General features: G+C 44.0%; 3 protein-coding genes and 1 long non-coding RNA gene across 4 annotated transcripts; all 4 read left to right on the forward strand.

Moving 5' to 3' along the window:
- Positions 1–12,814: 12,814 nt before the first annotated feature.
- On the forward strand, positions 12,815–13,642 carry LOC121538716. The gene is made up of 3 exons (XR_005995235.1): positions 12,815–12,890; positions 13,031–13,152; positions 13,247–13,642. It is a non-coding gene; the product is annotated as an uncharacterized LOC121538716 (long non-coding RNA).
- A 1,631-nt stretch (positions 13,643–15,273) lies between these two features.
- Positions 15,274–16,843, forward strand: LOC121538717 (antimicrobial peptide NK-lysin-like). Its single transcript, XM_041846877.2, has 5 exons — positions 15,274–15,356; positions 15,541–15,620; positions 16,048–16,131; positions 16,253–16,410; positions 16,591–16,843. The coding sequence occupies exons 1-5, from the start codon at positions 15,308–15,310 to the stop codon at positions 16,619–16,621; spliced, it is 402 nt and encodes a 133-aa protein (XP_041702811.1). The 5' UTR covers positions 15,274–15,307; the 3' UTR covers positions 16,622–16,843.
- A 32,653-nt stretch (positions 16,844–49,496) lies between these two features.
- LOC121538962 (tonsoku-like protein) lies at positions 49,497–52,810 on the forward strand. The gene is made up of 3 exons (XM_041847115.2): positions 49,497–50,565; positions 52,230–52,351; positions 52,443–52,810. The coding sequence occupies exons 1-3, from the start codon at positions 50,453–50,455 to the stop codon at positions 52,451–52,453; spliced, it is 246 nt and encodes an 81-aa protein (XP_041703049.1). The 5' UTR covers positions 49,497–50,452; the 3' UTR covers positions 52,454–52,810.
- A 4,998-nt stretch (positions 52,811–57,808) lies between these two features.
- On the forward strand, positions 57,809–59,158 carry LOC121538961 (antimicrobial peptide NK-lysin-like). The gene is made up of 5 exons (XM_041847114.1): positions 57,809–57,873; positions 58,058–58,137; positions 58,589–58,672; positions 58,794–58,951; positions 59,128–59,158. The coding sequence occupies exons 1-5, from the start codon at positions 57,825–57,827 to the stop codon at positions 59,156–59,158; spliced, it is 402 nt and encodes a 133-aa protein (XP_041703048.1). The 5' UTR covers positions 57,809–57,824.
- The last annotated feature ends 12,931 nt before the right edge of the window (positions 59,159–72,089 follow it).

Here is a 72,089-nt window from a genome sequence, read left to right on the forward strand (position 1 = left end):
GGAGACAAGGTTCAAACAAAACAAGGATTTTATTATAGGTCTTGGGAAATTAACGAAAATAACAAAATTCTGTTCTCTTGTGGCTCTTTAAGGGTTAACAGTTCAGGGATGTCTCTTCCACATCCAAAATCATAATTCTCCCTCGCTCAGATAACTTTTCCCCAGCCTTACTGTAGTCCACGTTGCAGCTAGTGGCCAACCCAGCAAAAAGTCCTTCCAAATGTCTCTCACGTATTTCCACAGGTGCATATATCCAAAGGTGAGTATTTCCCAAAGGTAAGTATCTCCAAATCCTTATATTCCTCATGGAAGTGGACGTGCAGCACTCTTGTCCTCCAGAGAGCCCAGGTTGGAGACTGTGTCTCTTCACCCCCCACACACTCCCTCCGTGTGTCCCTTCACTTCCCAAACCTTCAGCTCATCAGCTCCTCATTTGTTTCAGCTGCGTGGGAAGATTGGCCATAGAGGGGTGGAGTTCCCGACCATACCAGCAGATGGAGCCATAGCTGTCTGGGTTTGCAGCCACCTCAGGGGGATGTAACGTCCCTCCAGGACACAGCCTCTCGTGACATCACAAGTTGAAGACGGAAGTTTACATACACTTAGGTTGGAGTCATTAAAACTCGTTTTTTCAACCACTCCACAAATTTCTTGTTAACAAACTATAGTTTTGGCAAGTCGGTTAGGACATCTACTTTGTGCATGACACAAGTAATTTTTCCAACAATTGTTTACAGACAGATTATTTCACTTATAATTCACTGTATCACAATTCCAGTGGGTCAGAAGTTTACATACACTAAGTTGACTGTGCCTTTAAACAGCTTGGAAAATTGCAGAAAATGATGTCATGGCTTTAGAAGCTTCTGATAGGCTAATTGACATCACTTGAGTCAATGGGAAGACCAGTCTGTGATGGAGGTGAATTTTTGCAGATACAACACTTCATTCTCTCTATGCAGCAAACACTGGACAAGTGAGATGCTCTTTTAAGGCAGTCTGACAAACCTCCAAAGTTGATTTCCAAACTTTATCAAGGGTTGATAGAGGCTTTACCCGATGACACAAAACAAAAATGTGAGGAAGACCTGGTAGAAGCTATTGATGACGATGAATGGATACAGATATGTTTGAATGCTCAGTCATGTTGATATCATCTCAGACATAAATTACTGCAGTTTAAGACCATCCATAGAACGTACTATATGCCAGTGAAACTGAAATACATGCACAGAAATGTAATTCCTCTGCTGGAGGTGTAAAACACAAAAGGGGACATATTTGCATATGTTATGGTCCTGTGAAGGCTTTCTGAATTCTGGCAAAGAGTATGTTCTTTTATCTCAGCATGTCTACAGATTCTCCCCTTTTTTACTTGGAAATGTTGATACTGGAGACTGTTATCTGAAGAAACTGTGTAACCAAGCATTTATAGTGGCTAACAAACGCATGACCATTAATTGGAAGGTTGGTTATCCTCTCACAGTGTCAAGTTATGTATCACTAGATTTGATTTATTACAAGATTAAAGGTATACTGGGTAACTTTCATAAGGTCTGGATGACTTATATGGAATACAGTACGACAAAAGGAGGGATTTAGGCAATCCCTAGCTGCTGGGCTGCTCAGTCCTGGCCCTGGTGTCTGCCGTCCTGTGGGTTGTCACTCTGGCCTTGGCCTAACACACCCAAAACCAATAATGAATGTTTCACTAAGATCCTAAAAGATGAGTGGGGTGTGTTGGGTTGGGGTGCTGCAGGGTGGTGGACCCCAGGGACAGGACGGGTCGACCAAGATATATTGTGTGCAAGTAAAAAGAGCTCTACATTACTATTTGTCCTTTGAGATGAATTAGATGGAGGATTTGCTGTTTCTATGTGTTAATGTATATTTGAGGTGTATCTGTTTTTGTTTAGTTTTTTTGTTTAATTTGTTTCTTAGGGGGTAGATCAACTTTGATATTGCAGATACAGTGCCTTGCAAAAGTATTCATCCCCCTTGGCGTTTTTCCTATTAATTGCATTACAACGTGTAATTTAAATGGATTTTTATTTGGATTTCATGTAATGGACATACACAAAAGAGTCAAAATTGGTGAAGTGAAATGAAAAAAACAACTTGTTTCAAGAAATTCTAAAAAATAAATAACGGAAAAGTGGTGTGTGCATATGTATTCACCCCCTTTGCTATGATTAATTAGATTGCACACAGGTGTACTTTATTTAAGTGTCACATGATCTCAGTATATATACACCTGTTGTGAAAGGCCCCAGAGTCTGCAACACCACTAATTAAGGGGCACCACCAAGCAAGCGGCACCATGAAGACCAAGGAGCTCTCCAAACAGGTCAGGGACAAAGTTGTGGAGAAGTACAGATCAGGGTTTGGTTATAAAAAAATATCAGAAACTTTTAACATCCCACAGAGCACCATTTAAGCCATTATAATAATAATAATAATAATAATATGCCATTTAGCAGACGCTTTTATCCAAAACGACTTACAGTCATGTGCACATACATGTTTACGTATGGGAGGTCCCAGGGATGGAACCCACTACCCTGGCGTTACAAGCGCCATGCTCTACCAATTGAGCTACAGAGGACCATGTATAAATACAGTGGGGAAAAAAAGTATTTAGTCAGCCACCAATTGTGCAAGTTCTCCCACTTAAAAAGATGAGAGAGGCCTGTAATTTCCATCATAGGTACACGTCAACTATGATGGAAGACATATATGTAATTTCCATCATCGGTACACATCAACCATGATGGAAGACATACAAGACCACTGATAATCTCCCTCGATCTGGGGCTCCACGCAAGATCTCACCCCGTGGGGTCAAAATGATCACAAGAACGGTGAGCAAAAATCCCCCACACTGCGGGGGACCTAGTGAATGACCTGCAGAGAGCTGGGACCAAAGTAACAAAGCCTACTATCAGTAACACACTACGCCGCCAGGGACTCAAATCCTGCAGTGCAAGACTTGTCCCCCTGCTTAAGCCAGTACATGTCCAGGCCCGTCTGAAGTTTGCTAGTGTGCATTTGGATGATCCAGAAGAGGATTGGGAGAATGTCATATGGTCAGATGAAACCAAAATAGAACCTTTTGGTAAAAACTCAACTCGTCGTGTTTGGAGGACAAAGAATGCTGAGTTGCATCCAAAGAACACAATTTCTACTGTGAAGCATGGGGGGTGGAAACATCATGCTTTGGGGCTGTTTTTCTGCAAAGGGACCAGGACGACTGATCCGTGTAAAGGAAAGAATGAATGGGGCCATGTATCGTGAGATTTTGAGTGAAAACCTCCTTCCATCAGCAAGGGCATTGAAGATGAAACGTGGCTGGGTCTTTCAGCATGACAATGATCCCAAACACAACGCCCGGGCAACGAAGGAGTGGCTTCGTAAGAAGCATTTCAAGGTCCTGGAGTGGCCTAGCCAGTCTCCAGATCTCAACCCCATAGAAAATCTTTGGAGGGAGTTGAAAGTCCGTGTTGCCCAGCGACAGCCCCAAAACATCACTGCTCTAGAGGAGATCTGCATGGAGGAATGGGCCAAAATACAAGCAACAGTGTGTGAAAACCTTGTGAAGACTTACAGAAAAAGTTTGACCTGTGTCATTGCCAACAAAGGGTATATAACAAAGTATTGAGAAACTTTTGTTATTGACCAAATACTTATTTTCCACCATAATTTGCAAATAAGTTCATTAAAAATCCTACAATGTGATTTTCTGGAGAAAAAAAATCTCATTTTGTCTGTCATAGTTGACGTGTACCTGTGATGAAAATTACAGGCCTCTCTCATATTTTTAAGTGGGAGAACTTGCACAATTGGTGGCTGACTAAATACTTTTTCCCCCCACTGTAGATCAATTGTGCCTTTTTGATGGAAATATTGAGGTGGGATTTTGGAGATCAGGTCATAATTTACGCGCGCTCTCTGCAAATAAGGCGGGCCAGCTGGATGTCCTAGGGCACGATGGTCACCCTCTTTGCGTGGATGGCACACAGTTTAGTGTCCTCGAACAGACCGACCAGGTAAGCCTCGCTAACCTCCTGCAGGGCCATCACGGCGGAGCTCTGGAAGCGCAGGTCGGTCTTGAAGAACTGGCCGATTTTTCTCCCCAGGCGCTGGAAGGGCACATTGCGGATGAGCAGCTCAGTGGAGCTTTGGTAATGACGGATCTCTCTGAGACACATTATAAAATGGAAAGAATATGGCACCACAATAAACCTGCCAAGAGAGGGCCACCCACCAAAACTTCACGGACCAGACAAGGAGGGCATTAATCAGAGAGGCAACAAAGAGACCAAAGATAACCCTGAAGGAGCTGCAAATCTCCACAACGGAGATTGGAGTATGTGTCCATAGGACAACTTTAAGCCGTACACTCCACAGAGCTGGGCTGTCACGCCTGGCTCTGGGGACACTGTTATGTTGAGCCAGGGTGTGTAGATCTATGGGTGTTTATTTCTATGTTGGCCAGAGTGACTCCCAATCAGAGGCAACGAGTGTCAGCTGTCGTGGGTTGTCTCTGATTGGGAGCCATATTTAAACTTTCTGTTTTTCATTCGGGTTTGTGGGATTTTGTTCGTGTTTGGTTTGTTATTTGACCATTGACTGTCACGTCATCGTTTTGTTGTTTTGGTCGTGTGATCATTTTTTAAATAAATATGTTCACATTCAACGCTGCGCCTTGGTCCGCTTCATCATGTGTCAACGATCGTGACAGAAAATCCCACCTCGACTGGATCAAGCAGCGTGACGAGGAGAGAGGATGGACCTGGGAGGAGATGAGTGAGAGTCTGGCAAGAGGGATGGAGGCCATTAGCACGGGGGAGAGACAAGCCCCAAAAAAATTTAGGGGGGCTAACGCCGTGGGACTGACGGGGCGCAGGAGGCCGCCAGGTTACGGGAGTCACTGGTCACCAGGGGGAGGGAGGATGTAGAGGCACGGCGAGAGGTACTGGCGTGTGTTGCCAGTCCGGTCCGGCCTGTTCCTGATCCCCACGTAGGGCCAGTGGTGTGTGTTCCCAGTACGGTCCGGCCTGTTCCTGCCACTCGCACTAAGTCTACGGTGCGCGTCGCCAGCCCAGTCCGGCCCATTCCTGCTCCCCGCACCAAGTCAGGGGGTGCGCTCGACAGCCCGGCTCGGCCCGTTCCTGCTCCCCGCACCAAGTCAGGGGTGCGCTTCGACAGCCCGGCTCGGCCCGTTCCTGCTCCCCGTAACAAGTCAGTGGTGCGCTCGTCAGCCCGGCTCGGCCCGTTCCTGCTCCCCGCACCAAGTCAGTGGTGCGCTCGTCAGCCCGGCTCGGCCCGTTCCTGCTCCCCGCACCAAGTCAGGGGTGCGCTCGACAGCCCGGCTCGGCCCGCTCCTGCTCCCCACACCAAGCCAGTGGTGTGCGTCGTCAGTCCGGCACGGCTCGTGCCTGTTCCCCGCACCAAGCCAGGGGTGCGCTTCGACAGCCCGGCTCGGCCCGCTCCTGCTCCCCACACCAAGCCAGTGGTGTGCGTGCGCCAGTCCGGCACGGCCGTGCCTGTTCCACCGGTGGCTGGTCCGGCACCGGTCAGATGCTTCACGCCGAGCTAGAGCAATCCGCTCCACCAGTGTGCAGTCCAGCTCCGGCCAGCGGGGCCAGACCGGGACCAGGGTACTTTGGGGGTTGGAGAGGGAGCGGGGATCAGGCCCGGAGCTTCGGATCCGCCGCCTAGGCGGAGTGCCCACCCGGTCCCTCCCTGTGGGTTTTGGTTGACGCGGTCGGAGTCCGCGCCTTTAGGGGGGGGTACTGTCACGCCCTGGCTCTGGGGACACTGTTATGTTGAGCCAGGGTGTGTAGATCTATGGGTGTTTATTTCTATGTTGGCCAGAGTGACTCCCAATCAGAGGCAACGAGTGTCAGCTGTCGTGGGTTGTCTCTGATTGGGAGCCATATTTAAACTGTCTGTTTTTCATTCGGGTTTGTGGGATTTTGTTAGTGTTTGGTTTGTTATTTGACCATTGACTGTCACGTCATCGTTTTGTTGTTTTGGTCGTGTGATCATTTTTTAAATAAATATGTTCACATTCAACGCTGCGCCTTGGTCTGCTTCATCATGTGTCAACGATCGTGACATGGGCTTTGCGGAAGAGTGGCCAGAAAAAAGCCATTGCTTAAAGAACACGTTTGGTGTTCGCCAAAAGCCATGTGGGAGACTCCCCAAACATATGGAAGAAGGTGCTCTGGTCAGACGAGACTAAAATTGAGCTTTTTGGCCATCAAGGAAAACGCTATGTCTGTCAAAACCCAACATCTCTCATTACCCCGAGAACACCATCCCCACAGTGAAGCATGGTGTCATGAGCCTCTCACTCCACCGGGTTACCACCTTAATTTTCTTCCACTCTGCTCACCACTCTCTCTACTCAGCCTAACTAGCTCCACCTGTCCCTGCTCTGCTCGGCTCTAATTACTCTGCCAGCTGCGCTGCATTACCCACTAACCTCTCCCAGTATTTATAGCCCTGTCTTTCAGCTCTCCTTTGTCAGATCGGCTGCAAAGCTCACACCCGGAACCTGTGTGCTCGCGCTTCTGGCTCACCCCTGTTTTGTGACCCCGGACCTGCCTGATTCCTGGATACTCTTCTGCCCCAGGAAAACCAGACCTGCTTTCTGCCATTACGACTCCTGACTACTCTTCGACCCCGGTAACTCTGACCAGCCTTCTGCCTTGCTACAACGTATTTGGATTTCCCTTGAACTGTACTTCTGCCTGTTTTCATCCGCCCCGTTGTGTCTGTGTTTCCTCCCCCCCCCAGGACTTCTGGACCACCAACCACCGGGCGTCATCGGACGCATCGCTGCCACTGGGGGGAGGCACAGACCCAGCACATCGGACGGGATAACCCCTGGAGCCTTCACTCACTCCCTACATCCCTTTCCCCTTAAGTTTAAATAAACTTTCTGGTGTGACGCAATTGTGGTCCTCTTGTCGTCTGTCTGAACCGTGACAGTACGATCTGACCATCATGGACTCAGCGCACACTTCCCCCGACATGGAAACCGAAGAACCTGAGCAACCCACCGCCATGCTACGCCTGGAACACACTGAGAGAGAGCTAGGCCGCATGAGCGGCGACATCACCTCTCTGCTTCAGGTCGGCCACCAACAGCATCAGCAGTTCCAGCAGCACCAGCAGCAGTCCCAGCAGCAGCAACAACAACTTCGCCATGATCATTCAACTCCTCACCAACCTGACCCCAGCCAGTCTGCCCACCAGCCCTGCCCCCGAGTTACCTGCCCCGGTCATTGCAGCCGCTGCTCCGGAACCCAAGATTGGAAACCCCGAGCGGTTCAACGGCGATTCAACCCAGGTCCGGCCATTCCTGACTAGCTGCCGACTTCAGTTCTCCTTGCAGCCAAGGACCTTCGCCACGGAGGGGCTAAAGTTGGGTATGCCATCACTCACCTGACGGGCCGAGCTCGACTCTGGGGAACAGCAGAGTTCGAGCGTCAAACCCCCGCATGTGCAACCTTCGACCGGTTTGCCGAGGAGATGCTGAAGGTGTTTGACCTGGATTCACCAACCGCAGAGGCGTCTCGTGAACTGTTCAGTATTCGACAAGGCAGACGTACAGTCGCAGACCATTCCATCGACTTCCGAACCCTGGCAAGACGAAGTTCTTGGAACACACCATCGTTGGTGGACGCGTTCTTCCATAGCTTGGCTGACTATATCAAGGACGAGTTGGTCTCCCATGAACTGCCTTCCACTCTTGATGAAGCCATCGCACTGACTGTCCGGATCGACAGAGGGATACAGACCCGTCGTCGTGAGAGGGGGCGCCAAGGTCCACCTACTACCGGCATTCGGAGAGATCCGACTGGGCTCCTGTCATCTACTGCCACTCACCCAGGTCAGCTTGATCAGTCTGAGCCTATGGAGATTGGGCGAGCCTCTCTCACTCCTGCAGAGCGCCAGCGACAGCTTCACCTCAAACCTCTGCCTCTATTGTGGAGGTGATGGACATCGTGTGGTAACCTGCCCTTTAAAGGGCGAAGCTCACCGGGCATAGGGGGAGTCCGGTTGAGTTCAATGACCATCCAGTCCTCCGACCGCAAACCCCTGCTGCAAGTTCACCTCCGCCTCCCTGACTCAACTCACACCCTGGCTGCTCTGGTGGATTCTGGCGCCGAAGCCAACATAATGGACATCAAGCTGGCACGCCAACTGGGACTGGAGAACCTCCGTTTGACACCTCCTATTCCTGCCCGGGCACTGGACGGACACTTACTCGGATCGGTCACTCATGTCACGGCCCCGGTCTCGATGGGTCTGTCCGGAAACCATCAAGAAACTATCCAGTTTCACCTGCTCCCCTCTCCAGGCCAACCCCTCATCCTGGGTTACCCATGGCTCCGCCCGGCACAACCCTCAGCTCGACTGGGTGACCGGGGTGATCAGGGAGTGGGGAGAGGACTGCCACCCGAACCTGCCTGCTTGCCGCCGCACTCCCCTCGGCCAGTACCTACTAACTCCGCTCCTGACCCCTCCAAGGACCCTGTGTCGATTCTGCCAAGTCCCTGCATCGTTGCAGCTCTGACCTGGGCTGTTGAGGAACAGGTGCTGGAGGCTCTCCGTAACCAGCCAGGTCCCAGCACTTGCCCAGCTGACCGCCTTTTGTCCCCGAAGACCTGAGGTCCCAGGTCGTTCAGTGGGGACATGACTCCCGCCTAGCTTGTCACCCTGGCTCCACCCGCACTTACAACCTGCTCGCCCAGAGGTTCTGGTGGCCCTCTCTGAGGAAGGATGTACGGGAATTCGTCCAAGCCTGCCCCATCTGCAACCAACACAAGTCGTCCTGCCAGCCCCCAGCCGGATTGCTGCAGCCCCTGCCTGTGCCCAGGAGTCCGCTGGTCCCTGCTGCGCCTTGTCCTCCTCCTCCACGGCTCGTCGATGGTGGTCTGGTTTACACCGTCCGCCGCCTGCTTCGGTCCAGACGGAGGGGTAGGGGTCTCCAGTACCTCATTGACTGGGAGGGCTATGGACCTGAGGAAAGGACCTGGGTGCCAGCTAGTCGGATTGTGGATAGGACTCTCATCACCGCTTTCCACCAACGGCATCCTGATCAACCTGCAATCCGTAGGGGGCCGCCCCAGAGGGGGTCTCTAACCGTCCTGCCCGCTCGGCTTCCTGTCCTGTGCCTGATCCGGTCTCGGGACCTGTCCCATCTCCCGACCACGGCCCTCCGGCTTCCTCCGAGGATGAGGACGTTCACTCGGACCGTTCGGAGGAGTTCCTAGCCCTCCTCCGGCTCCCCTCCTCCCGCCCGGCGTGGTGTTGCTCTTGGGACTTCTGGGGCCGTCCCTTGGGGGGGTTCTGTCATGAGCCTCTCACTCCACCGGGTTACCACCTTAATTTTCTTCCACTCTGCTCACCATCTCTCTCTACTCAGCCTAACTAGCTCCACCTGTCCCTGCTCTGCTCGGCTCTAATTACTCTGCCAGCTGCGCTGCATTACCCACTAACCTCTCCCAGTATTTATAGCCCTGTCTTTCAGCTCTCCTTTGTCAGATCGGCTGCAAAGCTCACACCCGGAACCTGTGTGCTCGCGCTTCTGGCTCACCCCTGTTTTGTGACCCCCGGACCTGCCTGATTCCTGGATACTCTTCTGCCCCAGGAAAACCAGACCTGCTTTCTGCCATTACGACTCCTGACTACTCTTCGACCCCGGTAACTCTGACCAGCCTTCTGCCTTGCTACAACGTATTTGGATTTCCCTTGAACTGTACTTCTGCCTGTTTTCATCCGCCCCGTTGTGTCTGTGTTTCCTCCCCCCCCCAGGACTTCTGGACCACCAACCACCGGCGTCATCGGACGCATCGCTGCCACTGGGGGGAGGCACAGACCCAGCACATCGGACGGGATAACCCCTGGAGCCTTCACTCACTCCCTACATCCCTTTCCCCTTAAGTTTAAATAAACTTTCTGGTGTGACGCAATTGTGGTCCTCTTGTCGTCTGTCTGAACCGTGACACATGGTGGTGGCAGCATCATGCTGTGGGGATGTTTTTCATCGGCAGGGACTGGGAAACTGGTCAGAATTGAAGGAATACATTGTGTATAATATAAATAACATTCTATTGGTTGCAATAATTTTGTATTATAATTTCAGTTGAAAAATTCAAAGTTTTGAATCTGGTGTTGTTTTGCGTATCAGTTCATAAACCATGTGCCATGTAATCGGTATGTCAACAAATCTCTTCCCAACTATTTTGCAATCTATATGGCATGGCTTCAATTTTTTGGTCCTTAAATTAAACTGATATACTTTTTTATTATCACAATTTTCTTTAACCAATTATGGTCTTTAATGCAGGGCCGACAGACAAGTTCCATACTTTTTCTCCCTTTGTCACGCCCTGACCTAATAGAACTCTTGTTTGTTGAGTCAGGGTGTGGAATTCTATGTTAATATTCTATGTTTAGGTTCTAGTTTTTCTATTTCTATGTCTGGCCGGGTATGATTCCCAATCAGAGGCAGCTGTCGCTCATTGTCTCTGATTGGGGATGATACTTATGTAGCCTGGTTGCCTACCTTAGTTGTGGGATCTTGTTCCTGTTAGGCTTGTATGTGTATAGCCGGAGGACTTCACGTTACGTTGTTTCTTGTTTTGTTGTATGTTTATTTAGTTAATAAACATGTACGCTTTTCACGCTGCACCTTGGTCTGACCCGTCTCTCAACGATCGTGACACCCTTCCACTTTCCACTTCCATTTTTGCAGTTATGCTGCAATTAGTTAGTTGTAATTTTGGGTAGAGCAGACATTTCCATATGTTTTTGTTAGCTGCAAGTGCGACATAACTCCACCAGTCCTATCTATGATATCATTTATGAAGATTATACCTTTTTAAAACATTTTTTCTAAAAACATTTTTTTTATCCATTTATATATTTGAGTTTAACCATAATATTAGTTGCATTATTTGTTCTGTCCTTTCTGGTGGATTAAATTGAAATTGCAACCAACTTTCTATGGCTTGTTTTAAAAATAACAATATTTGGGAGATTATTTCCTTTTCAAATAACTGAAAGTGAGAGATTGTAATCTGAATAAAGGGGGAAAGGCCATTCTTGAACAGGGTGAGACATTCTTACTAATTTACTAGAGAACCAGTTCGGATTTAAGTATAACTTTTGTATGACTGAAGCCTTTAGTGAGAGTTCTAATGCTTTAATATTTAATAATTTCTGCCCTCCGAATTCATATTAATTATATAAATAGGCCTGTTTAACTTTGTCTGGTTTGCCGTTCAAAATAAAATGGAATATTTTTTCTCATATAATTTTAAAAAAAGTGTTTGCTAGGTGTAGGCAAGACCCTAAGCAAATAGGTAAACTGGGATATTACTAAAGAGTTAATCAGGGTGATTTTTCCACAAGTATACAGGTATTTACCTTTCCATTGTAGCAAGATCTTATCTATTTTTGCTAACTTTCTATTAAAGTTTATTGGAGTGAGATCATTTATTTATTTAGGGATATGTATACCGAGTATATCCACATCACAATCAGACCATTTTATTGGTAAACTACACGGTAATGTAAAAGTAGTATTTTCTAGTGATCCAATACGTAATATAGTACACATTTCGTTGTAATCCAGAGAGGTTAGAAAAATTATCTAGATCCTCTTAGGCTGTGGAGGGATCCAAGTTGTGGATTTAAAAGAAAATGTGAATCATCAACGTACAATGACACCTTTGTTGTTAAGCCCTGGATTTCTAAATCCTTGATATTATTGTCGGATCTGATTTTAATAGAAAACATTTCGATGGTCATAATAAAGAGATATGCCGATAGTGGACAACCTTGTTTGACTCCTCTTGACAGTTTAAAACCATTATGTATGTGGGTTTTTTGTTTTTGTTTCCAAACCTTTCCCTTGGGAATAAAAAATAAATAAAAGGTGTGAACTGGGAAGGAAAATGTGTTGGGAGATAGTTGAGTTATTGACTAGACTGGTGGGGGTCGGGCGTGCAGACGGCTCGGGTTGGCTGGTTGGTCTGGCTGAAATTTGATATAGAGGATGTCGGGCGTAGAGGCCTTAATAAAGACAATCTAAAGTGTGTGTATTTTTTCAAGAGTTATTTATTTGTTAGGCTATTGGTTAAAGGTGCAACTCAATATTTATTATTGAATCAACTTTGATCTAGTTCAGTCCTATTAATCACTTAAACATATTTAAATAATGATCTCTTACCTAGCTTGATGACTGTGGGTATTTTTGCTTACTTTTTGTTCTAAATAGTGACAGCATAATGGATTGTGTAAAAATGCAGGAAATTAGCTTTAGATGCCCCCCCTAAAAAAATGCCAGGTTATGTCCCTCTCGCCTCTAAAACCAAAGTTTAATAGTGCTCAACCACACTATTATGGTTGGGGACATTTTTTTTAAACATGCACAAAACTTTTCACAGTTTGAAAGATGTAGTATACATGCATACTGAAATACTTTATAGAAAGTGTAGCAAGTGGATATCAATGGTCACGTAGTCTCTTCCCACAGCTGCTGTGTCTAACCTATGAGTTTGAGGCCAGCCAGACTAAAACATGCATGTAGTTATGCTCTAGTCTAGCTAGAAGTTTCAAGTTTTAATGTCACATGCACAAGTACAGTGAAATGCCTTTCTTGCAAACTCATGATAGACGTAGCACTAACTAATGACTAAAATGTAAATGTAAATGATTGGTCCCTTGCTAAAAAAATTGAGGAGGAGTCACGGAGAACATGGTTCTGATTGGTCCTTTGTGTTTACCACAGGATGACTGCTCCCTGACCAATCTGAGCCTGGTGGGAAATGGACTGATGGACAGCAGCGTGGCTACCCTCACCAGGGGTGTGTTTGTGGTTTCTCTGCATTTAGCTAGCTGAGCTGCTGGGTCTTTTCCAAGTGTCTGCCCTGTACACTACCTCTGGTTCATGTGACCTGACTGTCCAGTACTGAGATCTGTATGTTCTGTGTGTCCTGTTGTCTAGGTGTTTGCCTGTCTGTCCCTCCGTGGTGTCTGTGGACCTGTCAGGGAACCCGGCGGTGACCTCAGCGGGACTCCACAGCATCCTCTCCACCCAGTGACCTTTGACCTATCTCAAACTCCAAGGTACTGTAGGCCTATAGTAGTCTATTGGTTCTCAGTCTGACTCTCAGGCTCTCTCTTAGTCCCTCTAATTTGTTCCCTCTCTCTCTTTCTTCAGGTTGTCAGGCAGCCGGCCCTTGGGACAGCTCTAGCTTGGACGGCCTGTCAGAACAGGTCCAGGACCTGTGGCTGTGCTCCCAGAACCTCAACAAACTGGACCGTGAGGCCCTGCAGCAGACCTGAGGCCAGAGGAGGCCCGGGTGCTGCTTCCTCTCCAGAGATGTCAAGTGCCCGCTCAATACTGCCCCCTCGTTCTGAGGAGGATTCCTTGAGTTCTTACACCCTTAAAGAATGGTGTCGCCTCCCGAGTGGCAGAGCGGTCTAAGGCACTGCAGCCCTGGGTTCAATTTCAGGCTATGTCACAGCCGGCCGTGACCGGGAGACCCATAAGGCGACGCACATTTGGACCTGCGTCATCCGGGTTAGGGGAGGGTTTGGCCGGCCGGGATTTCCTTGTCCCATCGCGCTCTAGCGACTCCTTGTGGCGGGCCGTGCTCCTGCAAGCTGACTTCGGTCGCCAGTTGTACGGTGTTTCCTCCGACACATTGGTGCTTCAGGGTTAAACCAGCAGTGTGTCAACAAGCGGTGCGGTGCGGCAGGGTCGTGTTTCGGAGGACCTTGCTCCATGAATGAATCCAACAATGTGTACACCACCATCTTTGTCTTTTTCAAATCTTCTCTCATTGATTGAGAGACATTATCTGGTGTTACAATCTGTAGCTAGCGAAAATAGTGTGGTGATTCATCAAATTACAAGCCCTCGCATAATATGCGGAATTCTGGAGGGACTGATCTTTACTTTCAATTAGATTAGATTAGAATACATTATACGTTTTAATCCCTGTAGGGAAATTTGATTAGCCGAGACATAAAACAAACATACAATAACCATATTAGCAAATTCAATAATGATCGTCATGGCCTACACAAGGGATACACATGGGCTATACATTGTTGACTGTTTATTTGAGGAATATACTGCCATATCTTAGCTTTACATTACATTTTTATCCAACTGGTTTAGGACTAGGAGGAATCGAATTCTTAAATTTAATTGAAGCATTACTGAAAGTATTATTTAAACTTTTCTGGTCTTGTTAATTTCTCAATAAAACCCCTTGTGTACATACGATCATTCTCAGTAGTGTTTGACTTATTGTCAGGATCACTAGAATGGCTTGCAACAAGAAGTTGGAATGTGGTGTCATTTCTTAATTAAATCCCCTAGAGTCGATGTCTGGAAAACAGCATTTTGAAATGGTTTTCCATGGACAGCAGCCGCACACAAGCCTAAGATCATCATGCACAATGCCAAGCGTTGGCTGGAGTTGTGTAAAGCTCGCCACCATTGGACTCTGAAGCAGTGTAAATGCGTTCTCTGTTTGTTTTGTCCCTGATGTTATCCTGAGCTTTCCTATATCGCTCAGATGCATTTCAGACACTTCAAAACATACGTCCTTTTGATTTATTTTGCAATTTATTGTTGTGTTATACAATGGGTTTCTATAGCAGTAGGGGCAAATGTAATGCTTCATCAAATAATTTTTTCATATTTTTCATATGCCTACAGGTGTCCTAAAATACAAATTAGAATAGCTAAATGGTCCATGTTATTACTATCTTAAAACAACTCCATATGTTAGGCTAGTAGATATAGCCCTAAATGTATCACTTCTAAGCTAGCTGAACAAGTTTTAATCAATATGTCAATGGGTTGTATTCTGCTGAAAACATACACTGAGTGTACAAAACATTAAGAACACCTGCTCTTTCCATTACATACAGTACATGGCTTAATCTGTAATTAACTAATTAAAATGAAATTAAAATGAAGATCAGACTTTGGATAGATGGAAAAAGGTTATATGAAGATTACTCCTCATCAGTATATACTAAACCACTAGAAAAGATGACATCCTTCCAAGTAACATCCTGTTGACTTGTAAGGTTTGTGTGTTGTGGTCAATGTGAGATGTACTATCAATAGGTCGTAGGTGGGGTTTGTACAGGGGGCTGTAGATAGAGGGGCCTCTATGTATAAAAGGGCTTGTCTGATTCCTAAGTCTCTTTACCAAACCCCAACACGACTTTACTCTTCACATCTCTACCACCGCAAATCATGAAGACATCTCTGTTCCTCCTTGCCCTCTGTCTGCTGGCTTGTTCAGGTAAGATTTCATTTGTTAACTCAAGTAGTAACTACTGTATATGCAGCACATACATTGGGTCAGGGTGCAAGGGGAACTGTGGGTAGGGGGGCCTAAATCAACTCCAAGTTCACCTTTGGTTTCAGTACAATTCAAGTAAAGGACCCATCATGGGAGTGACTGTTGTATCATTTTTTCTTCACAGTTTGGGAGATCCATGGGCAATGCCAAGAGGTTGACCCTGATGACCAGGAAGTAGTGGAAGCACAGCCGGAAAAGCACATGGTAATAGTATGCTATGGTCAAAATGTTATGGACTAGCAGACATTTCTCCAACTTCCTATTGTAATACTCAACCTGCTACTGTGCAACAGCACTTAACCATAGACGTAAATGTAATTAAAGACATACATTGACTGAAGAAACTATTGTCCAAACAGACTTTTTCACACTCACATTACATATTCAAATGTACTTAAACCATAACACTGAATACATCACACCATAATTTAATCAATAATAATAATTTGGGGGGGTGCTTATATTTGTCTTAAGTGTGTAAGACACCCGCAGGGAGTTTCGTCGCGGCCAGGATCGCCTTTGTACAGAGCCCCTGAAACAATTAGGGTTAAGTGCCTTGCTCAGGGGCACAGCGACAGATTATTATAATTGTTTTACCATGTACTTTCTTGTCTGTTTGTGCTTTCCAAAGGAGCAACAGCTAAAGGGAACCTGCTGGGTGTGTAAGTGGGCACTGAACAAAGTGAAGAAATCCATCTCCACTTCCTCTAGCCCGGTAGCTACCATAGCATTACAATCCATAAGAGTGTCTCTTCATGAAATTGCACTATTGATTATTTACTGTGATATTTCCCTGAAAATGTCAACTGATGTTGATGATGATTTCTCGTCAATAGGAGGAGCTAAAGCAGAAGCTATTGTCCGTTTGCGATAATGTTGGCTTCCTAAAATCTATGTGTAAAGGCCTGGTGAAAAAACACTTGTGGGTGCTGATTGAGGAGCTTAGCACAAGCGATGATGTGAGGACCATCTGCGTTAACATTAAGGCCTGCAAGTGAGTACAAGAAACCGTTCGACATACCCTTAAGTCACTGTTCAGACAACTAAAGAGTATAGCGATGATAATTGTGCTTGTTACTTGAAACACTATTGAGTAGAATGTATTCATTAATATGAAAATGTGGGGTTATGTCTTCTGATCTTCCACTCATGTGGTCTTTTTGTGTATCTTTAGACCAAAGGAAGTTTTGGACCTGAGCTACTGACCAAGCAGCCAGTATCCAGATTCCAAAGTGAGAAGATGGATGTTCTGTTGTCAAGACAATGCTATGCTGCCAGCCTCTTGCTCTTTCTTTTTCAAACTAGTCACAACACAAGCATATAAATGGATGATCAAATTGTTGGAATGATTATGTTCTGAAATAATGTTTTGGGAACATGTATTATAATTAAGCAATAAGGCCAGAGGGAGTGTGGTATATGGCCAATTTACCATGGCTAAGGACTGTTCTTTTGCACCACGCAACGCCTGGATACAGCCCTTAGCTGTGGTATAATTGCCCTATACCACAAACCCCCGAGGTGCCTTGTTGCTATTATAAACAGGTTACCAATGTAATTAGAACTGTAAGTAAGTTGTTTTGCGTCATACCCGTTGTATATTGTCTCATATACCACGGATTTCAGCCAATCAGCATCCAGGGTTCGATTGATGCGGTTTATAATAATGCATGTGTCATTCTTAAATTGCAGTACATTTTGTATCATGTACAAATGTAAACCTTTTGCTATTTTAGTCCAAAATGTTGAGAATGTTGCATGTTTGTTTACATTTTGTTTGTGCGAACTTTTTGGCCGGGCAAAAAATAAACCTCAATTGATAGAGTACAACTCCAAGTCTTCTTTGACACCTCTAACATAACTCTAGAAATGTATCTAATTAGAATTTTTACTGATTAACATATCATAATATTTTTTTCTTTGATGATACAGCATTTCATTAAAATGTCTAGGAACTCATGTTGGCATTTTGGCTACCTTTTTTTACATAGAATCTCAGTTTTCTGTAAAAAACAATTGTGATTGTTTGGAAGGTGGTTTAAAGTAAATAATCCAAAAAGTAACTGTCCAGTGTTTCCAGATTTCTATTAAATATGACTTATAATTAATAACAATATGAGTGAAATAGTTTTCACAAAAATGTTTAATTAGTTATGTTAAAAAGCTGCTTTTCTGTGAATGGTGTGGGCGTATACCGGTCATTACACATTTTAACGCAAGTAGACCACTGATTGGCCAGCTCATCCTCCTCAGGGAGATGACATAATGTTCTATGAGGAAATAGCAAGCATTTTTTAAACGGTCTGTTTGAGATACAAGTTTGAGATGTTTTTTTTTAAGTGTTTTATTTTCCAATTTATGCTTTTGCTACAAATACAAGTATAGGATGAGTCAACAACATTATTTGGGTATGAGTTAATAGAATATGAACTTTTTAAAGTTATATTTTCACTGTACCGTTACTTTAAATGACATTCAGCAAGGGCTTTAGTCTGAAAAATGTATAGAAATATGAATTATAGAGAGACTCCATACAATCAATTAAATCAAACATGACATTGCTACTATGGTACCATGCCTCTCTGATGAAAAGCTATTTCCACCCCTTTTACAAATTACGTTGAACAATAATGTATTTTTACAGTACTCACTTGCAGAGCTTAATGTTAGCGAAAAACTATCCGTAGTTGAAAAGTTATTCAGTCAGCAGCATCACACTGATAAACTTATCCACGCATTTTTTGCACAAAGATTGGAGGAAGCCAATTCGATCACAAATGGCCTCCAGCTGTTGTTTGATATTTTCCTGTAGAGTAGAAACACATTAAAATATTGTAAACCTTAAGACATTATGAAGGCTCATACATTCTTATAACAAGTGTTAAACCTGCAGGCCTATTTATCACAAATTTCAACAGCCTTGAGGGCTAACACAGATTGGTTACAAGCCCTGCATCACGGAAGAGCCATGTAAAGCAGAGTCATATCAGATGTCATGCTGTTTGTCGCCTTAATTGTTCTCTATGTTTAGGCATCATGTTCTTAACCTTCCTCAGGACCCACTTACACGCCCAGCAGACTCCAGGAAGCTTTGCTTCAACTTGGCTCTCAACCTGTAGCATTTTAAGCCAGCTGATTCCCAGCTGGGTCATTCCTACAAATTTGGTCCTCATAACTTTTTTGGGAAAATAACATATTTATTTTTTGTATTCTATCAGAAAAAGGACCAGCTCAGGCATGGTTTATTCCAACCTCTTGGGTGCATACTCCTAAAAGGGTGGAACCTAACAGAGTGGAAATGTGAAGCCTAATTAGCCATAGCTCGGTGAATGAACAAGACTGAGCTAACATAATGGTGAACACTGACATTTTGTTAATTTTCTCTATAATTTAGCCTAACAGGGTGGAAATGTATGAGTGGGACTAACAACATGAAACATGGAACAATAGATACAACTGAGTGTTTATATTTATTTAGCTTTGCACCATTGTTTTCACAGCAAAGAAATTATGACACTTCCTGAATGGGGTGTCCTTGTAGGAAGGGCTTGTTTTCTTAAATGGATAATTACAACAAACTAACAGGGTGGAAAAAGTGCTTTAAAAATATATATATTAAAGGCTCCGCAAACGAGGAACGATCTGCAGCTTCTGGTTGGTTGAAGCTGAAGGGAGCTAGAGCGAGAGAGATGCCTGCCTGCTATGAGTTTAACCCCATCTGATGCACCCGTCCAACGATGGTGAGATTTACTGATAAGGCTACATTACACACGAAGACATAATTAAGGCACGTGATAATTACCTTGTTTGTGTGGATGTGGGAGATCGTCTGCTGGGTTAATACCATTATCTGTCTGATAACTGATAGTGATGTGCACTTCACGAACGACTGTCATGATTCGTTTTTCTGAGGGACTCCTTCATTTTAGTCGTTCATTTGACCTGCTTAATACACGCTCCACTGGTTCAGCGGCTCTAGAGACGTGGGTCATTCTACAGATTCGGTGCCTTTTGTGATTGAGGAGGATGAAACAATGAACATTAAAATCTTAAACTTTTTTTTATTTGATGTGACAAAGTAATGTGTGTACTTGATAGAAAATACCTTTTCCCATCTCAATGTAGAGTATTAAGTTATTATTCTGTATTATTTTCTCAAACAAGTCCCAATTTAATTCAACCCCGTCACAGTCATTTTGTTATTCAACTATTCATTTTTCCAATAAGCTTGAGATCAGCTTCTGGCATAATCTGACAGTTTAGATGTCCCTTGTAAATAATGGCATATTGTAATTAAAGAGAAAATCAAGAAAAACTGACCAGCACCATCCTTTCCAGTTTACGATGAAGAAATTTCTAATCTAACTCCACATTTTCGCAAGAAATGTGCAAGAATGCTGCGTAATTCCTGACAAAATTGAAATAGCCTTATTTACCCTGATTTAATACACACAATAAAAACACTATTGATGTTATATTTTGTGTATTTAATAAAAAAATGTAAAAAAATAATCTCGTAACAGGGATGAATGCACCGCAACAGGGTTGAAAATCATGTAACAGGGTTGAGTGAAAAGCATCATGTGTCATATGTTTTATCTTTTGAGATCACTAACACGTTGCCATTTTTTAAACATTTTAAACATTTTTAAACCTACTGTCAACATAGCTTTTAAAATCTAAATAATCTAGATGAAAGCTAGACAGAGTAAAACACATTAATGAACTAATAACAGTAACAACATTTCATTGATTTCATAAAAATATCCATCTGATAATGGCAGGAGTCTGTTTGAACATTGAGCAAACATCTTAACATTGATAACCTATAGGTCACATGTTGCCATTTTTTTACATTTTAAACTACTGTCAACATAGCTTTTAAAGTTTAAACAATCAAGATGAAATCTAGACAGATTAAAACACATTAATAAACTAACAACAGTTACAACATTTCATTGATTTCATAGAAATATCCAGAGTAATGGCAGGAATGTCTGTGTTGTTTGAATGTTTGAACATTAAGCAAACATCTTAACATTAATAACCTATAGGTAAGCCTACAGTTTGTTCACCATTTTTACTGAGAGAGCCTAGCCCACACTTCCTTCTGTATTTCCATGTGCCTAGAAGTCACCGGTTTAGGGGGGATCAATGTGTTCCAAGATGTCCTCAAATGGATACCACAGGATATCATCAAGAAGTGGCCAGAAGTACCTATTTGGTCCAGCACAGCACATGCATTTGACCTGCACATGGGATTCATCTGTGGCTAGAATTATTCCGGGATAGAAATCGTCATCATATTTGGCCACGCACCATTTCCCCGCATATGTCTGGATTTGCCCAATCAACCTCCCTCTGTGACACGACTGATGTAACTTTAGGGGTAAATGTGAAATGTTGTGTATTGAAACACTGGCATTCCAGTTTCTTGTTGTGGACTGTGCACATACAGCTTACATCACGGTAGGCAATTTGCCTTGCAGCCACACAAACAACTTGGTGGATCCGCATTGTGGATGGAACTACTGGCAAATTGGCTGGCATACCTTGGACGGCTTTCTCGATGGCCTCGTCTTCAATGAAGTAAAGCTTGATGGCAGTGTTGTTCTCCTCTAAGACCCTGTACAGAGTATGAGCATTTGGGATGTCACATCCTTGACTAATCAGCCTGTCTGCGGTTCTTTTTAGGGTTGCACCAACACCATCTGGTGCATTTATGCATTACCAAATTATGCTTTAAAGCAACAAAACTTTATTTTCTGTTGATTGTGTGTCCATGACCACCACCACCTCGTGTCTTAAAGATCTTACATTTCCAGGAGAATTACCTGACCACCGGCGCGCGGATGTCCCTCACCTTCCTCTCTATGTGTGTTTCCTTTCTGCTGCTGTTTTTTCCATTGTTGAATCTGAAATTGTAGGTCAAGGTCAAGTCAATGACCTGCTTACTCTTCAAGACTAAATATTGTATCCTTTTAATCACTATGTAGTAAAATGAACATGAACTTGCAGATAATACTCCTAAATATGTCAATGTATATAGGAGAGAGAACAAATTAATTGTCACTTTTTTTAAGTCATTATTTTCAAAAATTCCTCGTACTTTTAGTTGATACTGTAAAACCGTAAACAACAAACATTCAACAAGAAAATATGATTGGTATTAAGCAATATACATTAAATATTGCTAAGATTTAACAGCTATTCAACCCTGTAACAGCCATTCAACCCTGTAACATTGAAAAATGTGATGGGGTTGAATGTGACAGGGTTGAAGATTTTGTGCTAATCTGTTGCTAATTCGGGATGCTAGCAGCTAGCAGTGTGCCACATGGCCTTATTCAACAAAAGACATTGTTATACTTCATAGCTATAAAAACAATTATTGGTAAAATCTTAACTATGAATTCCCCCCCCCCCAACAGAGTTGAATACCTGAGATTGACAAAGCCCATATGTGCTTAAAAAACATGAAATATTTATAAAAAGTGAGAGAGCAGCTTACCACTTGTCACACCAGGCTTCTCTGAAGACTTGTATGATGTCACTTCCTCATAAATGATGTCCACAGGATCAAACCATTATTTAATTGTGAGTGGGGGGTATTGTTGCGTTACGGGGTTGAAAGAAATACAAGGACAGGGGTAAAAGCCTGAATTTCTCAGAAAATAAAATGTCTTATGCTGAGAAAATGGATTATGCATAATAAGGGGGCATATACAATTAATTTAACAAAAAAAAGCATTATTATTTAACACTGTGTACTCAAAATGAGTCACGCCATTTGCATGATGGTCAATAGGGACAGGCGAAATTCTTAATACTCCTAAGAAAAGCAAACATATAAGTATTGAAATTCATCTCTGTTTAAAATCATATTCTCTACTCCATATTAAAAACATGTAAAACTTTGAAATGTTGTAATTTAAGTGTAGTTTGATAAATGTTCTGACAAGTTATAACACTAGTACATCTTGGGACACTGACAATACTGAAATGTCACCGAATCTGTAGAATGACCCACGTGCTCCGAACACGAGCTGTCTATCATCTGCGCGCTGGAAGCATAGATAATAAAAATGCATGTTTTTAACTGATAATTGATCGCATGTTGCAAGAATGAATGCAATTCATTGATTGTTTAACGTTATGATGGACACAACAGCTTTGTAGAACCAAAACAAACACCACCTCTGCCATAGGAGCGGCATGTAGGTGTGCTGAGGGTGCTGCAGCTACCAGAGAAATCAGAACAAATGATAATATACTGAACAAAAATATAAACGCAACATGCAACAATTTTAAAGGTTTTACTGAGTTGCAGTTCATAGCAGGAAATCAGTCAATTGAAATACATTCTTTAGGCCCTAATCTATGGATTTCACTTGACTGGGCAGGGGCGCCAATCAGAATACGTTTTCCCCACAAATGGGCTTTATTACAGACAGAAGTACTCCTCAGTTTCATCAACTGTCCGTGTGCCTGGTCACAGACAATCCCGCAGGTGAAGACGCCGGATGTGGAGGTCTTGCGCTGCCGTGGTTACATTTGGTCTGTGGTTGTGAGGTCGGTTGGACACACAGCCTTAATTCCCTAAAACGATGTTGGAGGCGGCTTATGGTAGAGAAATTAACATTCAATTTTCTGGCAACAGCTCTGGTGGACAATCCTGCAGTCAGCATGCAAATTGCAAGTTCCCTCAACTTGAGACGTGTGGCATTGTGTTGTGTGACACAACTGCACATTTTAGAGTGGCCTTTGATTGTCCCCAGCACAAGGTGCACCTATGTAATGATCATGCTGTTTAATCAACTTCATGATATGCCACACCTGTTATTTGGATGGATCATCTTGACAAAGGAGAAATGCTCACTAATCTAATCCAATCAAATTGTATTTGCCACATGCGCCGAATACAACAGGTGTAGACATTACAGTGAAATGCTTACTTACAGTGCAAATAGTCCGGGTAGCCATGATTAGCTGTTCAGGAGTCTTATGGCTTGGGGGTAGAAGCTGTTGAGAAGCCTTTTGGACCTAGACTTGGCGCTCCGGTACCGCTTGCTGTGCGGTAGCAGAGAGATCAGTCTATGAATAGGGTGGCTTGAGTCTTTGACAATTTTTAGGGCCTTCCTCTGACACCACCTTGTATAGAGGTCCTGGATGGCAGGAAGCTTGGCCCCAGTGATGTACTGGGCCGTACGCACTACCCTCTGTAGTGCCTTGCGGTCGGAGGCCGAGCAGTTGCCATACCAGGCGGTGATGCAACCAGTCAGGATGCTCTCGATGGTGCAGCTGTAGAACTTGTTGAGGATCTGAGGACCCATGCCAAATCTTTTCAGTCTCCTGAGGGGGAATAGGTTTTGTCGTGCCCTCTTCACGACTGTCTTAGTGTGTTTGGACCATGATAGTTTGTTGGTGATGTGGACACCAAGGAACTTTAAGCTCTCAACCTGTTCCACTACAGCGCCGTCGATAAGAATGGGGGCGTGCTCAGTCCTCTTTCTTTTCCTGTAGTCCACAATTATCTCCTTTGTCTTGATCACATTGAGGGAGAGGTTGTTATCCTGGCACCACACGGCCAGGTCTCTGACCTCCTCCCTATAGGCTGTCTCATCGTTGTCGGTGATCAGGCCTACCACTGTTGTGTCGTCGGCAAACTTAATGATGGTGTTGGAGTCGTGCCTGGCCATGCAGTCATGGGTGAACAGGGAGTACAGGAGGGGACTGAGCTCGCACCCATGAGGGGCCCCTGTGTTGAGGATCAGCGTGGCAGACGTGTTGTTACCTACCCGTACCACCTGGGGGCTGCCCGTCAGGAAGTCCAGGATCCAGTTGCAGAGGGAGGTGTTTAGTATAGTGTTGAACGCTGAGCTGTAGTCAACGAATAGCATTCTCACGTAGGTGTTCCTCTTGTCCAGGTGGGAAAGGGCAGTGTGGCGTGCAATTGAGATTGCATCATCAGTGGATCTGTTGGAGCAGTGTGCAAATTGGAGTGGGTCTAGGGTTTCTGGGATAATGGTGTTGATGTGAGCCATGACCAGCCTTTCAAAGCACTTCATGGCTACAGACGTGAGTGCTACGGGTCGGGTAGTCATTTAGGCAGGTTATCTTAGTGTCCTTGGGCACAGGGACTATGGTGGTCTGCTTGAAACATGTTGGTATTACAGACTCAGTCAGGGACATGTTGAAAATGTCAGTGAAGACACTTGCCAGTTGGTCAGCACATGCTCGGAGTACACGTCCTGGTAATCCGTCTGGCCCTGCGGCCTTGTGAATGTTGACCTGCTTAAAAGTCTTACTCACATCGGCTACGGAGAGCGTGATCACATAGTCATCCGGAACAGCTGATGCTCTCATGCATACTTCAGTGTTGCTTGCCTCGAAGCGAGCATAGAAGTGATTTAGCTCGTCTGGTAGGCTTGTGTCACTGGGCAGTTCGCGGCTGTGCTTCCCTTTGTAGTCTGTAATAGTTTTCAAGCCCTGCCACATCCGACAAGCATCAGAGCCAGTGTAGTACGATTCAGTCTTAGTCCTGTATTGACTCTTTGCCTGTTTGATGGTTCGTCGGAGGGTATAGCGGGATTTCTTATAAGCATTCGGGTTAGGGTCCCGCTCCTTGAAAGCGGCGGCTCTACCCTTTAGCTCAGTGCGGATGTTGCCTGTAATCCATGGCTTCTAGTTGGGGGGTATGTACGTACGGTCACTGTGGGGACCACGTCATCGATGCACTTATTGATGAAGCCAGTGACTGATGTGGTGTACTCCTCAATGCTATCTGAAGTATCCCGGAACATATTCCAGTCTGTGCTAGCAAAACAGTCCTGTAGCTTAGCATCTGCGTCATCTGACCACTTTTTTATTAACCGAGCGACTGGTTCTTCCTGCTTTAGTTTTTGCTTATAAGCAGGAATCAGGAGGATAGAGTTATGGTCAGATTTGCCAAATGGAGGGTGACAACTGTAATAGTTTTCAAGCCCTGCCACATCCGACAAGCATCAGAGCCAGTGTAGTACGATTCAGTCTTAGTCCTGTATTGACTCTTTGCCTGTTTGATGGTTCGTCGGAGGGTATAGCGGGATTTCTTATAAGCATAATCTCATAAGATTTCTTACAAGGTTAGGGTCCCGCTCCTTGAAAGGGGATTCAGGCCTGGACAGTATGGGGCTTAGTCTGATGACTTGTCATATAGAAAGGTTTATTTTGGTGCACACTATCCATATCTGCATTGGCTGAGCTTGCTTTTAATCCACGCTCACATACAGTATCCCGTTTTGTGTGTGTGTCAGGAGTGTAACACGTGGCTGAACATGGCCGTGGCCCAGGAGGAGAGAGGGAGGACCATGGAGGATGTGGACTGTAGCTACTACACGGCCCTGCGCTGTGCAGAGGGGGCTGGCCAACCCAAACTACAGGTAGGGAGTGGTCCACTGTCACTGAGCTCACCATAGGGATTCACCACTAAGTGTTTTGTCTGTACAATGAAAAGCACTGGGCCTATGTAGATTAAATGTTATATTCTACAGACAGCAGAAACCACAGGTTATTTACACTAGACTTTTTCTATTCCATTTTCAATTATTTCTCTAATTCGCGCTCTCTCTCTCTCTCTCTCTCTCTCTCTCTCTCTCTCTCTCTCTCTCTCTCTCTCTCTCTCTCTCTCTATCAGAGGTGAGTGCTGAAAACATGGCTAGCTTCTCGGGGGTGGGGGTTATATGACAGAATAACACCTGTTGCCTCAGTTTAATAAATAATTTAGCTTAGCGTACAGCATGTTGCTGAATAAAGTTAGGGAAATTGGCACTGCTTTGGCAGATTATTTCTGATATGCTTTCTCTTGCCTCTCCGTAGACAACGATCTAGAGGAGTATGACAAGATAGTCTCTAGAGGCAGAAGAAAGTTGGTCGGGTGAGTGCCAAATCTGCCAATGATGGCTTTGCTTTTGATGGTTTGTCTGGTATTATATACTGAACAAAAATATAAAACGCAACATGCAACAATTTCAAAGATTTTACTGAGTTACAGTTCATAGAAGGAAATCAGTCAATTGAAATAAATAAATTAGACCCTAATCTATGGATTTCACATGACTGGGCAGGGGTGCAGCCATGGGTGGGCCTTGGAGGGCATAAGCCCTCCCACTTGGCAACCAGCCCCACCCATAGCCAAGGTCCAGCCAATCATATTGAGTTTGAAACTGGGTCGAATATTTGGGCTGTATATCATGGTATTTTGGAATTGAAATTTCAGTGTATTTCCTGAATTGACTGGAATTAAAATGGAATTGACCCCAACCCTGCTGAATATTCAATTAATTTTACTGATGTTTATTCCTAGTACATGTTGATTCATCATCTCACTCACACACCGTTTTTGAGGTGTAAAATCCGCTTAATTTCCAGAAAAGAATGCGTGTCCCACTATATACATGTCTGTTACTGTAAGGATATTAACAGTTCTGCTGTGTAGTTAATGTTTCTACATTTACATTTACATCATTTAGCAGACGCTCTTATCCAGAGCGACTTACAAATTGGTGCATTCAACTTATGATAGCCAGTGGGACAACCACTTTTTTTATTTTATTTTTATGGGGGGTGGGGGAAGAAGGATTACTTTATACTATTCCAGGTATTCCTTAAAGAGGTAGGGTTTCAAGTGTCTCCGGAAGGTAGTCAGTGACTCCGCTGTCCTGGCGTCATGGGGGAGCTTGTTCCACCATTGGGGTGCCAGAGCAGCGAATAGCTTTGACTGGGCTGAGCGGGAACTGTGCTTCCGTAGAGGTAGGGGAGCTAGCAGGCCAGAGGTGGATGAACGTAGTGCCCTCGTTTGGGTGTAGGATCAGAGCCTGAAGGTAAGGAGGTGCCGTTCCCCTCACAGCTCTGTAGGCAAGCACCATGGTCTTGTAGTAGTTGCGAGCCTCAACTGGAAGCCAGTGGAGTGTGCGGAGGAGCAGGGTGACATGAGAGAACTTGGGAAGGTTGAACACCAGACGGGCTGCAGCGTTCTGGATGAGTTGTAGGGGTTTAATGGCACAGGTAGGGAGCCCAGCCAACAGCGAGTTGCAGTAATTGTCAAGGGGTGCTGAAGGTGGGTATGGTGCATGAATCAAGCGCAGGACGCAGAAGCTCAGTCCAAAAGACTTTAGTGCAATATTCACGTAGAAAATAAGCACAATAAGCCCGAAGGCGAAATAACGGCGCACACAGGCGTCAAACAAACGGCGCACTAACATGTGCGAAAAACCTCTCCAAAACACTGGAGGGAAGTACGTAGCTCCAACACGAAACAGAAGAGCAATCACACACAAAGACAAACACACACAACGAGATCTAAATAGGACACTAACGAGGACTAACAAGACACAGGTGTACAACATCAAGACAAAACCAAACGAACATGAAACATAGATCGGTGGCAGCTAGTACTCGGGGGACGACGACCGCCGAAGCCTGCCCGAACCAGGAGGAGGAGCAGCCTCGGCCGAAACCGTGACAGTACCCCCCTTGACGCGCGGCTCCAGCCGTGCGCCGACCCCGGCCTCGGGGGACGACCAGGAGGACGCGAAGCAGGGCGCGCGGGATGGTCCCGGTGGAACTCCGACAGGAGAGATGGGTCTAGGATGTCCCTCCGCGGCACCCAGCACCGCTCCTCCGGGCCGTACCCCTCCCACTCCACGAGATACTGGAGACCCCCCATCCGGCGTCTTGAGTCCAAGATGGACCAAACGGTGTACGCCGGAGCCCCTCGATGTCCAGTGGGGCGGAGGAGTCTCCCTATCTCATTGTCCTGGAGTGGACTAGCTACCACCGGCCTGAGAAGAGACACATGGAACGAGGGGGTTAATATTCTTATACTCAACAGGTAGATGTAACCTATAACACACCTCGTTCAATCTTCTCAGGACTTTAAAGGGGCCCCACAAACCGCCGACCCAGCTTCCGGCAGGGCAGGCGGAGGGGTAGGTTTCTGGTAGAGAGCCAGACTCGATCTCCGGGTGCGTACACCGGCCCCTCACTGCGGTGGAGATCGGCGCTCGCCTTGTGACGAAGGACGGCCCGCTGCAGGTGGACGTGGGCAGCGTTCCACGTCTCTTCCGAGCGCCTCATCCAATCATCCACCGAAGGGGCCTCGATCTGGCTCTGCTGCCAAGGTGCCAGAACCGGCTGGTAACCTAACACACATTGGAAGGGGGTTAGGTTGGTAGAGGAGTGGCGGAGAGAGTTCTGGGCCATCTCGGCCCAGGGAATGTACCGTGCCCACTCCTCCGGCCGGCCCTGGCAATACGACCTCAGAAACCTACCCACATCCTGGTTGACACGTTCTACCTGCCCGTTACTCTCCGGGTGGTACCCTGAGGTAAGGCTAACCGAGACCCCCAAACGCTCCATGAACGCTCTCCAAACACGGGAGGTAAACTGGGGGGCCTCGATCAGACACTATATCCTCGGGTACCCCGTAATGCCGGAAGACGTGGGTAAATAGGGCCTCAGCGGTCTGTAGGGCAGTAGGAAGACCCGACATAGGGAGAAGACGACAGGCCTTAGAGAACCGGTCCACAACGACCAGGATGGTGGTATTCCCCTGAGAGAGGGGAAGGTCTGTCACAAAATCCACCGAGAGGTGGGACCATGGTCGTTGTGGAACGGGCAGGGGTTGTAACTTACCCCTGGGCAGATGTCGGGGCGCCTTACACTGGGCGCACACCGAGCAGGAGGAGACATAAACCCTCACATCCCCTAGCCAAAGTGGGCCACCAGTATTTAGTGCTAAGGCAATGCACTGTCCGGCCAATACCCGGATGTCCAGAGGAGGGTGACGTGTGAGCCCAGTAAATGAGTCGATCCCGAATCTCGAGCGGAACGTACTTCCGACCCTCAGGACACTGTGGAGGGCTGGGGTCGGTGCACGCACGCTTCGCTCGATTTCGGCATCGACCTCCCACACCACCGGTGCCACAAGGCAAGACTCCGGTAGTATGGGAGTAGGCTCAACGGACCTCTCCTCCGTGTCATACCGCCGGGACAGCGCATCTGCCTTACCATTCTGGGACCCAGGGATGTACGTGATTTTAAATACGAACCTGGTGAGAAACATACTCCATCGAGCCTGGCGAGGGTTCAGTCTCCTCGCTGCCCGGATGTACTCCAGGTTCCGATGGTCAGTCAAAATGAGGAAAGGGTGTTGAGCCCCCTCAAGCCAATGCCTCCACACCTTAAGGGCTTGAACTACAGCTAACAGCTCCCTGTCCCCAACGTCATAGTTACGCTCCGCCGGGCTGAGCTTTTCTGAGTAAAAAGCACAGGGGCGGAGTTTAGGTGGCGTGCCGGACCGTTGAGAGAGAACGGCCCCTATACCAGCCTCAGACGCATCTACCTCAACCTGAAAGGGTAATGCGGGATCCGGATGCGCCAGCACCGGAGCCGACGTAAACAGGTCCTTCAGTCTCCTAAAGGCCCTGTCCGCATCAGCTGACCACTGCAGGCGCACCGGACCCCCCTTTCAGAAGGGACGTGATGGGAGCTGCCACCTGTCCAAAACCCCCGGATAAACCTCCGGTAGTAATTCGCAAAGCCCAAGAACTGCTGCACCTCTTTTACAGTGGTTGGAGTTTGCCAATTACGCACAGCGGACACACGATCCACCTCCATTCTCACCCCTGACGCGGACAACCGATAACCCAAAAAGGAGACCGACTCCTGGAAAAACAGACATTTCTCTGCCTTGACATATAGGTCGTGCTCCAACAGCCTCCTCAATACACGACGCACCAGGGTTATATGCTCGGCTCGGGTAGACGAGTACACCAGAATGTCATCAATGTACACGACCACCCCTTGTCCCTGCATATCCCGGAAAATGTCATCTACGAAGGATTGGAAGACTGATGGAGCATTCATCAACCCATATGGCATGACGAGATATTCGAAATGACCTGACGTGGTACTAAACGCTGTCTTCCATTCGTCCGCCCTCCCTAATGCGCACCAAGTTATACGCGCTCCTGAGATCCAATTTTGTGAAAAACCGCGCTCCATGCAATGACTCTGTCATGGTCGCAATCAGAGGGAGTGGATAACTGTATTTCACAGTAATCTGATTGAGACCACGGTAATCAATGCACGGGCGCAACCCTCCATCTTTCTTTTTCACAAAAAAGAAACTCGAGGAGGCGGGAGAAGTGGAGGGCCGAATGTATCCCTGTCTCAAAGATTCGGCTATGTAAGTCTCCATAGCTTTTCTCTCCTCTTGAGACAAAGGATACACGTGGCTCCGTGGGAGCGCTGCTCCTGCCTGGAGATCAATCGCACAATCCCCCTGTCTATGAGGAGGCAACTGCGTCGCCCTAGTTTTACTAAACACGAGAGCTAAATCCCCATATTCAGGCGGAATGTGCAGTGCGGGCACTTGGTTTGGACTTTCCACCGAAGTCGCCCCCCACGGAAACACCCAGACATCGCCCCTCGCACTGAGCAGACCACCCATCGAGAGCCCTCTGTTGCCACGAAATAGCAGGGTTATGGGTGCTTAACCAGGGAATTCCCAGCACCACTGGGTACGCAGGAGAGTCGATCAGATACAGCTGTATAGTCTCTTCATGACCCCCTGCGCACACATCCTAAGTGGTGCTGTGATCTCCCCTAATCAACCCCGACCCCAACGGGCGGCTATCTAAGGCATGAACGGGAAAAGGTTTGTCAACAGGTAGGAGAGGGATCCCTAAATCTAAACAAAACTTCCGATCAACAAAATTCCCAGCTGCGCCTGAATCTACTAGCGCCTTATGCTGGGAATGAGGTGCAACCTGTGGAAAACACACAGGTATACAAAAGTGCGCAACAGAAAGCTCTGGGTAAGTGGGACGTCTACTCACCTGGGAGGCCCCCCAGTGCGTGGCCTGTTGTCTTCTCCCCGGAGAACCCTCCCCAGCACCTGGCCGCAGTGTGCCCTCCACGACCGCACTTGGTGCAGGAGACAGGCCCCCCTCGGGCTCCTCCTCCTCCTTTCTCTAGCGCGGCACCCCCGAGCTCCATAGGGCTCGGCTCGGAGGTGCCGGAGGGCGGAATGGACGGACCCCCCTCGGGACGTCCCCGGGTGGCCAGCAGGGTGTCCAGACGGATGGACATATCGACCAACTGGTCGAAGGTGAGATGGGTATCCCTGCAGGCCAACTCACGTTGAACGTCCTCCCGTAGGCTACATCGAAAATGGTCGATGAGGGCCCGTTCATTCCACCCTGCGTCCGCCGCTAGAGACCGGAACTCTAGAGCAAACGCCTGTGCGCTCCTCCTCCCCTGTCTCAGGTGGACTAGACGCTCCCCCGTCACTTTGCCCTCAGGTGGATGGTCGAACACGGCCTTGAAGCGGCGGGAGAACTCGGCGTAGGAGATGGTGTTGGCGTCCATCTTCCTCCACTCGGCGTTAGCCCACTCCAACGCCTTGCCCGTGAGACAGGAGATGAGGGCGGAAACGCTCTCGTGTCCCGAGGGCACCGGGTGAACAGTGGCCAGGTAGAGCTCCACCTGCAGGAGGAACCCCTGACACCCGGCAGCTGTTCCGTCATACGCCCTCGGGAGCGAGAGCCGAATCCCCCTGGGTTCCGGACCTGGGACTGGTGGACCGGCCGATGGGGTTGGCAGGGTAGGTGGAGGTGTGGGTACCCCGCTGGCCTCCCATCGGTGCAGGGTGTTGATGACGTCCTGTAGAGCGGTCCCCAGTTGTCGTATCTGGTCATCTTGGCCGCGAACATGCTCCTCGAGCGACTCAGGCGTAACTGCAGATCCTGCTGATTCCATTTTGGTGTGTGATTCTGTCAAGGGGTGCTGACGGTGGGTGTGGTGCATGAATCAAGCGCAGGACGCAGAAGCTCAGTCCAAAAGACTTTAGTGCAATATTCACGTAGAAAATAAGCACAATAAGCCCGAAGGCGAAATAACGGCGCACACAGGCGTCAAACAAACGGCGCACTAACATGTGCGAAAAACCTCTCTAAAACACTGGAGGGAAGTACGTAGCTCCAACACGAAACAGAAGAGCAATCACACACAAAGACAAACACACACAACGAGAACTAAATAGGACACTAACGAGGACTAACAAGACACAGGTGTACAACATCAAGACAAAACCAAACGAACATGAAACATAGATCGGTGGCAGCTAGTACTCCGGGGACGACGACCGCCGAAGCCTGCCCGAACCAGGAGGAGGAGCAGTGGTCAAACAGGGAAATGGTTCCAATCGTTTTTCCAGTATTCATTTTTCCCATAGGGAATTTTAGAAATACTTAAAATAAGGGCTGTGTTTCATGTAGGCTTACCCTGGCTTGACATTTTCATAACCATGAAAATCTCTCTACGACAAGGTGACTTATCAATATATTCGCCTGTATTTACCCCCCAAAAATGAAATGCTAATTAGCTGCTAACGTGGCTATTGTAAAGAACTACAAATGCCATGATGATCTGGACGAGACTGCCGAAACAAGGCAAAGGTAAGAATCTCAGGATTAACTATCTAATGTTAGTGAAATGTAGTGATGAATAAATTGGATACATTTCTTTAAATTGACAATTCTGTGAACTGTCTTGTGCATGTTTTGAATTAACACAATACCTGTTAGCAAAGGTGTCAGCTAGAAATGACGTGCAGGAGCTTGCAGGGATTTCAAGTTTAATATGTGACCGACCGGCTCAATTCGGTCTTATGTAGCAGCATTTGAAATTGTGTTTTTTACATTGTATAAAAGTAGAGACTCAGAACTAGAGGAACAATGGGAAAGTAATTCTGCTTTGAAAGTTAATAAACTTGTAACCCCACTTTTGAGAAAATGGCCCTTGAATGTTTTGGTACACCTACTGGAGAGCTCTTCTATGTCTGCACCTATTCATCATTGTTCTCACCCTCTTAAGCCTTAGCCCCGCCCATCTCTTTAAGGATTCACATGTGAGGCCATGTGCTATAATGGTAGTGTACTAAACAACCAAAGATTTCCAGACTAAAGGCTGGTTTATACTATGGCTATTGACATGTCTGTAGACAGTTGCAGTGACATCATGAACATTCTATTGTCGTCCGACATCAGACTTGTCGTTGTCGTTATGAAAAAGTAGAAACAGAAAAATGGCAGGCTGCATAACATCAGCAGCCTGGTGGCCAAAATAGCATAACTGGTGTATTTTAACAACAATAAATCCATCCGTTTAAAAATGAATTTAGTATATGTCAGTCTAGCAAACCAGGCAACTAAAAGCAACTTTCTAAACAATGTTTTGGATCGTTTCTAGCTTGATAGCTAGCTAGCTAATGTTAAGTTAGCTGTCTAGCCAGTTCAAGTAATGACCATAATATATAGCTGACAACATCTTAACTTTAGCTAATTTGCGTTCATTATTACAGGAAAATAAACTCACTACAAGATCATTATTTACAAGTTAATAGCAAGCTAATTACAGAAAATAGCTTATGGTTGTGAGTGTGATGAAATAAAAGCAGGGCATTCTACTGGATAATTTTTTGAATTTGAACACTGTCTCGTTGGCCTAACGTTATATCCTAATTTGACTTTAGTGCAGGTTGTTGTCTCTGGTAAACGCACACTCAAAATGTATTTGTCACACGCACAGGATACAGAAGGTGCAAACAGTATAGTGAAATGGTTACTTGCATAGTGGAGTCTTTTGTTTAGACATGTAGCTAGCTAGCAAGCTAAATAATTAACCATAATCCCAACTCATGTTACTACCCTGCATGAATCTGCTGGTAGCTAAAGCTAACCAACTAGCTAGGTTCATTAGGTTCATATAGCCTAACATTAGGCTATAACTAGCAATGCAAATGGCTCGGCGAAACAAATAATATTACTACACAGATCATACACGTAACGTTAGCTAGCCAGACAGCCAGCTATCATTAGCTAGCTAGCTAATAGTACGCTTTAACTTGCAATGAAAACGACTTTCTGACAAAATTAGAAACATATAATATCTGAAAATGTAGCTAGCTAGACTCTCTTACCCGTATACACGGATGAACGCTTCTCCCTCTCTGTCATGGATGCCATGGTTGCCCTTAGTTTGAAGATGTAATCCGGAGACAGGTTCAGATTCATGTGCTTAAAAAGAATGTACATAAAACATGAAAACACAGAAACTACACAATAGAATTCATTCAAAGTGCTATAGCTACACATCTAAAGTGAAAGTACAATATGCTGTATACTGGAGGGACTAACAGACTATCTATTATACAGCCTAATGGCTGTTGGAATAAAAGAGTCTCCATATCTATCTGTTTGAATTTTATTTTGAAGAAGTCTCTTTCCCCTTGTCCGGCTGCTGTTGTGACTGAATTTTGAGTGAAGGGGGGGAGTACTGTCCTGTAAAATGCTTTCAAGTTTTAGGAGGATGAGTTTTGTGTACAGGTTGGTGGCTGATTCTTGTTCTATACCAATTATCCTTCCCGCAGTCTTAATCAAGCATTGAAGCTTGACTTAGTCTTCCACTCGTATGTTTCCAAACACACATATCAGACCAAAGAACAGCACACCCTGCAGGACAGATTTATAGAACATCTGTAAGATATGGCGATCGACATTAAAATGGTTCTGTTTGTGTAAAAAAAAAAAACATTTTCTGTTACAATATCTTTATCTTTGCAATGGCACAGTCATTGAATTTCAGTTTATTGTCTATTTCGATTCCCAGGTAGTTACAGTGGGGAGAACAAGTATTTGATACACTGCCGATTTTGCAGGTTTTCCTACTTACTTACTTAGGTACACTTCAACTGTGAGACGGAATCTAAAACAAAAATCCAGAAAATCACATTGTATGTTTTTAAGTAATTAATTTGCATTTTATTGCATGACATAAGTATTTGATCACCCACCAACCAGTAAGAATTCCGTCTCTCACAGACCTGTTCGTTTTTCTTTAAGAAGCCCTCCTGTTCTCCACTCATTACCTGTATTAACTGCACCTGTTTGAACTCGTTACCTGTATAAAAGACACCTGTCCACACACTCAATCAAACAGACTCCAACCTCTCCACAATGGCCAAGACCAGAGAGCTGTGTAAGGACATCAGGGATAAAAGTGTAGACCTGCACAAGGCTGGGATGGGCTACAGGACAATAGGCAAGCAGCTTGGTGAGATGACGGTCAATCACCCTCGGTCTGGGGCTCCATGCAAGATCTCACCTCGTGGGGCATCAATGATCATGAGGAAGGTGAGGGATCAGCCCAGAACTACACGGCAGGACCTGGTCAATGACCTGAAGAGAGCTGGGACCACAGTCTCAAAGAAAACCATTAGTAACACACTACGCCGTCATGGATTAAAATCCTGCAGCGCACGCAAGGTCCCCCTGCTCAAGCCAGCGCATGTCCAGGCCCGTCTGAAGTTTGCCAATGACCATCTCGTTGATCCAGAGGAGGAATAGGAGAAGGTTATGTGGTCTGATGAGACAAAAGTATAGCTTTTTGGTCTAAACTCCACTCGCCGTGTTTGGAGGAAGAAGAAGGATGAGTACAACCCCAAGAACACCATCCCAATCGTGAAGCATGGAGGTGGAAACATCATTCTTTGGGGATGCTTTTCTGCAAAGGGGACAGGACGACTGCACCGTATTGAGGGGAGAATGGATGGGGCCATATATCGTGAGATCTTGGCCAACAACCTCCTTCCCTCAGTAAGAGCATTGAAGATGGGTCGTGGCTGGGTCTTCCAGCATGACAACGACCCGAAACACAAAGCCAGGGCAACTAAGGAGTGGCTCCGTAAGAGGCATCTCAAGGTCCTGGAGTGGCCTAGCCAGTCTCCAGACCTGAACCCAATAGAAAATCTTTGGAGGGAGCTGAAAGTCTGTATTGCCCAGCGACAGCCCCGAAACCTGAAGGATCTGGAGAAGGTCTGTATGGAGGAGTGGGCCAAAATCCCTGCTGCAGTGTGTGCAAACCTGGTCAAGACCTACAGGAAACGTATGATCTCTGTAATTGCAAACAAAGGTTTCTGTACCAAATATTAAGTTCTGCTTTTCTGATGTATCAAATACTTATGTCATGCAATAAAATGCAAATTAATTACATAAAAATCATACAATGTGATTTTCTGGATTTTTGTTTTAGATTCCGTCTCTCACTGTTGAAGTGTACCTATGATAAAAATTACAGACCTCTACATGCTTTGTAAGTAGGAAAACCTGCAAAATTGGCAGTGTATCAAATACTTGTTCTCCCCACTGTATATGTGGGCACTCTATCGACTGATTCCCCATTGATCTTCGTAGGAGGTCAATGGGGAATTTTGCAGTTTCTCTGTCAACCTTGAAGCGAGGCTTGGTCTGGGTGGAGGAAACCCACAACAGTGGTGTCATCTGCATATTTAAAAAATGTGTGGGCTGCGTCAGAAGCAGGTGTTTTACACAACAGCCTTCTTCTTTGTGTTCTCTTTTCGACTCCCTTCGCATTATTTGCAATCAAACGCCAGAATTTTCTACATATCCTTAGCTGTCATCCTCTGCTTCCACCGGGCATTCCACTGATTTCAAAACTCGGTCCTCCAGAAAGTGGAGTGCATTAGCAAGAATTATGCAGATCTTCGTGATATCTTTCAAAATAACAGCGTTAGAAAGGATTACCTACACATACTGAGCAGCTCATGTTATAGACAGAAGCGTGCTACGAACTCATCTCTCTGCAGGCCCCGTGTAGCTCAGTTGGTAGACCATGGCGCTTGCAACACCAGGGTTGTGTGTTCAATTCCCACGGGGGGCAAGTATGAAAAACAAACAAAAAAACTAAACATGTATGCACTCACTAACTGTAAGTCGCTCTGGATAAGAGCGTCTGCAAAATGATTAAAATGTAATGTCCAGCCCATCCATTATCTCAGCCAATCATGACTAGCGGGAAGGTTCCTGTCTTTTTCCGTGGCTAAACCAACTATACTCATCATTTAACTATTTTATTTGTATTTACAGATGGCATACAAGTTTGTTATGAAGGCACATGAAAGTTTGCATGTTCCAGAAGGCATTTCTGCCCCAAAAACTCATTTTGATAAAAAATAAATGTTTCCGTTCAAATGCCTGTCCAGTGAAATAGTGACGCGTGACATAAGCCTAATTTCCTGAAACGAGTCACATGTAATTGGTTTCAAATCAAACCAATTCTCAATGACCCAACACTTTCAGACTGTAATAGAATCTGTCAGTATGTACTAAGACAAGCGCAGCAGGTCTGGAGGTGTTTTATTCCTTGTTGAAGTCATCAAGAGTCACTTGTTGTGAGGCAGTTTTAGAACTGAGGCACTGTACCTATTGACAAATAATCTGTATGTCTGTCTCTGTCTGCTTGTCTGTCTGTCTTCCTCAGGATGACAGCAGCTCCTCTGACCACAGTGACTTGGGACGGCGCCATCAGCCCTCTGCAGGCTGTTCGCCCACACCTATGTTTCCCAGCAGCCCCCACTGCACAGGAAGTGCCCCCCAGTCAGGAAACAAGCTCTTCTGTTCCTGAAGTGAGAGAGGCTGCGGCGCCCTCTGTCTCCAGCAGAGAGGAGTACCACAGTGCCAAGACCTGCCTTCAAGATCCCCAGAACCTATCGCAGCCGCAGTTCGTCGTCCAATAGCAGGCCAGCGCTTGTTCCTGAGGAGCATTATCTGACAGACGATTGGCTGGAGGATGACATGTTCAGCCAAAGAAGAAGAGGAGAGCGGGGGAGGAGCAGGATGGAAGGCGGGATTTGAGAACGATGTAATCAGGGGCCAGGAGTCAGAACCGTCACTCAACCAAGACTGAGATGGCTAGCAGAGGTGTGTAGCAGCTGCACTGATGACACACACATACAACCATCCCTGTAATTCCCTGTAGAACCCAAATGGAAGCTAACAACAGAAGGAGCCCAAGCAGATCCACCCTTTCATTTCCTTCTTTCTTTCTCTCATATAATTTTGCTGAGTGACTTAAGTTTCCGTTTTGCTTGCCATGTAGTGTCCTTGGGTGTCTTGAATGGCACTTGAAAGTGAGTCACTAATATTTAAAACGTTTTTTTTTTTCCCACCTTTATTTAACCAGGTAAGCCAGTTGAGAACAAGTTCTCATTTACAACTGCGACCTGGCCAAGATAAAGCAAAGCAGTGCGATTAAAAACAACAACAACAACACAGTTACATATGGGATAAACAAAAACATACAGTCAATAACACAATAGAAAATATATATACAGTGTGTGCAAATGTAGTAAGTTCTACATAGGCCATAGTGCAAAAAAATTACAATTTAGTATTAACACTGGAATGATAGATGTGCAGAAGATGATGTGCAAATAGAGATACTGGGGTGCAAATCAGCAAAATAAATAACAATATGGGGATGAGGTAGTTGGGTGGGCTAATTACAGATGGGCTGTGTACAGGTGCAGTGATCGTTAAGCTGCTCTGACAACTGATGCTTGAAGTTAGTGAGGGAGATAAGAGACTCCAGCTTCAGAGATTTTTGGAGTTCGTTCCAGTCATTGGCAGCAGAGAACTGGAAGGAATGGCGGCCAAAGGAGGTGTTGGCTTTGGGGATGACCAGTGAGATATACCTGCTGGAGCGCATACTACGGGTGGGTGTTGCTATGGTGACCAATGAGATAAGATAAGGCGGGGATTTGCCTAGCAGTGATTTATAGATGACCTGGAGCCAGTGGGTTTGGCGACAAATATGTAGTGAGGGCCAGCCAACGAGAGCGTACAGGTCACAATGGTGGGTAGTATATGGGGCTTTGGTGACAAAACGGATGGCACTGTGATAGACTACATCCAATTTGCTGAGTAGAGTGTTGGAGGCTATTTTGTAAATGACATCGCCGAAGTCAAGGATCGGTAGGATAGTCAGTTTTACGAGGGCATGTTTGGCAGCATGAGTGAAGGGGGCTTTGTTGCGAAATAGGAAGCCGATTCTAGATTTAACTTTGGATTGGAGATGCTTAATGTGAGTCTGGAAGGAGAGTTTACGGTCTAACCAGACACCTAGGTATTTGTAGTTGTCCACATATTCTAAGTCAGACCCGCCAAGAGTAGTGATTCTAGTCGGGCGGGTGCAAGCAGCGTTCGATTGAAGAGCATGCATTTAGTTTTACTAGCGTTTAAGAGCAGTTGGAGGCTACGGAAGGAGGGCTGTATGACATTGAAGCTCATTTGGAGGTTTGTTAACACAGTGTCCAATGAAGGGCCAGATGTATACAAAATGGTGTCGTCTGCGTAGAGGTGGATCTGAGCGTCACCAGCAGCAAGAGCGACATCATTGATGTACACAGAGAATAGAGTCGGCCCGAGAATTGAACCCTGTGGCACCCCCATAGAGACTGCCAGAGGTCCAGACAACAGGCCCTCCGATTTGCCACATTGAACTCTATCTGAGAAGTAGTTGGTGAACCAGGCGAAGCAGTCATTTGAGAAACCAAGGCTATTTAGTCTGCCAATAAGAATGCGGTGATTGACGGAGTCGAAAGCCTTGGCCAGGTCGATGAAGACGGCTGCACAGTACTGTCTTTTATCAATCGCGGTTATAATATCGTTTAGGACCTTGAGCGTGAACTATAAGGGGCAGTAGTAGCAGGTGGAACAACAACGTGTGTTTTTTCTCTCTCGTTCTGCGGTGTCGTTGTCCTCCAGTAGGGGTTTCTCTCTGAGGAAGACCGACGACGACCCCCGACCTTCCACGTCACCCCAGACCCACCACAGCACTCAGCAGGTCAGAGAGACCGAGTGAGAGCTGACCTGGGTTCAAATACTATTTCAAATCTGTCAAGTACTTTGAGCATTTGTTTTAGCCTGCCTACAGTGCTTGGAGAACAGGGTTTGTACTGTTGGACCTATTGGTACCATTGCAACAGGCAACCTCAATCAAGCACAACAAATAGTATTTGAACCCAGGTCGGAGTGAGAGACACGGAGTCACGTCACATTACTCCTGTAGCAGGACAGATTAAGCTATTACCGGAACATCATTCATCAAGATTCTGTCTTGATTCATATTTAGACGTTGATTAATATTAGGGATGACAGTATGGAGATGAAGACATATTATGGTCCAAAAGAGGTGAACTAACTGTCAAAGATATGCCACAGACTCTGGCGCAAGGGAATAATTTTCCACCAAAGTCAATTTAGAGCTCTCTTGTATTTTGCATCATTGGATAGGCCGTGTATGTGAACGACTGGGTATTGAATGGTTTCTAACATAGAAATAGAATTACTAGACTGGTTCACCCATCACAGATCATTGACTTGAATGGGGATTTAGGAACTATTTCTGTTATTTGAACACCTGAAGTGCATTGTTAATCCATGCCGTGTATGTGTGTGTCTGCGTGTGTGTGATGTGTGATGTGTGTCCAGAGGAGAACAAGCATGTGGTTCGTCTGTGTAAGGTGCAGGACGGCAGTCCCTCTGTGTGTGACCTCAGCCTGACTCCCTCTCCCCTCTCCTCCGCACCCTCAAACTGCTGGCCAGACACACCCAGCTGTCTGGTCGCCACTACAATGCCCCGGCTCCACCTCCTGGAAGTGTCCTCCAATCACATCATGTGGGAGGGGCTTAAGGCGGAGGCGAACGCCTTGGTCCAGACAACGGTTACTTATTATAGGTAATTTGTATTTACTTAGTTAGTTTGTATGAATTTAGTGTCATTTTTTGAGTAGTTGATATTATTTGCTGGGGAAATAGTCTCAGCTGGAAAGCAAGTGAGGCTATGAAAGTCTGGGGCCTCATTTATAAACTTTGCGTACGTGGAAAATATACCCCAAAACATTTGTGCGCTAGTTTTCATGCAAAAGTTGGCATTTATAAAAACGGAACTTGGCGTGAGAATGTGCTTAGCTTCACTCAAACTTTAGACCATGCGTACGCACAGAAGTAGGTTATTGCATTGCAAGCAAGCAAGTAGGGGTTACCTAGTCAGTTGCACAACCGAATGCATTCAACCGAAATGTGTCTTCGGCATTTAACCCAAACCCCTCTGAATCCGAGAGGTGCAGGGCTGCCTTATTCAAAGTCATTGGTGCCCAAAGAGCAGTTGTTGTTGGTGGTTAACTGCCTTGCTCAAAGGCAGAACGGCAGACTTTTCCACCTTGCCGGCTCCAGGATTCAAACCTTTTCTGGCCATAATGGGTTGATATTCCCGGAGTATCTTTAGCCTACAACAAATTACCATGCGCATCTCTCATGTAATCAGGCCTATTAGATAGGCTATTATTTCAAGTATTTTGCTCTATGCATCCGAAAGGCAGTGCGGTTTTAATATACAGTAGAATTTAACAGATGAACAGACAGTTGATGTTTTGCATTGAAGTGTGTAGGCTACCACTGTAAGTGGGCCTACAGTAAATGTACATCTTTGGGAGGGAGTAGACAGTGCATTATATTTAGGTTCGGGAAAAAGTAAATGCTAAATAATCTGCTATTGTTTTTTTTATTTCAGAAACTGTCAGATAGGCCCTACAGCAAATGTCACTGGAAAAGTTTAAAACATTCTGAAAACACCTCCAGAGACATTTGATCAAGCTCGCCATTTATATTTTCTTTAGAAACTGCCTTGGCCTAATTCCAATACTTCCAAAGTATACATCAAATAAGGGTATTATTTTCACCATAAAAGGAGTTATAATGCGCGTTCACGTATGCACAGTTTCAAGACTGGTCTGATTTATAACCGGAAACACTACCGTTCAATAGTTTGGAGTCACTTAGAAATGTCTTTGTTTTCGAAAGAAAAGCACTTTTTTGTCCATTAAAATAACAGCAAATTGATTCGAAATACAGTGTAGAGATTGTTAATGTTGTAAATGGCTATTGTAGCTGGAAACTGCTGATTTTTAATGGAATATCTATATAGGCGTACAGAGGCCCATTATCAGCAACCATCAGTCCTGTGTTCCATTGGCACATTGTGTTTGCTAATCCAAGTGTATCATTTTAAAAGGCTAATTGATCATTAGAAAATCTGTTTGCAATTATGTTAGCACAGCTGAAAACTGTTGTGCTGATTAAAGAAGCAACAAAACTGGCCTTCTTGAGACTAGTTGAGTATCTGGAGCATCAGCAATTGTGGGTTCGATTACAGGCTCAAAATGGCCAGAAACAAATAACTTTCTTCTGAAACTCGTCAGTCCATTCTTGTTCTGAGAAATTAAGGCTATTCTATGTGAGAAATTGCCAAGAAACTGAAGATCTCATACAATGCTGTGTACTACTCCCTTCACAGAACAGCTGGCTCTAACCAGAATAGAAAGAGGAGTGGGAGGCCCCGGTGCACGGTGAACTGAGAAAGAGGACAAATACATTAGTGTCTAGTTTGAGAAAAAGACGCCTCACAGGTCCTCAACTGGCAGCTTCAGTAAATAGTACCCGCAAAACACCAGTCTCAACGTCAACAGTGAAGAGGCGACTCCGGGATACTGACCTAGGCAGAGTTGCAAAGAAAAAGCCATATCTCAGACTGGCCAATAAAAAGAAAAGATTAAGAATGCAAAAGAACACAGACACCGGACAGAGGAAGATTGGAAAAAAAGTGTTATGGACAGACAAATCTAAGTTTGAGGTGTTCGGATCACAAAGAAGAACATTTGTGAGACGCAGACCAAATGAAAAGATGCTGGAGGAGTGCTTGATGCCATCTGTCAAGCATGGTGGAGGCAGTGTGATGGTCTGGGGATGCTTTGGTGGTGGTAAAGTGGGAGATTTGTACAGGGTAATAGGGATCTTGAAGAAGGAAGGCTATCACTCCATTTTGCAACGCTATGCCATACCCTGTGGACGGCGCTTGATTGGAGCCAATTTCCTTCTACAACAGGACAATGACCTCCAAACTATGCAAGAACTATTTAAGGAAGAAGCAGTCGGCTGGTATTCTGTCTATAATGGAGTGGCCAGCACAGTCACCGGATCTCAACCCTATTGAGCTGTTGTGGGAGCAGCTTTACCATATGGCACATAAGAAGTGCCCATCAAGCCAATCCAACTTGTGGGAGGTGCTTCAGGAAGCATGGGGTGAAATCTCTTAAGATTACCTCAACAAATTGACAACTAGAATGCCAAAGGTCTGCAGGGCTGTAATTGCTGCAAATGGAGGATTATTTGACGAAAGCAAAGTTTGAAGGACACAATTATTATTTCAATTAAAAATCATTATTTCTAACCTTGTCAATGACCACATTTCCTATTCATTTTGCTATATTTCCTATTCAAACTAATTTCATGTATGTTTTCATGGAAAACAAGGAAATGTCTACGTGACCCCAAACTTTTGAACGGTAGTGTATATGAATGTTGTTTCAGAAGCATCTACACCCCACCAAGACAAACTCTGTGGGAAACACTGACATATGATACTCACTAGTAAGACTCTGGCTGTGCTGTGTCCCTATATGGCCTTGTATCCTTTGTTCAGTGATGGTCACAGCACCACCCCCTCTTTCTGCAGTAGCCTGATAGGCAGCAGTGGGTGTGCAGGACAGGCCAGGCTAGGTGTTTGTGGTTGGAAAATGGTCTGACTGACTTGTGAGGCTGTCTTCTAGTGGTCTGTGTAATTTGATAAATATTGTCTGAAATACAGGTAAATTGTGAATAATATATGGCAGGAACGTTCTTAACCATCAAAAGATCAGATCAAGTCATTAAGTTGAATATATAAAAAGGCAGACAATTTGTGTGTTTTTCAGACAATCATTGAGCAAACCAGCGGCTTTAAACTGGTTTGCTTAATATATGCCATCTGGTTTGCTTAATATAACAAATTATAAATTATTTTTACTTTTACTTTTGATACTTAAGTATATTTAAAACCAAATAAGGTATCTTTACTTTTACTCAAGTACAAATATTGGGTACTTTTTCCACCACTGAAAGACTCATAAACTGCACTGCATCTCTCCCTCCGCCTGATCTTTAACTAGAGTCCCACAGTAGATGGGCATCACCATAAACCTCACCTGACCGTGCTTAAGTAAAAATACTTTAAAGTACTACTTAAGTCGTTTTTTTTGGTATCTGTACATTACTTTACTATCTGTACATTACCCCCGTGTAGCTCAGTTGGTAGAGCATGGCGTTTGCAACGCCAGGGTTGTGGGTTCGATTCCCACGGGGGGCCAGTATGAAAATGTATGCACTCACTAACTGTAAGTCGCTCTGGAAAAGAGCATCTGCTAAATGACTAAAATGTAAAATATTTTGGACTACTTTTACTTCACTACATTCCTAAAGAAAATAACGTACTTTTTACTCCATACAGTTTCTCTGACACCCAAAAGTACTCGTTACATTTTGAATGCTTAGCAGGACAGGAAAATGGTCCAATTCACGCACTTATCAAGAGAACATCTACTACCTGACCTGGCAGATTCACTAAACACAAATGCTTTGTTTGTAAATGATGTCTGAGTGTTGAAGTGTGCCCCTGGCTATCAGTACATTTAAAAAACTAGAAAATTGTGCCATCTGGTCTGTTTTAATATAAGGAATTTGAAATGATTTATACTTTTACTTTTGATACTTAAGTACATTTTTAGCAATTACATTTACTTTTGTTAAATATTTAAAACCAAATACTTTTAGACATTTACTCAAGTAGTATTTTACTGGGTGACTTTCACTTTTACTTGAGTCATTTTCTATTAAGGTATCTTTACTTTTACTCAAGTATGACAATTGGGTACTTTTTCCACCACTGGTGTGGGGGTGTGACCTTGTCAACCTTATCTTCCTGCCGCAACTATGTTTTTCACCTACTGTACTCATTGACTGTAATGTAAAAAAAAATCAAATTCACGTCCTAATGACCACTACAGAGGACAATTTTGCCCTTACAATAAAATATAAATTTTCAACAAAAACCCCAAACACCTCAGGAGGATATGGTAGTTAGGATACAATGGTAGTATCATAAAGTGTGTACACCATTTGACTTAATGGGGCGCTATGGCAAGATGGTCTTCAATAGAGGAGCAAATGTATGTCAACTTGTAATGTTTAAGCTGGAGGCCAAGCTGAGAACTCAACACTGACATATTGGATGATAGACATAGTACTAACTTCCTGTTTAAGGGCATAGCATGAGATCTGGGATTTGATTGTTCCCTTGCTGAAAATGGAGGAGGAGGCACGGAGAACATGGTTCTGATTGGTCCTTTGTGTGTTCCACAGGATGACTGCTCCCTGACCCACCTGAGCCTGGCGGGAAATGGACTGATGGATGGCAGTGTGGCCACCCTCGCCAGGTGTGTGTTTGTGGTTTGTCAATGTATATCACCCTTCTCCTTCTGGATGTAGCAAGTTGAGATGCCTGGGTCTTTTCCAAGTGTCTGCCCTGTACACTACCTCTGGATAATGTGACCTGACTGTCCAGTACTGAGATCTGTATGTTTAGTGTGTCTAGGTGTTTGCCTGTCTGTCCCTCCGTGGTGTCTGTGAACCTGTCAGGGAACCCGGCAGAGACCTCAGTGGCACTCCACAGCCTCTTCTCCACATAGCGACCTTTGACCTATCTCAACCTCCAAGGTGCGGTAAGCCTATAGTATTCTGAGATGATTACATTCCGTCGTTCTCATATTTGAGGCATCTTTTGGTGACATAGGCTGCAGAGGGATATCGGCATTAATATGTTGAATGCATTATGTAGATATACTTATTTCAGTGTGTGTTTCTGGGTGCGTTTATTCATGTGTATGTGTATTGTCTATGTTTTTGTAAGTATTCAATGGAAAACCAAAAACATTCTGTGAACATAATTATCATAATTTTTGGACTGTTTATTGCCATGGTGCTTTTTTCCATGCAACCTCCCAACATTTGCTGATTGATTTAAGAATAGGTCAAGCTGAGAAATTATTAAATCCATCCGTTCTGTTCCCCCTAGCCTCTTCCCACAGCCGCTGTATCTCCGACACAACTCTGGGGATGGAGATTCATGAGTCTTGCAAGTGAAAGAATGTTCCCCCCCAACTTGGTGTGAACTTCTAAAGACCCACAGCTTCACACTGTGGTTTCCTTGTTCGTTAACCCACTGACTGGCCTTCTTCTCACTGTTTAATATTTCCACAAAGGAGGGTGTTGGGTGGGCTTCAAGATACTGTGGGAAAGTGCCTAGTCACACATCAGTGTTATCACCTCAGTGTATCACTATATCACTCAGAGATTGGGCCAAGGCAATTATGGTTAGGATAACTAATTACATCACCTGTTATTGTAATTTCCCATTTTTAAAAAGCAATTACTAAATGGTTTCTGTTAGTGCAATTTGTGGATGATGTGACTGCCACCTTGTTAACTATTTAAGCATACCCATTTGTGTGAAGTGCTGCTAAACAGGGGCACAATTTACACTAGGGACCGGGGGTCATGTCCCCCCCACATTCTGAAATTGCATTTTTGTCCCCCCCCCACCCTGTTTTATCGTTGCAATGTGATACAAAAAGGACCATGCCTGCGCCTCCGAGCAGTCGGGTAGGCTGTTTGGAGTGTTCAGCCGGCTGGATTTAGGACCCCGTGGACACCACAGAGCTGACAGGATGTGTGAAGGCAAAGCTTCTGGAAGGCCGGCTGTTCCAGCACGGGAGAGTTGAGCATAGTTAAGTGTGTATACTGTTGCGCTCTTTCACCAAGTTGTAAAGTTGTAAAAGCAAGCAGAGCAGAAACTGGCTAATATTGAGTTAAATGTTGTAGCTGGCAAGGTAACTGCTGTTTAGCTTAACATAATTTTTTTTACTTGTGTTTATTCGCAGTGCTGAGCTAGTATTGTAACCGACATGTAACGTTAGCTAATGTTTCATCCCCTTTTGACTGAGGTGAATGAATAAGCTATGCTAGCTAGTAGCTACCACAGCCTGGTTATCTCTAGCCTCTAGTTATCTGTCAGATAGCGATATGAGGTGCCTATTACTATTATCTAACAGCTGTTGTTTGCATGGAAATGTTTTGTAGCCTTTGATTTGTCCCATTTCAGAAGTAAATTAACTTGGCTAGCTTTCACCAGTTGATGTAATGTTAGAGAGAGCTGGCCAAAAGTTGGCTAACGTTAGTTATTATTTTTGCCTCAAACACACTAGACCTGAATCAAACGATGAAACCATCGGCCAAACGATTGAATATTGATATTCTGATGTTTTTTCAGTGCAATGTGAGTTTTATTAGTCAGTATGGCAATGTAACGTTATTGATCTGTCAGTAGCTAATTCCTTACTTTCCACACTGACACAATAATAAACAGCTCTAATGTTACAGGCTTCACTGTCATGGTGCACAGTAGAGGTCTGCGCGGGACCGATTTCTTCAAGAACAGGTCCCAAACCCAACTGCAGTCCCGCAATGTTATTTTAGGCATATGTGATGCAGCTCACTTGCCAGCCATTGTCCCAATTTTGCACCCTATAGGCAATATCAAATGTCGCAAAAATAACCTAAGAAATAGGTTAAATTACCAGAGAGTCTCACATGGCCCTTATATTGTATTACTGGGCTATATCAGCCAATATGCTAGATGTAGTTTGAAAAGAGCAGAGTTGGAGAGACTTGCACTTTCTCTTGATATTTTGTTAGCCTACCTTTTAGGAGTGTGAAGATTTTCAGACTGAGAAATATGGGTGATCAATATTTAGGCCTATTTCTAGGCAATGTAGTAAATTATAGCCTAATCATAGGCCTATAAAGGAAGTACATTTCCTTGGAAAGATAACTGCCCCATGCTTCTCCGCCAATGTATAGGCTATATCCTACTCTACAGTGCCTTGCAAAAGTATTCAGCCCCCTTGGCGTTTTTCCAATTTTGTTGCATTACAACCTGTAATTTAAATGGATTTTTATTTGGATTTCAAGTAATGGACATACACAAAATAGTCCAAATTGGTGAAGTGAAATTAATAAAATAAGTAACGGAAAAGTGGTGTGTGCATATGTATTCACCCACTTTGCTATGAAGCCCCTAAATAAGATCTGGTGCAACCAATTACCTTCAGAAGTCACATAATTAGTTAAGTAAAGTCCACCTGTGTACAATCTAAGTGTCACATGATCTGTCACATGATCTCAGTATATATACACCTGTTCTGAAAGGCCCCAAAGTCTGCAAGACCACTAAGCAAGGGGCACCACCAAGCAAGCGGCACCATGAAGACCAAGGAGCTTTCCAAACAGGTCAGGGACAAAGTTGTGGAGAAGTACAGATCAGGGTTGGGTTCTAAAATAATATCAGAAACTTTGAACATCCCACGGAGCACCATTTTAATTCCATTATTAAAAAATGGAAAGAATATGGCACCATAACAAACCTGCCAAGAGAGGGCCGCCCACCAAAACTCACGGACCAGGCAAGGAGGGCATTAATCAGAGAGGCAACAAAGAGACCAAAGATAACCCTGAAGGAGCTGCAAATCTCCACAGTGGAGATTGGAGTATTTGTCCATAGGACCACTTTAAGCCTTACACTCCACAGAGCTGAGCTTTTCGGAAGAGTGGCCAGAAAAAAGCCATTGCTGAAAAGAATAAGCAAACACGTTTGGTGTTCACCAAAAGGCATGTGGGAGACTCCCCAAACACATGGAAGAATGTGCTCTGGTCAGATGAGACTAAAATTGAGCGTTTTGGCCATCAAGGAAAACGCTATGTCTGGTGCAAACCCAACACCTCTCATTACCCCGAGAACACCATCCCCACAGTGAAGCATGGTGGTGGCAGCATCATGCTGTGGGGATGTTTTTCATCGGCAGGTACTGGGAAACTGGTCAGAATTGAAGGAATGATGGATGGTGTTAAATACAGGGAAGTTCTTGAGGGAAACCTGTTTCAGTCTTCTAGAGATTTGAGACTGGGACGGAGGTTCACCTTCCAGCAGGACAATGACCCTAAGCATACTGCTACACTTAAGTTTTCTGTTTTTGTTGTATTATTTCTTGTTTGTTTCACAATAAAAAATATTTTGATCTTCAAAGTGGTAGGCATGTTGTGTAAATCAAATGATACAACCCCCCCCAAAATCCATTTTAAATCCAGGTTGTAAGGGAATAAAATAGGAAAAATGCCAAGGGAGGTGAATAATTTCGCAAGCCACTGTAAAACATATTAAAGGTTTGAATTGGGAAGGAACTTGTGTTGGGAGAGAGTTTAGTTATTGACTAGACTGGTGGGGGTCGGGCATTCAGGCCTTAATAAAGACAATCAAAAGTCTTTGTATTTTTTCAAGAGTTGATCATATGTTAGGCTTTTGGTTACAAGTGCAACAATATTTATTATTTAATTAACTTTGATCTATTTCAGTCTTATTAATCACTTAAACATATTTAATAATGATCTATTACCTAGCTTGATGACTGTGGGTATTATTTGCTTACTTTTTGTTCTAAATAGTGGCAGCATATTGTATTGTGTAAAAAAACAGGAAATTAGCTTTAGATGACCAAAACAATTCTGGAGGAGGACCTCCAGACCCCCGCCAGGTTATGTTCCCCCTACTTCTAAAACCTACGTTTAATAGTGCTGCTAACCACACTATTATGGTTGGGGACAGTGGCGCAAACATGCACAAACCTTTTCACAGTTAGAAAGATGTAGTATGCATGCATACTGAAATGCTTTATAGAAAGTGCAGCAAGTGCATATCAGCGGTCACGTAGTCTCTTCCCACAGCTGCTGTGTCTAACCTATGAGTTTGAGGTCAGCCAGACTAAGACATGCATGTGGTTATGCTCTAGTCTAGCTAGAAGTTTCAAGTTTCAAGTTTTAATGTCACATGCAAGTACAGTGAAATGCCTTTCTTGCAAACCCAAAACCCAACAATGCAATAATCAATATCAATGTATTCAATAGAGGAACAAATGTAGTGATGGTCGCCCTGTAAGTAGGATTCATGTTGACTAGTAATGTTTAAGCTGGAGGCCAAGTTGAGAACTCAACACTGACATATTGGGTGATAGACATAGTACTAACTGCCTGGTTAAGGACATAACATGAGATCTGAGATTTGATTGGTCCCTTGCTGAAAATGGAGGAGTCATGGAGAACATAGTTCTGCTTTGTTCTTTGTGTGTTCCACAGGATGACTGCTCCCTGACACACCTGAGCCTGGCGGGTGGACTGATGGAAGGCAGCGTGGCCACCTTCGCCAGGTGTGTGTTTGTGGTGCTCTCAATATACAGTACCTGTCAAAAGCTTGGACACATCTACTCATTCAAGGGTTTTTCTTAATTTTTACTATTTTCTACATTGTAGAATAATAGTGAAGACATCAAAACTATGAAATAACATATATAGAATCATGTAGTAACCAAAGAAGTGTTAAACAGATCAAAATATATTTTATATTGCACACTATTTACATTCTCTCAACCAGATTCACCTGGAATGCTTTTCCAACAGTCTTGAAGGAGTTCCCACATATGCTGAGCACTTGTTGGCTGCTTTTCCTTCACTCTGCCGTCCGACTCATCCCAAACCATCTCAATTGGGTTGAGGTCGGGGGATTGTGGAGGCCAGGTCATCTGATGCAGCACTCCATCACTCTCCTTCTTGGTCAAATAGCCCTTACACAGCCTGGAGGTGTGTTGGGTCATTGTCCTGTTGAAAAACAAATGATAGTCCAACTAAGGCCAAACCAGATGGGATGGTGTATTACTGCACAATGCTGTGGTAGCCATGCTGGTTAAGTTTGCCTTGAATTCTAAATAAATCAGACAGTGTCACCAGCAAAGCACCCCCACACCATAACACCTCCTCCTCCATGCTTTACGGTGGGAACTACACATAAGGAGATCATCCGTTCACCCACATCGCGTCTCACAAAGACACGGCGGTTGGATCCAAAAATCTCCAATTTGGACTCCAGACCAAAGGACAAATTTCCACTGGTCAATGTCCATTGCTCGTGTTTCTTGGCCCAAGCAGGTCTCTTCTTCTTATTGGTGTCCTTTAGTAGTGATTTCTTTGCAGCAATTCTACCATGAAGGCCTGATTCACACAGTCCCCCTCTGTTGAGATGTGTCTGTGACTTGAACTCTGTGAAGCATTTATTTGGGCTGCAATTTCTGAGGCTGGTATCTCTGATGAACTTACCCTCTGCAACAGAGGTAAATCTGGGTCTTCCATTCCTGTGGCGGTCCTCATGAGAGCCCGTTTCATCATAGCGCTTGATGGTTTTTGCGACTGCATTTGAAGAAACATTCAAAGTTCTGGAAATGTTCCGTATTGACTGACCTTCATGTCTTAAAGTAATGATGGACTGCAGTTTCTCTTTGCTTATTTAAGTTGTTCTTACCATAATATGGACTTAGTCTTTTACCCCCCTTGTCACAACACAACTGATTGGCTCAAACGCATGAAGAATGAAAGAAATTCCACAAATTAACTTATAAGAAGACACACCTGTTAATTGAAATGCATTCCAGGTGACTACCTCATGAAGCTGGTTGAGAGAATGTCAACAGTGTACAAAGCTACAAAGGGTGGCTATTTGAAGAATCTCAAATATAACATATATTTTGATTTGTTTAACACTTTTTTGGTTACTACATGATTCCATATGTGGTATTTCATAGTTTTGATGTCTTCACAATTATTCTACAATGTAAAAAATAGTAAAAATAAAGAAAAACCCTTGAATGACTAGTTGTGTCCAAACTTTTGTCTGGTAGTGTATATCATCCTTGTCCTTCTGTATTTAGCTAGTTGAGCTACTGTGTCTTTTCCAAGTGTCTGCCCTGTACACTACCTCTGGTTCATGTGACCTGACTGTCCAGTACTGAAATATGTATGTCCTGTGTGTCCTGCTGTCCAGGTGTCTGCCTTTCTGTCCCACCGAGGTGTCTGTTGACCTGTCAGAGAACCCGGCAGTGACCTCAGCGGGACTCCACAGCATCCTCTCCACCCAGCGACCTTTGACCTATCTCAAACTCCAAGGTACTCTAGGCCTATAGTAGTCTATTGGTTCTCAGTCTGACTCTCAGGCTCTCTCTTAGTCCCTCTAATTTCTTCCCTCTCTTTCTTCAAGTTGTCAGGTAGCCGGCCCCTGGGACAGTTTGGACGGCCTGTCAGAACAGGTCCAAGACCTGTGGCTGTGCTCCCTGGGGCTCAACAAACTGGACCATGAGGCCCTGCAGCAGACCTGGGGCCAGAGGAGGCCCGGGGAATGTGTCCTCTCCAGAGATGTCAAGTGCCCTCTCACTACTTCCCCCTCACTGTGAGGAGGACTCCTTGAGTTCTCACACCCTTAAAGATTGGTGTTGCTTGGATTCCAATGCGTACACTTGAGATGATTTACATATCATTCCTGTTTTGGTGACATGGGCTGCAGCCGCAGATCTCGGCATTAATATTTTGTATGCATTATGTAGATATACTTATTTCAGTGTGTGTTTGTGGGTGCGTTTATACATGTGTATGTTTATTGTCTGTTTTTGTAAGTATTCAATATAAAAAAACAAAAATGAAGTGAAGATAATTATTATTATTATTGGACTGCTTATTGTCATGGTGCTTTTTTCCATGCAACCTCCCAACATTTGCTGACTGACTGAAGAAATGGTCAAGCTGAGAAATGATTATTTCCCTCCATTCTGTCATGACCCCCTAGTCTCTGCCCACAGCCGCTGTATCTCCGATACAACTCTCAAAACAAAACTATTAACAGGCTACTGTAGGGCCTTAGCCTACACCAAAATACATGTTTAACAGTTGTGGACGTAACAGAGAGCAAAATAAACTACCTGGTCTTATAACTTGCTGTGCCCAACACCCTACCCAAATCTATGTATTGCTATATGAATGAATCCATCAATGTGTACACTGCCATCTTGTCTTTTTCCAATCTTCTGTCATTGATTGAGACACATTATCTGGTGTTACAATCTGTAGCTAGTGAAAATAGAGTGGTAATTGGTCAAATTACAAGCCCGCGCATAATATTTGGAATCGCGGAATCCTGGAGAGACTGATCTTTACTTTCAATTAGATTAGATTAGATTACAAAACACTGTACTTTTTAATCCCTGTAGGCAAATTATGCTGAGACATAAAACAAACATACAATAACCATATTAGCAAATTCAATAATGATCGTCATGGCCTACACAAGGGATACACATGGCCTACACATTGTTGACTGTTTATTTGAGGAATATACTGCCATATCTCAGCTTTACATTACATTTCTATCCAACTGGTTTAGGACTAGGAGGAATCGAATTCTTACATTGAATTGAAGCATTATTGAACTTATTATTTAAACTTTTCTGGTCTTGTTCATTTCTCAATAAAACAGCATTTTTAAGGTAACCTCAGCGATATGACGTAGATGCACGAAGTTAACAGCATTGTGGGTCAATTTCCACAACAACTAAGAGTGTTGAAGCGCAATGATATATTTCTCTGCTGTTTTGGTCCCGTGGCTACCACGTTCTAAATAATCTGTCCTCGGTTGTAACACTCACTGCCGTGTTCCAAACTGTCTATGGAAGCAACATCAGCACAATAATTGTTTGTCGGGAGCTTCATGAAATGGGTTTCCATTGCAGTGTAAACGCATTCTCTGGAGTTAACCACAAACACTAATATAACATTTGTTTTGTCCCTGATGTTATCCTGAGCTTTCCTATATCTCTCAGATGCATTTCAGACACTTCAAAACATACGTCCTTTTGATTTATTTTGCAATTTATTAATGTGTTATACAATGGGTGTCTATAGCAGTAAGGGCAAATGTAATGCTTCATCAAATAATTTGTTCATATTTTTTTCATATACCTACAGGTGTCCTAAAATACAAATTAAAATAGCTAAATGGTCCATGTTATTACTATCTTAAAACAACTCCATATGTTAGGTGTAATGAATACTCGGACAGAGTGGTAAGATCCAATCGCAGAATAGCGATGCTTTATTAGAGTACAGACAAGGGAATAGCTTAATCGTGGTCGGGCGGCTGTGGTCAAAACCAGGGACGGCTTGTTCAATAGGGCGATATGGGCGACGCACTGCCAAACGGGAAAAGGAAGGGATTTTTTTCTAATCAATTATAAAAAAAAAAATTAAAAAAATTATATATTTTTTTATAAATTTATAAAAAATTATATCACGGCAACAGCAGTTATCAGTGTTCACGTCTGATCTGCCAGCCACTAAATGTCAAATCAGGCTAAAGTCGTAGCTTCAAATGGCCCCGCCCGCTTTTTGGGCGATTTCAGTCAGGTTGAAAATCGCCCAGAAGTCTCTCATAGCCTGTCATGTAAAATCTATTTTTTTCACATTTCAAAGCTTTCAATACATTCTCTATGGGTGTCTGTGTGCATGCACTTACGCGCTTTGACATACGTGACGTAACGTTGAACGTGAATTCAAGACAATGGCGGCTATCAGCGTCTATGTTGCGACCTGCAGTGTGGCGTTATTTTATGTTTTTAATTTGTAGACTTAGTTTACAAACATTCTGCAAACATTCTGCTTTGGACTGATCTTCGGTTTTGGACTGATCTTGTTGATCGTGGTACATACCCGCTACGAACGGACTAAATAATGAAAAACGCTGCTGGCAGAGAGAGGTGGAGCCGGCCACCTTCACCCTGGTCAGAGCGGACCGCGATCCTGGTAAGAGAGCGACTGTACTCGACATTGAACTGCTTTCTGTGTCATTGAACCTTACTATTGTTGATAAAACAAGTTTACTGGAGAACGGAGAAAAAGTAGAGACTTTTGGACAAGGTGGATAATTGTATAATATAAGGCAGTTTATTCAGAGGTAAAGATATCTGCAATCGCGTTCACGGACCCGTTCGTCAAACTCTTAGGGAGCTATAAATCAAGCCCCATTACTTACCATATCAGATAAGAGAAATTGCTGCAGCTACATATATTTTACATCCTGGCCCTACATAGTTCACTATTTGCATCACTTACCAAAATATTACATGTGGTCATATATGCTTGGAAAGTGGAGATGCCATAGAACGTCAAAAAGTAAACATTGCTGGAGACACATTGCGTTTGCTAGCGAAGAGATTTGTTGTGGCAAATGAACTTGGGCTGGGAATTGCCAGGAACCTCACGATAAGATATATGCATCAGCATTGCGAGTCTCCATGATTCTATACGTATTGCGATTCGATACTGTGATTTTATTGCGCACATATGTCTGTTGCAGAGGGATCAGAAAGCCATGAGAACGAGTTTTGATCAGTCATGGAAATAAAAGTGCTGAAAACAAATTGGCTCCCAATGTGAAAAGATTGAGAACAAGCTATGAAGGAACAATAATGGTGTTTTGGTGCAGGTACAGCCAACTAGCGCTAAAATATTGCGATATTGTCAATACAGTATATCCGTAAAGTATCACTATGTAACTCGATTTCTTTCACCCCAATCCCTCAAATTAACGGTAAATAACTGAATTGTTTGCCCCACATTTAGCTAAGATGATTAGCTAGCCAGCTAAAATGTTTTATTTAGTTAGCAGTCGCATCTACAATAGTTTACTGTCAATAACATGTCTCCAAAAATGACGTGGTGTCTCCAATTGTGTTGACATTTTACAATTGCAATGCGCATCCATGAGTATCCACTTTCTGTAGCTCAGCTGGTAGAGCATGGTGCTTGTAACGCCAAGGTAGTGGGTTCGATCCCGGACCACCCATACACAAAAATGTATGCACGCATGACTGTAAGTCGCTTGGATAAAAGCGTCTGCTAAAATGGCATATTATTATTATTATTATTATTATCTGAAGAGAGCCTCAAACATTGTGTGCAGACATTTTATGCAATAAATGAAGTAGGTTCAATCTAGTAGTTCTGATCTTCTGATTGGTCCTGATGAGTTGGGCGAGGTCCCCTCCAGGCTACTGTCACTGTTGCATTGGCTCTGAGTCGGGTTCTCTGTCTTCAAATGTTCAGCCTAAGAGAGGGGATTTTTGTGTGTGTGTGTGTGTGTGTTTAACAGTGATGATGTGTGTGTGTGTGTGTGTTTAACAGTGATGATGTGTGTGTGTGTGTGTTTGTGTGTGTGTGTGTCCTCAGAGCAAGAACTCGTGAGTTGGAAGAACTGAGAGGCCTATGGCGTGGGTGTTGTCCTTGGCCACCTGCTGACAAGGCTGACAAGATAGGACCCTTTTTTGTCCATTGTTATTGGATAGAACATAACTTATAACCAGCTCCTGACCTAAATAGATCTTAGCACAACATTTTACTCAACATATCATATTCCATATTCACTATAACAAATATATTTACTACGACATTAGCAAGAACCGCCACATCCTCAGCCGGCTAATCCAGTGTGTGAAGTTTTGCGGAGTGTTTGAGTTAGCTTTGCGAGGCAAAGATGAAACTGAGGGCTCCACCAACCCTGGTAAGCCAACACTTTTGAGATCAGTCAATAAATGCTTCTGGTATTGACTTATATGCTGCCCCTGTCTTCATGTTGTTGCTGGACATATCTTTTTTTAAATGTGTGTAGGTCACCTAAATCATCAGAAAAATTGCCCCTCCTGAGAATTTTTTCAGGAGCCGCCACTGGTCAAAACCGAGCCAGGCAGAGACAGGCAGAGGTACCAAGGGAGCGGGCGTAGTCGAGGGCACAGGCACAGGGTCAGAGTACGGTAATCACTGGGATAGACAAGCAGAGGATTAAGCAATTCGGGGAGTCAAACAACAAGGCACAGGTCGGATACACGGGTAATCAAAAACAACAAACCCCTCTCTCTCTCTCTCTCTCTCTCTCTCTCTCTCTCTCTCTCTCTCTCTCGGAACAAAATGCTTAGCAAGTCACAATGGAACAATACCTCGCACCGACTGAACTTCAGCGCACACCTTATATCCTCCACTAATTACTGACAGGTGTGCTCAGAACTCAGGTGAACCAGATCGAGTCTGATGACTCCCCCTCTCTGTAGATCGGGGAAGTGTCAGACTCTGTCTAGACCCAGCCAACCCCCGATCCCTTACATTAGGCTAGTAGATATAGCCCTAAATGTATCACTTCTAAGCTAGCTGAACAAGTTTTAATCAATATGTCAATGTGGTGTATTCTGCTGGAAACACACTGAGTGTACAAAACATTAAGAACACCTGCTCTTTCCATGACATACAGTACATGGCTTAATCTGTAATTGATTAAATTAAAATTAAATTAAAATGAAGATCAGACAGTGGAGAGATGGAAAAATGTGATTATGAAGAAAAACCACAAGAAAATATGACATCCTTCCAAGTAACATCCTGTTGTGGTCAATGTGAGATGTACTATCAATACATCGTAGGTGGGGTTTGTACAGGGGGCTGTAGATAGAGGGGCCTCTATATATAAAAGGGCTTGTCTGATTCCTAAGTCTCTTTACCAAACCCCAACACGACTTTACTCTTCACATCTCTACCACCGCAAATCATGAAAACATCTCTGTTCCTCCTTGCCCTCTGTCTGCTGGCTTGTTCAGGTAAGATTTCATTTGTTAACTCAAGTAGTAACTACTGTATATGCAGCACATACATTGGGTCAGGGTGCAAGGGGAACTGTGGGTAGGGGGGCCTAAATCAACTCCAAGTTCACCTTTGGTTTCAGTACAATACAAGTAAAGTACCCATCATGGGAGTGACTGTTGTATAATTTTTTCTTCACAGTTTGGGAGATCCATGGCCAATGCCAAGAGGTTGACCCTGATGACCAGGAAGTAGTGGAAGCACAGCCGGAAAAGCACATGGTAATAGTATGCTATGGTCAAAATGTTATGAACTTCCTATTGTAATACTCAACCTTCTACTGTGCAACAGCACTTAACCATAGACGTACATTTAATTAAAACATACATTGACTGAAGAAACTATTGTCCAAACTAACTTTTTCACACTCACATTACATCAAATGTACTTAAACCATAACACTGAATACATCACACCATAATTCAATTAATAATAATAATTTGGTGGGGTGCTTATATTTGTCTTGTTACACAAAAGTGTGTAATGGAAATGTCTTTTTTTGCATATCCCAACTCCCCCCGAGACACCCACAGGGAGTGGGGTCACGGCCAAGATCGCCATTGTACAGAGCCCCTGAAACAATTAGGGTTAAGTGCCTTGCTCAAGGGCACAGCGACAGATGATTATAATATTTTTACCATGTCCTTTCTCGTCTGTTTGTGCTTTCCACAGGAACAACAGCTAAAGGGAACCTGCTGGGTGTGTAAGTGGGCACTGAACAAAGTGAAGAAATCCATCTCCACTTCCTCTAGCCCGGTAGCTACCATAGCATTACAATTCATAAGAGTGTCTCTTCATGAAATTGCACTATTTACTACTTACTGTGATATTTCTCTGAAAATGTAAACTGATGTTGATGATGATTTCTCGTCAATAGGAGGAGCTAAAGCAGAAGCTATTGTCCGTTTGCGATAATGTTGGCTTCCTAAAATCTATGTGTGAAGACCTGGTGAAAAAACACTTGTGGGTGCTGATTGAGGAGCTTAGCACAAGCGATGACGTGAGGACCATCTGCGTTAAGATTAAGGCCTGCAAGTGAGTACAAGAAACCGTTCGACATACTCTTTAGTCACTGTTCAGACAACTAAAGAGTATAGCGATGATCACTTGTGCTTGTTAATTGAAACACTATTGAGTAGAATGCATTCATTAATATGAAAATATTATGTCTTCCGATCTTCCACTCATGTAGTCTTTTTGTGCATCTTTAGACCAAAGGAAGTTTTGGACCTGAGCTACTGACCAAGCAGAAGATGGATGTTCTGTTGTCAAGACAATGCTATGCTGCCAGCCTCTTGCTCTTTCTTTTTCAAACTAGTCACAACACAAGCATATACATGGATGATCAAGTTGATGGAATGATTATGTTCTGAAATAATGTATTATAATTAAGCAATAAGGCCAGAGTGGCTGTGGTATATGTCCAATATACCACGGCTAAGGGCTGTTCTTACGCACAATGCAACGCAGAGTGCCTGGATACAACCATTAGCTGTGGTATAATGGCCCTATACCACAAACTCCCGAGGTGGCTTGTTGCTATTATAAACAGGTTACTAATGTAATTAGAACAGTAAGTAAGTAGTTTTGCTTCATATCCGTGGTATATTGTCTCATATACCACAGCTTTCAGCTAATCAGCATCCAGGGCTCGAATGATCCGGTTTATAACATATTTTGTGTCATCCTTAAATTGCAGTACATTTTGTATCATGTACAAATGTAAAACTTTTGCTATTTTAGTCAAAAATGTTGAGAATGTTGAATGTTTGTTTGCGTGAACTTTTTGGCCGGGCAAAAAATAAACCTCAATTGACAGAGAGTACAACTCCAACCCTTCTTTGACACCGCTAACATAACTCTATAAATATATCCTATTAAATGTTTTACTGATTAACATGCAGTACTATTTTTTTTTTTTTAATGATAAAGCATTTAATTACAATGTCTAGGAACTCATGTTGGCATTTTAGCTACCTTTTTATTTAGAATCTCAGTTTTCTGAAAATAATCTTGATTGTTTGGTAGGTGGCTTAAAGTAACTGTCCAGTGTTTCCAGATTTCTATGAAATATAACTTATAATAAATTAAAATATGGGTTAAATAGTTTTCCTTCCAGAAAATGGTAATTAAGTATGTTAAAAAGCAGCTTTTCTGTGAATGATGTGGGCGTACCCCAACAAAAACAAATATTAATGCGAGTAGAACACTGATTGGCCTGCTCATTCTCCTCAGCATTTTTTAAACGGTCTGTTAAAGATCCAAGTTTGAGATGGGGTTTTTGAAGTGTTTTTTCTCCAATTTAGGCTTTTGCTACAAATACGAGTATAGGATGAGTCAACAACATTATTTGGGTATGAGTTAATAGAATAGGAACTTTTAAAAGTGAGATTTTCACTGTACTGTTACTTTAAGTGACATCCAGCAAGGGCTTTCGTCTGAAAAATGTATAGAAACATGAATTATAGAGATACTCCACGCAATCAATCAAATCAAACATGACATTGCTACTACAGTACCGTGCTTCTCTGATGAAAAGCTATTTCCACACCTTTCACAAATTACGTTGAACAATAATGCATTTTTACAGTACTCACTTTTGCAAAAATACTCACTTTTGCAAAATTCTATTTGTAGTTGAAAAGTTCTTCAGTCAGCAGCATCACACTTATGCACAATCTTTTTGCACAAAGATTTGAGGAAGCCAATTGTAAACCTTAAGGCATTATGAAGGCTCACACATTCTTATAACAAGTGTTAAACCTGCAGGCCTATTTATCACAAATTTCAACAGCCTTGAGGGCTAACACAGATTGGTTAACAAGCCCTGCATCACGGAAGAGCCATGTAAAGCAGAGTCATATCAGATGTCATGCTGTTTGTCACCTTAATAGTCCTCTATGTTTAGGCATCATGTTCTTAACCTTCCTCAGGACCCACTTACATGCCCAGCAGACTCCAGGAAGCTTTGCTTCAACCTGGCTCTCAACCTGTAGCATTTTAAGCCAGCTGATTATATATTTTCATTTTTGTAGTATTCTATCTGAAAAAATGACATATTGGTCAAGCTCAGGCACGTACATTTTTTTGGTACATTTTCCAACCTGTTAGGTGCACAGACTAATAAAGCCAATGCAACTGCCTGTTTTCGAAACTGTGGGCCTACCACATGGATGGGCATTCATACAATTCCATTGCTGGCAACATGGTAGGCTACACCCCAGTAAGCACGAGCCAACTTCTTTTTTTGGTCCTGTCCAGATGTCGTTTTTTGGTGTTTTACAAACGGTAGGCTTACCACATAGTTGGGCATTCATAAAATGTAATTTCAGGAAACACAGGCCAACGCCTTTTGGACATATTTCTTTTGTGCAGTTTCCGACCAGCCTTGATTTCCAGATCCATAGACATTGGTTTTTGGTCCAGACCAAATCATAGACATCAATGTTTGGTTCAGATTTTGTCTGGTCTGGACCAGCCTTGATTTGGCCCAAACATAGATGTTTACATTTCATTCATTTAGCAGACGCTCTTATCCAGAGCGATTTACAGTAGTGAGTGCATACATTTTTCATACTGGTCCCCTGTGGGAAATGAACCCTCAGCTGTAGCGTTGTAAGCACCATGCTCTACCAACTGAGCCATACGGGACTGTAAAGTACTTATTTTCAACTTTCATTCAGAACTGAAAATGAACCTGATTTCAACGTCTGGAAAATAATAAATGTATTTTCTGTATTTCACCCACTTTTTTCTCCCCAAATTCAATCTTGTCTCATCGCTGCAACTCCCCAATGGGCTTGGGAGGCGACGGTCGAGTCATGCATCCTCCAAAACATGACCCGCAAAACCGCGACTCTTAACACCCGCCCACCAGCCGCACCAATGTGTCGGAGGAAACACAGTTCACCTGACGACCGAGGTCAGCCTGCAGGCACCCGGCCCACCACTAGGAGTCGCTAGAGCACGATGAGTCAAATAAAGCCCCCCCGAAGCTGGGCCAATTGTGCGCTGCCCTATGACACTCCCGATCACGGCCGGTTGTGATACAGCCCGGGATCAAACCTCGGGTCTGTAGTGACACCTCTAGCACTGTGATGCAGCGCAGTAGACCACTACGCCAATCTTGAGAACCCTAATACATATTTTATTTTACGTCAGGAAAAGATGCCTTATCAACATTCTGGAAAATATGTATTTTAGACCTCTTTTCAATGTAATTTTGCTTACTGGGACTATTCTAGTTTTGCTGGGGGCACCAATTTCTGGTCTCACATATTTACATTTATGTCATTTAGCAGCCGCTCTTATCCAGACATACTTACAGGAGCAATTAGGGTTAAGTGCCTTGCTCAAGGGCGCATCAACAGATTTTTCACCTAGTCGGCTCAGGGATTAGAACCAGCGACCTACTGGCACAACGCTCTTAACCACTAAACTACCTGCCACATATGGCAGCAGAAAGGCAAGGACCAGCCCTGGAGGGACATATTGACTAACAACATGAAGTATGGAAAAATAGATACAACTGAGTAATTATATTTATTTAGCTTTGCACCATTGTTTTCACACCAAATAAATTACACTTCCTGAATGTGGTGTCCTTGTAGGAAGGGGTTGTTTTCTTAAACGGAGAATTACAACAAACTAACAGGGTGGCATTTATTTTTATTAAAGGGACCGCAAACAAGGAATGACCCGGCAGCTTCTGGTTGGTTGAAGAGGAAGGGAGTGAGCGAGAGTTGCCTGCCTGCCATGAGTTGAACCCCATCTGACGCAGACGTTCCAACGACGGTGAGATTTACTGATAAGGCTACACACCAAGACACAGATAAGGCATGTGATAATTACCTTGTTTGTGTGGGAGGTCGTCTGCTGGGTTAATTCCATTATCTGTCTGATAATGATGTGCACTTCGCGAACGATTTGTTCTTTTTGAACTACGTTTTTCTGAGTGACTCGTTCATTTTAATCGTTCGTCTGTCCTGCTGGGGCTTAATGCACGCTCTTCCGACTCAGCGGCTCCAGAGACGTGCTCCGACAACCAACTGTCTATCATATGCGCGCAGGAAAATAGAAAATAATCATAGAGAAGAAAAATACATGTTTAGAACTGACAATTGATCACATGGAGCAAGAATGACTGCAATTTATTGATTGTTTAACAATATGATGGACACAACAGCTTTGTAGAACCAAAATAAACATATCCTCAGCCATAGCAGCAGCATGTAGGGGTGCTGAGGGTGCTGCAGCTACCAGAAAAATCTGAAAAAATAATAATATACTGAACAAAAATATAAACACAACAATTTCAAAGGTTTTACTGAGTTACAGTTCATAGCAGGAAATCAGTCAATTAAAATAAATGTATTAGGCCATAATCTATGGATTTCACATGACTGGGCAGGAGGGCATAGGCACAGCCACTGGGGAGCCAGAACCAGCCAAAAATAAATGCTCCTCAGTTTCATCAGCTGTCTGGGTGGCTGGTCTCAGACGATCCTGCAGGTGAAGAAGCTGGATGTGGAAGTCCTGGGCTGGCATGGTTACACATGGTTTGTGGTTGTGAGGCCGATTGGACGCACTGCTAAATTCTCTAAAACAATGTTAGAGGAGACTTATGGTAGAGAAAGGAACATTAAAACAGCTCTGTTGGACATTCCTGCAGTCAGCATGCCAATTGCACGCTCCCTCAACTTGAGACGTGTGGCATTGTGTTGCGTGACAAAACTGCACAATTTATGGTAGCCGTTTGTCCCCAGCACGAGGTGCACCTGTATAATGATCATGCTGTTTAATCAGCTTCTTGATAGTCCACACCTGTTAGAAGGATGGATTATTTTGGCAAAGGAGAAATGCTTACTAACAGGGATGTGAAGAAATTTGTACAAAACATTTGAGAGAAATAAGCTTTTTGTGCGAATGGAAAATGTCTGGGATTTGTTATTTCAGCTCATGAAACATGTGACAAACAATTTACAGGTTGCGTTTATATTTTTGTTCAGTATACAGTGGGGGAAAAAAGTATTTAGTCAGCCACCAATTGTGCAAGTTCTCCCACTTAAAAAGATGAGAGAGGCCTGTAATTTTCATCATAGGTACACGTCAACTATGACAGACAAAATTAGGAGAAAAATTCCAGAAAATCACATTGTAGGATTTTTTATGAATTTATTTGCAAATGATGGTGGAAAATAAGTATTTGGTCAATAACAAAAGTTTCTCAATACTTTGTTATATACCCTTTGTTGGCAATGACACAGGTCAAATGTTTTCTGTAAGTCTTCACAAGGTTTTCACACACTGTTGCTGGTATTTTGGCCCATTCCTCCATGCAGATCTCCTCTAGAGCAGTGATGTTTTGGGGCTGTCGCTGGGCAACACGGACTTTCAACTCCCTCCAAAGATTTTCTATGGGGTTGAGATCTGGAGACTGGCTAGGCCACTCCAGGACCTTGAAATGCTTCTTACGAAGCCACTCCTTCGTTGCCCGGGCGTTGTGTTTGGGATCATTGTCATGCTGAAAGACCCAGCCACGTTTCATCTTCAATGCCCTTGCTGATGGAAGGAGGTTTTCACTCAAAATCTCACGATACATGGCCCCATTCATTCTTTCCTTTACACGGATCAGTCGTCCTGGTCCCTTTGCAGAAAAACAGCCCCAAAGCATGATGTTTCCACCCCCATGCTTCACAGTAGGTATGGTGTTCTTTGGATGCAACTCAGCATTCTTTGTCCTCCAAACACGACGAGTTGAGGTTTTACCAAAAGTTCTATTTTGGTTTCATCTGACCATATGACATTCTCCCAATCCTCTTCTGGATCATCCAAATGCACTCTAGCAAACTTCAGACGGGCCTGGACATGTACTGGCTTAAGCAGGGGGGACACGTCTGGCACTGCAGGATTTGAGTCCCTGGCGGCGTAGTGTGTTACTGATGGTAGGCTTTGTTACTTTGGTCCCAGCTCTCTGCAGGTCATTCACTAGGTCCCCCCGTGTGGTTCTGGGATTTTTGCTCACCGTTCTTGTGATCATTTTGACCCCACGGGGTGAGATCTTCGTGGAGCCCCAGATCGAGGGAGATTATCAGTGGTCTTGTATGTCTTCCATTTCCTAATAATTGCTCCCACAGTTGATTTCTTCAAACCAAGCTGCTTACCTATTGCAGATTCAGTCTTCCCAGCCTGGTGCAGGTCTACAATTTTGTTTCTGGTGTCCTTTGACAGCTCTTTGGTCTTGGCCATAGTGGAGTTTGGAGTGTGACTGTTTGAGGTTGTGGACAGGTGTCTTTTATACTGATAACAAGTTCAAACAGGTGCCATTAATACAGGTAACGAGTGGAGGACACAGGAGCCTCTTAAAGAAGAAGTTACAGGTCTGTGAGAGCCAGAAATCTTGCTTGTTTGTAGGTGACCAAATACTTATTTTCCACCATCATTTGCAAAAAAAAAATCTCAATTTGTCTGTCATAGTTGACGTGTACCTATGATGAAAATTACAGGCCTCTCTAATCTTTTTAAGTGGGAGAACTTGCACAATTGGTGCCTGACTAAATACATTTTGTCACAATAGTAGTTGGGTGGCAGGTAGCTTAGCGGTTAAGAGCATTGGGCAAGTAACTAAAAGGTTGCTGGTTTTAATTCCCGAGCTGACTAGGTGTAAAATCTGTCAATATGCCCTTGAGCAAGGTACTTATCCCTAATTGCTCTTGTAAGTTGCTTTGGGTAAGAAATGACTCAAATGTAGTGTACTGGATCTTTACTAGTCCTGTATTAGCGGACTGATGTAATGTGGGCAATAAGCATTGTGTGTGTTCCTCTTGTGTGCTCTGGGCATTGCTGACTCTATGGTAGAATGAAACACCTATATACCTTAAATGTTTATGGATTGAGAACCAGTTGAAGGGTAAATACAAAGCAGAGACATTTATGTGTTTTTCATAACTCCCTGCAGCTGGTCTGGGTATGTCAATGACATGTGATGGAGATACAACTCCTCGTGGTGGCTGTGTGGAGATTGGAGTAACAATGGAACTAGTGTTATCATTTGTTTGTGCTTATGACCTGACACATAGCCACATGCACATAATCTCAAGGGCCAGGGAGGATGGTAAATGATAAACGTGTCGAGGAAGTGTATCAGAAGAAATAGGGCAGAATTTACAGGTCGCTTAGGAAAGCGTAGTAGAAGTCCAGGTGTGTCGAGGAAGTGTATCACCTAGGGGGCTAAATAAATAAGAATCCTGTATAAAATCGTCTTTCTTGTGTCGGGGAAGTGAATCAGAAAGGGTCGATCAGGTAAAAAGATAGGTCATCCTGAGTAGGTGACATAAATTGGAGTTAACACCGGTCATCCTGAGTAGGTGAACGGGTTAAACAGTCACTAAGGCTTCAAAATATAGAGAAAGTGTTAAATAGAGTAGGTCTGCTCATCTCGTATGGGTGAATGGTTTGCTTGGGCGGCTGTGAGTCATTCAACTGTCTGATTCATTTGGGCACAAGTGGCTGCTCATCTGTGTGAGTGAGAATAATAAGAAATCCTGCAAGTAAATAGCCTTTCTGTAAGGAAAGGAAATATATTTGAGGTCGTTTGAAGCTTCTGGCTGATGGAGAAAGGGCGTGCCAAATCTCACATTAGGAAAGAGAAGAATAAATGGTGCGTGGATATTCATTGACCAACTGAGTGTAGAATAAAGGGGTAGAATAAATCCTGTTGGAGGAACAGGTCACGTGTACCGGTGTGATCATATGACGTCTATGCATTGTATTTTGATCAATCTTTTAGGGTATGTTTCTGACATTATATTTAGAAACTTTAGAGGTGATGTAGTATTATGATAAATTGACTACAGTAAAATAATAACTGGGATAGGGTTAACATTCCAAATGTGGGCCCTTTGATAGAATAAAATATTCCTGTAGGTTATACAAATAGTAATTAAGCGCGTTTGAGAACAACATTGTATAAATATGGAATGAGAGTGGTATAAATTGTGTAAATGAGTCGCACTCTAAAGTTTGAATGATGAGATATAGAGGTGTGTATGATAATTATATATATACGTTGGAATAATAAGCTTTTCTTGTAAATTATATCTTGGAGTTTCGTACAACAATGCCTGTCATGGAATTTTGTAAGATCAGTGAATAGTGAACAGCATATACGATTCTGGGAGGATTCTATGACTGAGAGGAAGGATTTGGGTAATTTGTTGTTTGTTCCGCTGAGACTAGATTGTGATTAATTGATTTGTGGCAATAAAGAATCATTAGAAACATGAATGGTTTGGTTGATGTGAATATATTAGAATAGAATGAATTTTATGTGAGTGTAATTTATTACGAGGGATTGGATAACATTAATAGGTGCTGACTTGCACAACAAAAAAAAATACACAGACGTACGTGGGGATGGGAGACAGTACATAGAGCATGTGGTGGAATTAAGCATTATAATAAACAATCTATTATTTCAGAAGCAGAGGTGATATAGTCAAGGAATTTTAGTATATTAGGGGAAAATATAATTCATTTGGTTAGGTCGTTAGATCTGTTTCCAAATCAATGAATGTGGGGTTTGACTTGTTGACTGCTAAGTTGTTTACGTTGAGCGTGTGAGATCTGTGTCCTTCAAAGCTATTTTTTGATAAAGTGTGGTATGTGCCAGATATTAAAACTACTGACCATTATCATTGAAATGAAGGAGGATTAACTTGTCTTTTCAATAAAGCATAGATTCTGCATCGCTGATCAGTCTAGGTTTTCTAAGTATAGTTAAACTATGGTTGTGGGTTGTTTAGATTGACGGAACAGTCAGGATAAGACTGGACGATTTAGCAGCCTGCGTCTTTTCAGACTGAAGGACTCACTTATTCAACGGGAAAGAAGGAGGAGTGACTATAGTCTAATCAGAAAGGACAGTTACGTACATTTGAATAGCGGACTGGCAATTGTGATAGAGTTATGGCCATCATTTGAATTGTTTAGGTAGACTGGAATGAAAGTAAGGTCTTTTAATAATATGAATATAAATATATTATTAGTTATTGTTGGGATGTGAATAGATTTTACTAATGCCATGAACTAGTTTCCGGGTAAAAGAGAGTCGTACTTGCTTGACTGTATCGAGCTGAAATATATATTTGAAGCAAGTTTGAATAGTTGGATGGAAAACATTTATTTGACACATTCTAATTGTTATTACTTTATTCTATAGTTTGCGTGACACCAGTGATGTATGCGAATAGTTGGTGAATTCTAGAATTATATAATTTATTTTCGTTACGTGAACCAGGGGATGCAAGGAGCTTTGGCTATTATGCTGAGGGAATAGCACCAATTTATAGTGGGTTCTAGATTTGATGAATAAACAAACTTATATTTTAAACTGAAGAAATGCAATAGGCTACAATTATAACATTATCAGAAAAAGGCACTATAAGCTCATCTGTGGTCCTCTGTAGCTCAGTTGGTAGAGCACGGTGCTTGCAACACCAGGGTTGGGTGTTCGATTCCCAAGGGGGGCTAGTATAAGTATAAAAATGTATGAGCTCACTAATTGTGCGTTGCTTGGGATAAGAGCATCAGCTAAATGACTAACATGTAAAAATGTTAACGGGTATGGAGAGGAGTGCGTGGTAGTAATTTTTTGGGCATTGAATAAGGTTTTGCTAGATTAAACGAGTGACAATGGTGGAATATGTCTATAAATAAATTGGATCGTGATAAATGGATGATTTCAATATATGATGGTAAACTACAGCAAGTGTTTGGTGTTACTTGTAGCTGTCACGATCGTCGAACACAGTGGACCAATGCGCAGCGTGGAATGAGAACATACTTTATTCTATTACACCACACGAACAAAACAACAAAACAATACGTGACGTCCTTGGTAACAGACACAAACCATACACGGAACAAGATCCCACAAAACACTGTGGCAAACAGGCTGCCTAAGTATGATTCCCAATCAGAGACAACAAGCAACAGCTGATACTCGTTGCCTCTGATTGAGAACCACCCCGGCCAACACAGAAACACAAGAGCTAGATAATAAACCTAGAACACAAAACACATAGAAACAACACACCCTGGCTCAACATAACAGAGTCCCAGAGCCAGGGCGTGACAGTACCCCCCAAAGGCGCGGACTGCGACCGCGCCAAACATAAACCGAACAGGGGAGGGCCGGGTGGGCATTCCTCCTCAGACGCGGTTCCGGCTCCGGGCTTGACCAACACCCTCCGTAGCGCCCCTGGTCCGGTCTGGCCCCGCTGGCTGGAGCTGGACATCGGTGGAGCGGAATGCTTAGGCTCCGATGTGGAGCAGCTGACCGGTACCTGACCAGGCACCGGTGACCCCGGCACGGGCTGTGCCGGACTGACGACGCGCACCACAGGCTTGGTGCGGGGAGCAGGAACGAGCCGGACCGGACTGACGACGCGCACCACAGGCTTGGTGCGGGGAGCAGGAACAGGCCGGGCCGGGCTGGCGACGCGCACCATTGGCTTGGTGCGGGGAGCAGGAACAGGCCGGGCCGGGCTGGCGACGCGCACCATAGGCTTGGTGCGAGGGACAGGAACAGGCCGGACCGCACTGGGAACACACACCACTGGCCTTACCCGGGGATCAGGAACGGGCCGGACCGGACTGGCAACCCACCTCAGTACCTCTCGCCGTGCCTCTACATTTTCCTTCCCTCTACTCGCCAATGGCTCCCATAACCCGGTGGCCTTCTCTCCTCGTCCACTAACTCGCCCCTTATCTGCCTCCAGCAGCCCCGTCGTCCACGGTGTGAGCCCCCCCCTAAAATGTTTTGGGGTTTGTCTCTCCCCCGTGGATATGGCCTCCATGGCTCTCGCCAGACTCTCCATCCTCTGCTCCCAAGTCCAACTTCTCTCCTCCTCACGCGGCTTGACCCAGTCGAGGTGGATATCCGCTAGAGTTACCTCTGGCGTTGGCTCCTGGACACGCTGCTTGACCCAGTCGAGGTGGATATCCGCTAGAGTTACCTCTGGCGTTGGCTCCTGGACACGCTGCTTGGTCCAGTTTTGGTGGGATCTTCTGTCCAGATCGTCGAACACAGTGGACCAATGCGCAGCGTGGAATGAGAACATACTTTATTCTATTACACCACACGAACAAAACAACAAAATGATACCTGACGTCCTTGGTAACAGACACAAACCATACACGGAACAAGATCCCACAAAACACTGTGGCAAACAGGCTGCCTAAGTATGGTGCCCAATCAGAGACAACAAGCAACAGCTGATACTCGTTGCCTCTGATTGAGAACCACCCCGGCCAACACAGAAACACAAGAGCTAGATAATAAACCTAGAACACAAAACACATAGAAACAACACACCCTGGCTCAACATAACAGAGTCCCAGAGCCAGGGCGTGACAGTAGCTTACTTAGAAAGGATAGTTGAATAGATCTCATTAATTCTGATAATGGCGGAGTGATGGTTTAATTGCGTGGCTATGAATTTAGTTGATTACAAGAGAAATAGGATATAGTTTACGACGCATGGAGAAGTGAATGTCTTATATGGTAATAGATAAACTGAACCAAACATGACGTTACTACGGCAATTTAGGATGGTTAATGTTGTTAAGTTTGTTTTTAGACCCTATGATAGAGGTAAATGCAGAACGCTGTTTGAAAGTGTGTTTTATTAGGTCTGCTAGTAAAAATTGAAGAATTTCCATTTTTGTCTGCGGGTGTTAACCCTTTTTTTTTTTTTTTTTTTCACCTTTATTTAACCAGGTAAGCCAGTTGAGAACAGGTTCTCATTTACAACTGCGACCTGGCCAAGATAAAGCAAAGTAGTGCAATAAAAACAACACAGAGTTACATATGGGGTAAAAAACATAAAGTCAGAAATACAACAGAAAATATATATACAGTGTGTGCAAATGTAGCAAGTTATGGAGGTAAGGCAATAAATAGGCTATAGTGCAGAATAATTACAATAGTATTAACACTGGAATGCTAGATGTGCAAGAGATTATGTGCAAATAGAGATACTGGGGTGCAAAAGAGCAAAATAAATAACAATATAGGGATGAGGTAGTTGGGTGGGCTAATTTCCGATGGGCTGTGTACAGGTGCAGTGATCGGTAAGGTGCTCTGACAACTGATGCTTAAAGTTATTGAGGGAGATAAGAGTCTCCAGCTTCAGAGATTTTTGCAATTCGTTCCAGTCATTGGCAGCAGAGAACTGGAAGGAATGGCGGCCAAAGGAGGTGTTGGCTTTGGGAATGACCAGTGAGATATACCTGCTGGAGCGCAGACTACGGGTGGGTGCTGCTATGGTGACCAATGAGCTAAGATAAGGCGGGGATTTGCCTAGCAGTGATTTATAGATGGCCTGGAGCCAGTGGGTTTGACGACGAACATGTAGTGAGGACCAGCCAACAAGAGCGTACAGGTCACAGTGGTGGGTAGTGTATGGGGCTTTGGACACAAAACGGATGGCACTGTGATAGACTACATCCAATTTGCTGAGTAGAGTGTTGGAGGCTATTTTGTAAATGACATCGCCGAAGTCAAGGATCGGTAGGATAGTCAGTTTTACGAGGGCATGTTTGGCAGCATGAGTGAAGGAGGCTTTGTTTGCGAAATAGGAAGCCGATTCTAGATTTAACTTTGGATTGGAGATTCTTTATGTGAGTCTGGAAGTTGAGTTTACAGTCTAACCAGACACCTAGGTATTTGTAGTTGTCCACATACTCTAGGTCAGACCCGTCGAGAGTGGTGATTCTAGTCGGGTGGGCGGGTGCCAGCAGCGTTCGATTGAAAAGCATGCATTTAGTTTTACTAGTGTTTAAGAGCAGTTGAAGGCTACTGAAGGATTGTTGTATGGCATTGAAGCTCGTTTGGAGGTTTGTTAACACAGTGTCCAATGAAGGGCCAGATGTATACAAAATGGTGTCGTCTGCGTGAGAGGTGGATCTGAGAGTCACCAGCAGCAAGAGCGACATCATTGATATACACGGAGAAAAGTGTCGGCCCAAGAATTGAACCCTGTGGCACCCCCATAGAGACTGCCATAGGTCCAGACAACAGGCCCTCCGATTTGACACACTGAACTCTATCTGAGAAGTAGTTGGTGAACCAGGCGAGGCAGTCATTTGAGAAACCAAGGCTATTTAGTCT

Source organism: Coregonus clupeaformis, unplaced genomic scaffold (assembly GCF_020615455.1).
Source record: "Coregonus clupeaformis isolate EN_2021a unplaced genomic scaffold, ASM2061545v1 scaf0553, whole genome shotgun sequence".
NCBI lineage: Eukaryota > Metazoa > Chordata > Actinopteri > Salmoniformes > Salmonidae > Coregonus > Coregonus clupeaformis.

What these genes read in the sequence shown, in the direction of transcription:
- LOC121538717 (XM_041846877.2), top strand. Translation starts at nt 15,308, where the DNA reads ATGAAGACATCTCTGTTCCTCCTTGCCCTCTGTCTGCTGGCTTGTTCA. An exon ending in CTGTCTGCTGGCTTGTTCAG is followed by an intron (nt 15,357 to 15,540) that starts GTAAGATTTCAT and finishes TTTTCTTCACAG; the next exon opens with TTTGGGAGATCCATGGGCAA. An exon ending in GTTAACATTAAGGCCTGCAA is followed by an intron (nt 16,411 to 16,590) that starts GTGAGTACAAGA and finishes GTGTATCTTTAG; the next exon opens with ACCAAAGGAAGTTTTGGACC.
- LOC121538962 (XM_041847115.2), top strand. Translation starts at nt 50,453, where the DNA reads ATGGAGAACATAGTTCTGCTTTGTTCTTTGTGTGTTCCACAGGATGAC. An exon ending in AGCGTGGCCACCTTCGCCAG is followed by an intron (nt 50,566 to 52,229) that starts GTGTGTGTTTGT and finishes CCTGCTGTCCAG; the next exon opens with GTGTCTGCCTTTCTGTCCCA.
- LOC121538961 (XM_041847114.1), top strand. Translation starts at nt 57,825, where the DNA reads ATGAAAACATCTCTGTTCCTCCTTGCCCTCTGTCTGCTGGCTTGTTCA. An exon ending in CACAGCCGGAAAAGCACATG is followed by an intron (nt 58,138 to 58,588) that starts GTAATAGTATGC and finishes TGCTTTCCACAG; the next exon opens with GAACAACAGCTAAAGGGAAC. An exon ending in TCTCCACTTCCTCTAGCCCG is followed by an intron (nt 58,673 to 58,793) that starts GTAGCTACCATA and finishes TCTCGTCAATAG; the next exon opens with GAGGAGCTAAAGCAGAAGCT.